This window comes from Schistocerca serialis, chromosome 9 (assembly GCF_023864345.2).
Source record: "Schistocerca serialis cubense isolate TAMUIC-IGC-003099 chromosome 9, iqSchSeri2.2, whole genome shotgun sequence".
NCBI lineage: Eukaryota > Metazoa > Arthropoda > Insecta > Orthoptera > Acrididae > Schistocerca > Schistocerca serialis.
Window position 1 is genome coordinate 228,994,030 of NC_064646.1, and position 72,089 is coordinate 229,066,118.

Genomic DNA, 72,089 nt, shown 5'->3' on the forward strand with positions numbered 1-72,089 from the left:
TGCGACTATATGTACTGTTATCATTTTGCAGAAATCGGTGTAGATACAATTGCATGTTCCTCTAAATCAGATGCCACCGACGATAAGTTATAAACCAGTAAACCGGGATTTGACGAATGAAACATTTCCAGCACAGAGCGTGGTATATAGAAGCTATCCTTTAATAAGTATCTGTAGTTTGTGGAGCTCGATTTATTCAAGATTTTGTTACAAAAAATTTTCCGAGCAAGTTAATACTGGCCCTTCAGCCAGATGGCGGTGAAACAGTGAGTCATGGAGACTTCATCTGTCGCAATACCTGCCTCTACCATAAAGTCGCCGCCACTCTGGTCCTGACAGGACCAGCTGCCAAAGGGTTCCTGCGAGCATCAGATGGGTTGACATTCAAGTAAGGCCCAAACAGCCACCTAGCCAGGGGAGAACACGCCAGGATGGGTCATCACTATTCAGCCGCCAGAGCAAGGTTCTCTCTCTGGACGTCTGCATTCGTTACGTGCCGTACCAGGGACGCAGTGACACACTGTCAGCATGCCATATCAGACAAGTGTGGGTGGGACAGTCGACTGTGCGAGATGGGCCACGCCTGGACGGCATAGCAGCAGTTGGCGTCCTACTACAGTGCTTCACTGCAGGGGTCTGTGGATCGAGGCCAGCCTTCCAAGAGCACCTGATGTGTGGATGAGTTATACAACGAAGTACTGCGTGTAATAATGGGATTATGCAGCTTCGAAGTGGCTAGCTACTCATGCTGACCCACCAATGTCCACCAAGGCATATAAACACCGCCGACACTATGTTATTGGAAATTTCTACTGGAAGAGGGAGAAGGCGCATGAACATGAACCATTATACAGTAGTGATATAATATTTTGCTTGATTCTGGCTCATTAACTCCATTCTGACTCATCTCGGAGCTCTCCTCGATTTCATCAAAAAATTTGGCTAATTAGCCGAAACCTACTAAAATATTCTTCTACATTTCCAAGTAGTTCAGGTCTAACTCACCCGATTTCATTCAAAAATATACTTCCTTCCCAAGATGCACGTAAGAACAATGAATTTAAATGTTTTTTATAGAAGGTGCACGTAAAAAATAGTGATTGGTGCACAAAAGAAAATAAAGTTAGTACAATTTTTTTTATAAAAGGTGAACCTAAGAAAATAAATAAAATGAATTGGTTAATGAAAATTATTGACTATCAGCCATAAGATTTTTATGAAGAGCAGTTTTTAAAAACATAGTATTTGTCAAAAAGTGCAAAACCTGTGACTCCATTTGAAGGAAACATGGAGGGTTTTTTTCCTTCCTGATGGTACTTTCTTTATTTCATTTTTTCACCCTCTGGGATTTTTGGTAAATGTCACTGTTGTTCTGCGACTTTGATTGCTTCTCATCGTCCATCCATCATCTTCTTATGGCAGTGTCTTGTCATCTATCTCTGGAATAGATGAAGGAGCTGCTGACGACGGATGTTGGTGTCTTCTTCTTGATGGGCTGCATCGGTAGACTACGACAGCAAATTACAATAGTATTGGCTCGCTGAACCAATTCTATAGCATTTCAACTTTTATCTCTGCAGGGCAAAACAATAGCGCTGGAAATCTGTATATATAGTCCGTATTCAAGTTTCAAAGTACTTTACAAAAGCTGTACTTTCATGAACGGATTTTGCTGAAAATAAGTAATATTTTTCACTTTACTACATTTTGTAAATAGACAACTCATCTGAAAAACACATAAAGATGAGTGTAGGCGTAAAAATTAAGTTAAAAAATAGAATTTTTTGTGTCTGAAACCAAACACGTTCCCTTGTTAATTGTAATGGAATCTGCATCAACGCCATCTATCATACACTTTCGAAACTTTTGAAACGCCAGTTCATTTTAGTTGCTTAGAAGTGAGTTGCTGTACTAGGCTAACAGAATATCTAAGGAGGTTGCGTGTTTCTGCCGAAGCGAGTGTTAGCTTAGAACCACAATGAGAGAGCGTGATCTTCACACTGACAGGATGGGAGATAGTCACCGAGCCAGAAGGCGCAATCTTCAGATAAGAAACCGTGGGTCGCACACAGCCAGTCATCACAGTTTGCTGTCGCGCTCGGTCTGAGTTAGTCTTCGTTTGGAGCAGGACTTAAGTAACATTGAGCTTGTTACAGCGACAGTATAGATAGAGTTTTTGCTAATTTCTCAGCCATGTATTAAACCATTTTCAAAAATTCAAAGTGCTAACATGACTCAGTAGTCAAATACTGCTTTAGCTGTCGCTAATCTACATAAAAAGAGCTATTCAACAATAAGTTTACGTATAATAATAACCAGGTGTTTATTTATGAAAATAATAATGCATTGTTTTATGGAAATCAAGTCGCTGAACTTCTGGATGTGCTGTAAAACTTTATAGAAAATAAAAGAATTGTAAAAAATATAAAAATTTCATTAGTGGTGAAATCACACTACCTAAATGTATACAAATTCAACAAAATCTATCAGTGAACTCTGGTCTATATTATTAGTTATGAAACCCAAAATGCCATTCGCAGAAAATTTCCAAGATTGGATTACAAAGAAGTTTCAATTCGAAAACATGAAGAAAATACTGATCAAACCATCAGAGTAAATATAGAAGTGGACGATAAAGGAAAATGTGAAGATATTTCTGTACCTACCAACCAGATGGGTCTAACTTATAATGGAAAAGGAACTATATTAATCAACAAAATAAGGTGTCAGTCATTCGCCGCTTCCAGAAAGGAAATCAAAAAGTGAACATGGTACTGTTGTTGATTACTGATGATATTTTATTAATTCTATACTATATTCCAGTGGTCAATTATTTCACCCCTGAAAATTTTAGACACAAGAGATTGTAATCAATTTCTGTAAGATATTTTTGTGCTTTATTCAGTCAGCTAGTCAGTCAGTCTGTTAGTCAGTCAGTTAGTTAGCCTGTGAGTTAGTAAATTAGTTAGTTAGTCATTTAGTTTGTTAGTTACTCAGTAGGTTAGTCTATCAGTTACTTTGTTAGTTAATCAATCAGGTAATCATTTAGTTGGTCAGTCAGCTTGTGTAACGTTTGGTTGTTTTATTGTCATTTCGAGTTTAATTGATCTTCATTGCAAGTTTAATAGATTTATCTTCCTTTCGAATTATTGAAATCCAGAGATTAAAAATTTAATCCTTGCAAGAGTTAAAAAAACGAAAAATAAATTTACAACTTTAATCTCTTTGTCCAGCCAATAATTAGAGCAAAATTATTTAAAAATTTAAATTCCGCTTCCGTAAATTCGTCCACCATTGTGCTCTTTTACAAGTTCTTCGTGTGGAAAATCGTCTTTGTAATATTTATCGATATCTGTTTTGTCTTCTTCGCTAGAATCCGAATCGTTTTCTTCCAAATAACATTTACTAATTGCCTTAAGAATGAAACTTCCTGGCAGATTAAAACTGTGTGCCGGACCGAGACTCGAACTCGGGATCTTTGCCTTTCGCGGGCAAGTGCTCCACCAACTGAGCTACCCAAGCACGTTTCTTATCAGCGTACTCTCCACTGCAGAGCGAAAATATCATTCTGGAAACATCCCCCAGGCTATGGCTAAGCCGTGTCTCCGCAATATCTTTTCTTTCAGGAGTGCTAGTTCTGCTAGGTTCGCACGAGAGCTTCTGTAAAGTTTGGAAGGTAGGAGACGAGGTACTGGTAGAAGTAAAGCTGTGAGGATGGGCCGTGAGTCGTGCTTGGGTAGCACAGTTGGTGGAGCACTTAACCGCGAAAGGCAAAGGTCCCGAGTTCGAGTCTCGGTCCGGCACACAGTTTTAATCTGCCAGGAAGTTTTATATCAGTGGACACTCTGCTGCAGAGTGAAAATATCATTCTGCCTTAAGAATCCTTTTTATATATTTGTTTCTACTTAGTTTGTTTAAATTCTATAATTCCACAAAAGCATCCATTTCCTTGTCGTACGATGTAATTTTTAAACAGCCGTTTTTAAGTAAAATTAAATCCAAACATTCGACTTCGTATTCTTCGTCTTACAAACTACTTAATTTTTCTCTCATATCCCGGTGTTGCATTTTATTCTTGCAGAATAGATCTAAAATTTTAGCACTTCTGTCTTCCTCCGTTTATTACTACATATCTTTTATAGTATAGCAAATTATGCTTTGTTTTTTTCACTTCTGGGGAAGCCTGAGTCTGTAATAACAAAATATTTCTTATTCCATTGAACCATTTACGAATACAAATTTTTTATAGTTTAGCAAATTAAGCTTCATGTTTTTCACTTCTTGGCAAGCCTAAGTCTGCAATACCAAAGTATTTCTTATTCCATTTAAAGGTGTGCTATTGTATAGCGACCTAAATACTTGATTTTTCATTAGATCTTAAGGTGAACGAATCGTTCACGTTAAAATTTTCTAATGTTTTATGAAAATTTCTTAGACGTTGCTCGCAGCTACGTCCATATATTTTTCCAGGTAACTAAATTTTTATTTGTATTCTAGGCGCTAAATGTTTAGTACATGGGAAACCACTCTTTGGAAAGTTAAAACCATATTAATTTTAAATTAATATCCTCTTTTATTCGTTGCAAGTTAGACCCTCTGGGAGCCCCCCCTCCCATAAGTATCTGCAGTATTTGTCTTCATGTTACTAAAGAGACTAGAGAAATGTAACGATTTCTGTTATTGTTTAGCTACTTAGGATGTAATGTTTACCACATCTATTCTGTAGAAGATGGAAATTTAATTCATCCTTGTTATGTATTTGGAGATAATTACATTCGCAAATAGATAGGAAGTTTAGTTGCACATAATTACAATTATACGCCACTATTGTTAGATTTTGAAACAGAATAATATAGTTATTCTAGAGAAATTCGAAACAGTTAAAATAGATACATGAAACTAAATAACAAATTATTTGTCGGTCATTCAATGCACTCACATAAATTCAACTCTCTCTGTATTCTTATTTGGCGTTGTTTTAACTTTATTAAATTTAATTTTAAAACTGTATGAGAACTCTGCTGCATTTTTGAAGAATGTAACTGATGGTTACAGCCCTAGTTTTCGATAAATATTTAATTTTAAAGTTAGGGAATATAATCCAGATTCGTTAATAAATAATGTTCTTTTTTCATTGTAAGTTAGACCCATCTGGGGGGTAGGTCTAAAATTTCCTAATGTATTAATGTCATCTGCATCTTTATTGTTTGTAATTGGAGACAGTAATTTCAAATCACTGTTTAAATTTATGAAGTCTACTATGCCTATTTTATCACCTCTATCAACATTTGTCCTAGTGGCATCTCTTGATGTCGTATTTGATAATTCATACAGTAGTTGGGTAAATAAAGACAATGTTCTGTGTAAGGTATATCATTTTATTTAAGAAATTTAGCGTAATTTCTTTTGTTTTGTGTGAATTTTTCAGGTGGTAAATATTTACTGCTTTGAAATCTGTGTAAAAAAACTGGTAACCAATTCATTTTTGTCTTCAAACAGTGGAACTCGAATGTCTCTAAACCAAGAACCTAAACTTAATTCATAATTATTTTCATGAATGAATTCAAATATATTCAGCATAGGTGTTTCTGAATTATCGACAACTGAAGATGTGCTTGTGATAGCAGCCCGTGTTCATTGATAAAAACAACTGATATTTCGTTATGTCTTAAGCCAACCAAATTGAGTGATTTCCTCACCCCTAGTTTTCCATACATGTTATGAAGTTTTTCAGGGGTAAATTTTTTGACTACTGAAAAGTAGCCAACACTGAGTAGCTAAAAGTAAAGTGAAGTTAATGTCTTCTCTTCTTTTCCTCAGAACACACATAGCCATTTCTTTATAAATTTGTAAATCTTCAATTTGTCTTGTAAATTTTCCATTTTTGACTGCAGTTTGTATACACAATGTTTTGTAATTGATGGTAAAATTTCTTCATAAACCCAATGTTCAGCTAATCTCATTTTGACTTTGTAATTAGTGAATATAACCACGGCTCATTAATAAATACAATATGTGGTTGCATTTTTGAAGGGGGTAGCAAATCGCTGCTCCCTATATCTTTATAACTTTTCTATATTTTTCTCTTACGTGTTTTAAAATGCTGTTCTTGTATTTTTAAATTCCAGTATCTCCGCAGTATCCTTAGCATTAAACCATAGATTATTCTCTTTATCAGTTATCACCAAAACTACTTTACTGTTATCAACCATAGTGTTGTTATTCTGAATACGTTCTAATCAGTTCATTGTAGGTGGAAAATGTCGGTAAACTGTCTGCGAGTGCGCTTAATCCGCCCAGTTACTACTCATATACTTTCTTAATTTTTAAAAAATCAAGAAATATTCTTTCGAGAGGTACACAATATGTTCTCACTTGTTTAGATTGCCTTGTATGGAACGCCATCCAGATTCTTTAAATTTCTCAACTGTTAATAATAACCATTTCTTTTGAACAAGTTTGTTTGGTGTTGAAATAATCTCTATTTGAATGTATTCGTATCTAAAATTAATGGATTTTCGCACTGAATTTCTGGGACTGGGATATCATTAGTTTTAAGAAACTAAACGTAATTTCATTAATTTTTTGATGTACTTCCTGGTGCTAAATTTTTAGGCCCTGCAATTCCATACAAAAAAATCTAAAATATCATCAGTAATTAATATGTTTTTCTCTTCGAATAAAGGAACCCAAATATATCTAAGGCAACTGTCTCAATTTAATTGATAGTTCTATTCCTGACAAAAGTAGTTGATCTTTCATTACCTCTTAAGGGGAGCATTTTCCTCCCCTTTAAATTCAGAGAAAGTAAAAAGTGAAAATGTTAGTATCTTTTCTGAATAGTTTTTCTATGTAGCGTAGCTGCAGCTAAGGCAGTTTGGTCAGTTTCATGTTAGCTGTTTGAATTTTTAAAATCGGTTAGTATTTAGTTACTAAATTAGCAATTAATCGATCTATACGGTCGCTGTAGAAAAGTCTGTGTTACATAGATCCAGCTCCAAGCGAAGACTAACTCAGACTGACAGCAACAGGAAAGTGCAATGGCTGGCGGCATGCGACCCCTGGCTTGTTATCTGAAGGTTGCGCCTTCTCGCTCGGTGGCTAGCTGTTACTCTGACAATGTGAAGGTCACACTCACTTATCTTGATTCTGAGCCAACTCTCGCTGTGACAACAAGCCATCAGCGTGCATAAGGAAGCGTTCGCAGAAACATGCAATCTCCTTAGACATTCTATTATCCTGGTACAACAAATCACTTCTAAGCTACTAAAATGAATTGACGTTTCAAAAGTTCCTAGAGTGTGCTGGGATGGCATTGATGCAAGTTCCATTACCATTAACAGGGGAACACGTTTGGTTTCAAACGTAAATAATTCTTTTTTTAAACTTAATTTTTACGGTTACAACCACATTTATGTTTTTTTTTCACATGGATTTTCTATTAACAAAATGTAGTGAAGTGAAAAATATAACCTATTTTGATCAAAATCCGTTCATAAAGGTAGAGCTTTTGAAAAGTACTTTGAAACTTAAAAACGAACTATATATAGAGATTGCCAGCGCTATTGCTTTGCTCTGAGAGAGAAAAGCTGAATTGCTATAGAATTGGTTGAGCCAGCCAATACTATTGTAATTTGATGACGTCGTTCACCGCTGCAGCCCATCAAGGAGAAGACGCCAGCATCCGTCGTCAGCAGCTCTCCCATGTATTCCAGAGATAGATGGCAAGACACCACCAGAAGAAGATGATGGGTGGACGATGAAAAGCAATCAAAGTCGCAGAAAAGCATCGACATTCAGCAAAAAACCGAGAGGGTGAAAAAATGAAATACAGAGAGTACCATCAAGAAGATGGCGCCAAAGGTAGTGCACTTTTTGACAAATATTATATTTTAAAAAACTGTTCTTCATAAAAATCCTGTGGTTGTTAGTCAATAACTTTCATTAACCAATTAATTTTGTTCATTTTCTTACGTTTACGTTTTATAAAAAAATATATTTAGTTTCTTTTCTTTTGTGCACTAATCATTTTTTATGTGCACCTTTTATAAGTAACATTGAAATTCATTTTGGAAAAAAATATATTCTTTTGAATGAAATGGGATGAATTAGACCTGAACTATTTGGAAATATAGGAGAATATTTAGGTGGGTTTTCGCTAGTTAGCAAGTTTTTGGGTGAAATCGAGGAGAGCTCCGATATGAGCCAAAACTGAGCTAATGAGCCAAAACCTTCCAAAATATTCTACTAGTAATGTATGTCGATTGTAAAAGTGTGTACAAATAGACTGACCCGAAAATGAAGTGTTAGAGCACATGTGGTAGTCAGTACTCCGTTCACAGTGGAGGAAATCCAGAATTATTCATGATCATTTATCTGTAATGAAACTTTTTATTATTTTTTAGTTATTTGGTGAATGGTTTATCTATATCTGTTAATGAACTTTTGTAGTAAGAGGCCAGTCTTCATTCTGGATGAAAGCCTAAACTCAGATAATACTAGTGTGTAAATATGTACACTGAGCTGACAAAAGTCAAGGCAGGCCTCCTAATATAGTGTCGGATCGCCTTTTGCTCGGTATAATGCAGCAACTTGACTTGGCATGGACTCAGCAAGTTGTTGGAAGTCTCTTGCAGAAATATTGAGCTATGCTGCCTCTATAGACGTCCATAACTGAGAAAGTGTTGTTGGTGGTAGTTTTGGTCCCACAAACGGACCTCCCGAGTATTTCCCATAATGGTACGATGGGACTGATGTAGCGGGACTTGCGTGGCCAAATCATTGGCTCGAACTATCCAGAATGTTCTTTAAACATCAGTATGGTATTAGAAAGCATCGCTCTTGGGAAACTTGGCTTGCCCTTTTCTCACATGATGTACTACAAAATATGGATGAAGGGCAATAGGCAGATTCCACGTTCTAGATGTCATGAAAGCATTTGACTTGTTGCCCTCTGCAGGCTTTTGGCGAAGGTACGGGCATATGGAACTGGTTCACAGACATGTGAGCGGCTCCAAGATATCTTAAATTATAGAACCCAGTATGCTGACCTCGACGGCGAGTGTTCATCAGAGACAAGGGTATCGTCAGGAGTGGTCCATGGACGTGCGATAGGACCACCGTTGCTCTCTGTATAGATTGTTGCAATTTGGCCGGCAGGGTGGGCAGAATTCTGTGGTTGTTTGCTGATAAGCCGTGATGTGCGGTAAGGAGTCGAAGATGAATGACTGTAGGAAGATACAAGACTAAAGCTCCCAGTTGGTGTGATGAATGGCAGTTAGCCCTAAATATGGAAAAATGTAAGTTAATGCGGATGAGTAGGAAAATCAAACCTGTAATGTTCGGATGGAGTATTACTGCTTCAGTTAGTCACGTCGTTTAAATATCTGGGCTTAATATTGTAAAGCGATATGAAATGGAACGAGCATGCACAACTGTTATAGGAGAGGTGAATGGTCGACTTCTGTTTCCTGGGAGCGTTTTAGGAACGAGTTCACCTTTAAACGAGACCGCATATAGAACGCTGGTGCGACCTATTCTTGAGTACTGCTTGAGTGTTTGGGATCCCTACCATGTCGGATTGAATGAAGACATCGAAGCAATTCAGAGGATGGCTGCTAGATTTGTTAGCGGTAGGTTCGAACAAACTTAAGTGTAACGGAGATGCTGCCGTACCCCAAATGAGAAACCCTGGAAGGAAGGTGACCTTTTTTTCGAGAAAAACTATTGATAAAATCTAGAGAACCAGCAACAAACATTGCGTCGAAGGATCACGAAGATAAGCTACGAGAAATTACGGCCTATACGGAGGCTTATTGACAGTCCTTTTTCCCGCGCTCTGCTTGCGAGTGAACAGAAAGGAAATTCCTAGTAGTTGTACTGGTACCCTCCGCTACGCACCGTACGGTGGCCTGTGGATATCTATGTAGATGTAGATTTAGATGTAGATGTAAACCAGTCGCAAACAATTGCGGTCCGGTGTCATATACAAAAATTCCATCGTTTTTTGGGGACATGAAGTCCATGGATGGCTGAAAATGGTCTCCAAGTAGCCGAACATAACCAGGACTCAGGCCACTCAATGTAAACACAGCCCACCCGACTATGGAGACACTACGCCACACTCGAAGCTTACTATCAGCTCTTACTAGCTGAAATTGAAACTCATTCTGCCAGGCCACCGTATTCCAGTCGTCACGAATCCGGGAGAGGTGCTGCAGGCTATGTTGTACTGTTAGGAGAGGCCCTCGCGTCTGTCGTCTGGTGCCATATCCCATTAAGTCCAAATTTTGCGGCACTGTCCTATCACATTCGTTCGTCGTATGTCCCACGTTTATTTCTACGGTTCCTTCACTCTGTATTGCTTTTCTGATAGCACTGACGACTCTGCACAAACACCGCTGCTCTCGATCGTTAAGCGAAGAAGGTCGGCCACTGCTTTGTCCGAGGCTAGAGTCAATCCCGAAATTCGGTATTCTCGCCAAGGTCTTGACACTGTGGATCTCGGAACATGGAATTCCCTAATGATTTCCGAAATGGAATCCCCTTTGCGTATAGCTCCAACTACCACTCCGTCGTGCGGCTATAATCACGTCAAAAATCTTTCCAAATGACCTATCTGAGTACAGATGGCGGCTCCGACGATGAACTGCGCTTTTATCCCTTGTGTACGCGATATTACCACCACTGTATAAGTGTATATCACTATTCCATGACTTTTTCAACACAGCGTATGTACTAACAGTTTCAACTGTAGGCTGAAAATGGGCTATTATTACGCACTTATTTCGGAAAGAACACTTTTGCGTTCTATATGTGTTGTGTTATTACAACCATTATATTGAGGTCTAAGCTATATTCAGTAATGTTGGAAAAAAGAGTAGATCGAGCTGATTCTTGTTGCTTATATGATCCTGAATAGAGAATTTATTACTATAATTATTTACTTTCTTGAACTGGGAATACGTGTAAAATGTGTTTCTCAGAAAATAATATAAATATAAGCCACAATTTGGCAGCATTTTGAATTACTTTAAATTTAGTATGTTAACGTTATGTAAATGGAATTCCGAGTTGACGTCTCATGTTGATAACTTTGTTGTTTTAGATAGTTACGAAGTTTTTAGCATGTTTGGTAGCACTCCTTGTAAGTATTGATAGGACTGACCGGGAATAAGTAATGATGTATTGTGTACTCTATAACTGCCTGTGCTCTGTACACAAAAAGATGTGCAGAATCGCCAGGCCAATGAGCGTCTGAGAAGCAAAAGTCGATTTATTAATTAAGATTTAAAACATATGCGGTAGTTAGTCACTTGTCTGGCTAACATCCCTTGCTCGGCAGGTTAAACATTAAAATGTTATTCCTGATGAATCTCTTGATCTGGTGTTTTGATTACCTGGCTTGCTTGATTGGCCTCAGGTGATGTGGAGATGCTTATGTCCTCAAATGCAGCGGAGAAAAAAGGTTTTCACAGTAGGATTGGCATAAGGTGATGTGAAAAAAACTGTGGTAAAGAATATATCATATCACTGACTCTTATATTTGGACTGATTTCGTATGCGGTGTGGGGAGACTCTAATTTGACTTGTGAATATCCGATGTCCCACAGATTTGTGTTCGGAAATGGCCATCATAATGATTCAAGCTTCGACGAAATAGCTAGTGGCATGGAAGAGGCGAACAATAAATCTTCATCTTGTATTCGTACTCCTTAATGGTCAATTACGTTCTATCAGCGACGGTAATTTGTGGGCAAGTATGTCTGTGTGATAAGTGCCATAAAGGTGGAAAGAGTATTAGAGGGCCTATACAGGGGCGATGTTCTTGAGGACAATATTATGGAAATGGAAGAGGAGGTAGATGAACATGAAATGGGAGATATGATACTGCGTCACGAGTTTGACAGCACTGAAAGACCTGAGTCGTAACAAGGCCCCGGGAGTAGACAATATTCCATTAGAACTACTGATGGCCTTGGGAGAGCCAGTCCTGACAAAACTCTACCATCTGATGAGCAAGATGTATGAGACAGGCGAAATTGCCTCAGACTTCAAGAATAATGTACTAATTCCAATCCCAAAGAAAGCAGCTGTTGATAGGTGTGAAAATTACCGAACTATCAATTTAATAACTCACAGCTGCAAAATACTAACGCGAATTCTTTACAGACGAATGGAAAAACTGGTAGAAGCCGACCTCGGGGATGGTCAGTTTGGATTCCGTAGAAATTTTGGAACACGTGAGACGATACCGACCCTACGACTAATCTTAGAAGAAAGATTAAGGAAAGGCAAACCTACATTTCTAGCATTTGTCGATTTAGAGAGAGCTTTCGACAATGTTGATTGGAACACACTCTTTCAAATTATAAAGGTGTCATGGGTAAAATACAGGGAGCGAAAGGCTATTTAAAATTTGTACAGAAATCAGATGGCAGTTATAAGGGTCGAGGGACATGAAAGGGAAGCAGTGGTTTGGAAGGGAGTGAGACAGGGTTGCAGCCTCTCCCCGATGCTATTTAATCTGTATATTGAGCAAGCAGTAAAAGAAACAAAAGAAAAGTTCGGAGTAGGTATTAAAATCCATGGAGAAGAAATAAAAACGTTGAGGTTCGCCGATGACATTGTAAATCTATCAGAGACAGCGAAGGACTTCGAGGAGCAGCTGAACGGAATGGGCAGGGTCTTTAAAGGAGGGTATAAGATGAACATCAACAAAGCAAAACGAGGATAATGGAATGTACTCGAATTAAGTCGGGTGATGCTGAGGGAACTAGGTTAGGAAATGAGACACTTAAAGTAGTAAAGGAGTTTTGCTATTTGGGGAGCAAAATAACTGATGATGGTCGAAGTAGAGAGGATATACAATGTAGACTGGCAATGACAAGGAAAGCGTTTCTGAAGAAGAGAAATTTGTTAACATCGAGTATATATTTAAGTGTCAGGAAGTCGTTTCTGAAAGTATTTGTATGGAGTGTAGACATGTATAGAAGTGAAACATGGTCAATAAATAGTTTAGACAAGAAGAGAATAGAAGATTTGCAATTGCGGTGCTACAGAAGAATTCTGAAGATTAGATGGGTAGATCACATAACTAATGATGAGGTATTGAATAGGATTGGGGAGAAGAAGAGCTTGTGGCACTTGACTAGAAGAAGGAATCGGTTAGTGGGACATGTTCTGAGGCATCAAGGGATCACCAATTTAGTACTGGAGGGCAGCGTGGGGGGTAAAATTCGTAGAGGGAGACCAAGAGATGAATACACTAAGCAGATTCAGAAGGAATTAGGTTTCGGTAGGTATTGGGAGATGAAGAAGCTTGCACAGGAGAGAGTAGCATGGAGAGCTGCATCAAACCAGTCTCAGGACTGAAGACCACAACAACAATAACAAAGTGCCGAATTATCTGTGAGCGGAATTCAATGAGCCATGAAGAGCACGTTTAGATATTGCACTGGTAAACATTGATAAGTACGTAGATCTACTGTTTGCAATCACCTTGGAGCCGATATCAAACTTGCCAGACTACATCGATGATGAAATTTATTGACAGATTAAAACTGTGTGCCGGACCGAGACTCGAACTCAGGACCTTTGCCATGTCTCCGCAATATCCTTTCTTCTAAGAGTGCTAGTTCTACAAGTTTCGCAGGAAAGCATCTGTAAAGTTTGGAAGGTAGGAGACGAGGTACTGGCAGAAGTAAAGCTGTGAGGGCGGGGCGTGAGTCGTGCATGGGTAGCTTAGGTGGTTGAGCAATTGCCCGCGAAAGGCAAAGGTTCCGAGTTCGAGTCTAGGCCCGGCACACAATTTTAAACTTTCAGGAAGTTTCATATGAGTGCACACTCCACTGCAGAGTGAAAATCTCAGTCTACATCGTTGATGTTAAAATGGATGAGGGGAACACCCTCGCTTTGTAAATATTTATTCGTAAAAATTGGTATTAACAAGCAGCAAGGACGCCCGCGCTGTTAGTCGTAATATGATGAACAGCCAACTGCTCCTGGTAGCAAAAGAAACTATTCATACCACTGTGGAAGACGATTTTTAGTGAAGACTGCTTCTTCCCTGAATCCTGACGATTCCAGTTGATATTAGAATAAGATGGATTTGTGGAGAATGAGTGCGTCTGCCTCCCGTTTAAAGAATTTTGAAATATAAATACTGTCTCCTTTTCAATAAGATGTTTCCTGTACATATTTTTTAAAATTTCTTATAAGAAGATTTCAAATACTGTTCTCGCCTCGTGTGCTGGATGGCGATTTCTAGAGCTGCAGTGTAACCTTTTCGAGGGTAATATCAGCGAACCAAGATGTCACAGCCTTGACTGGAAGCTACTACCTACCTACATTGTGATCTGTCGTCTCATCAAAATGACTAGATACAAGAATAATTTCCCTTTCTTATCAGGTTGGCGTTTCAACCTGTGTAAGTTCATATCCTCCACTCACAAAATAATAAAATTGTATTTTATAGTCATTCAAACGAAAAGCAATATAATACTCCCCTAATCTGTTTTAGAGGGGAAGACGAAATAAATGTGGACAAAAAGTCGCTTGAATTTGAAGTCTCAGCTTACGGTTTTCCTTGGTTTTCCACACGATAAGGCGTGTGGTGGAGTGGCATCAAATGATTACCCACTGCTGACAGAATCCCGTGTTACTTTTATATAAAAACTTGTTGTAATGTGTGATTAGTGTAGGCAGAGTCTTATTCCAAGGAAAGTAAAAAATATCTCTGAAAACGTCGCGGCAGGATCACGGTTTGCGGAGGAGGGAGTCTTGTTGCTGGTTTCAATTTGAGATATAAACAAGGCATAAAATATTTTTGGTCTAGCGTGGACCAGAGGCCATTTGCTTAGCCATTGGGACATCTATCTTACTGTAGCTATGTTACAGTATATTAAGCAACGATTTAACGACGAACCGGAACTAGCACCAAGACAAATTCTGTGAACCGATCAATTCCTTTTCCAATCTTTTTAATTGGGCTGAAATCAATGCTCAGCTAATGGCACCAGTTGCATCTGCACTGTTCAGATTTTACCTGGGAAAAACATGTTTCTCTGGGAGGTTTCTGAAGCGCGTCACTTCTATTCTTTAGACTTGTACGAATCAGTACACGTTTCGCACAAGAATAGATAAATAGATATAAGCAAAACGTAATTTTTAGTATGCAATAACCTTAATCCGTTGCCGAGATACGATGGTCTGAAGTCAAGCTAAATAAGGCATTTAAAATTCGTTCTTACGTAAACTGAATGCGCGGAAACCCACTACAGTGAATAAAAGAAATAAAAGAGTACATTCTTATGGTAAAATGGGGAACTCGCTTTTAAGAATAGAGCTTCATTCGGTCTTAACTTGCAAAGCAAAATCTACATATACTCCTATCACAGCACAAAAAATGAGAATATATCCTGTGCAGAGGTAGGAATGTAAAAGAACGGAACCAGCGTTTCGACTTATCTGATATCATGAAAGACAAATAAATCAAAACATCTTGACATGTTTTTGAGTTAATTCTAACTCCCCCTGCAGTGAGCTCTCTTAGCTGCAAGGACCGAGCGAGGTGGCGCAGTGGTTAGCACACTGGACTCGCATTCGGAAGGACGACGGTTCAATCCCGCGTCCGGCCATCCTGATTTAGGTTTTCCGTGATTTCCCTATATCACTTCAGGCAAATGCCGGGATGGTTCCTTTGAAAGGGCACGGCCGATTTCCTTCCCCATCCTTCCCTAACCCGAGCTTGTGCCCCGTCTCTAATGACCTCGTTGTCGATGGGACGTTAAACACTGATCTCCTCCTCCTCCTCCTCCTCCTCTTAGCTGCAAGGCATTAGCACGTCTGCGCCTTGCAATTTATAGGCTAAATTCCCTGATCCTGTGTCCAAAAGCCAGCAAATTCACCAGCCATAAGAAACAAAATGAGTATATAACATCATATGGCTGAAGAGCAACATGTAATAGCTCAAAAAAGTTTTACTGGCAGGCTAAAATTTCTGGAAGTGAATTTCCATCTAGGAGGACGCTAAAACAGTTTTTGGTTTCTGGGAAAGGAGGGAGTAGGTCTGATATCTCCCCGAGGGGACCGTTTCTCCCCAAACATATCCTTTGTTAGATTATGCTAAGGGACGTAGGAACAAATAGAAGCATGAGTATGGGCTGAATGTACAATCGGAAGTATCTGAGAGTGGGGACTCATCTATAATATAAACTATCTGAGAATGGGAGTGCATGAGTCCTAAACTTTAATAACACATTGCGTTGTATTGCACGACATGACAAATGCCCTGTTGGATGACATGATGGCTATGTCATGGTGCACAACATGGCATCACGTATCATATTACTATATTGCGGGGCATGGTTATGGGATTTTTCGTGTAATAAAGGTTATTTCTTATTTAGGGTTGAAACTTGAATATGTCGAGATGTTTTGATTTAAATGTCTTTGTGTATACCAGATAAGTCGAAAAGCTAGTTTCTTTCTTTTACTTCTCTAACTCTGACTAGGACATATTCGCCTTTTTTGTGCTATGGTAGGAGCCTTTTTCGTTCTGGTTCACTATATGAGCAAACCTACTCTATATTATGTGAGTACTGTGTTGGTATCCGAATATTGCATACTATAAGAATATTACATAGTATTGCTAACTTATTTTTCTTTGTTTCATGTGTTCTTCGCTTCACGATGTGTATATTTTATTACGCTTGCGACATGTCGCGCTATTCTGAATGCCAATATATTCTTATCCTTATTCTGAAAATAGAAAATCAAGGACAATTGGTGAAAACATACAAATTTGAAAAAAGTAGCAATTAAGATCAATATCACCACCAGCCAAAGATATAAATTATTAATCATACCAGAGAATCCAGAACGGTGGCAGTTATGTTTACTTACTAAAACGTCTTATCCCACCCCACAGGGGCTATGTGCTACCACTTGAGTTAAATCTGGGAAGCTTGTCACAGTAATTATCTCTTCCATAGTCATCATAATGACACAAAGACGTCGTAACAAGAGGGTTTTGAATCTTTGTTGGCTTTCGTTCTTCTCTCTCTCCATTAAGAAAAATGTAAAATTAAATTTACCTAAGAAAATCCTGTGGATTGCCGTCGAGGGTAAAAGAGTATGGATGTATATACGATTGGACCTATATATGACTTGGTGTAATTTGCGTTTCACCTATAAATTGCCCATCTTCGTATGTGACCTAGGTAAATTAAGTCTCATTATTGTTGTTTGATTGAACCGGTTCAACATATTAATGTGGATATATTTCACTCACGTCCATATGGGCATTCCAAGTATTCGTATGGTGTAATAGTTGTGTGCCTATCTGATGACAAATCGATCGAGCTGTCGTACACCCATTTCTTGCTTATTCATCAATGTGTATTTATGAACCCGGATCTTCGTGCAAACGTTTCCAAAGATTATTTTAACTGGAACCTATGACGTAATCATTTGTACTTCATATGTGTCAGGCGTCAGGTAGTACAGTCTATTTTTACGTTACATGGGAAATTTATTGTTAATGGCGTCCATTATACTCGTGTGCCCAAAAGGAGCGAAGCAATAATCATAAGGGATCACATAACGCCCACAATATGAGGAGATATCTGCAAGCGATTTTAAACACGGAATTATCTTCAATCCATCCCTTGCATCACGAAAATTAGAGTTTAGCTTATGATCAAGTGTATAATACTACATTTGAAATTATGTGATATTAAGCAGGCTTTCGGGATGAAGTGAAAGTTTATCTTAAGTAATTTGTAACACGTGCCTGATTTCCTAAGTGTATACTCAAGGGCAAGATCTTAGGATATTGGTGATCCAGTATGTGGGAATTGTATGTGTTGGTGAACGGAGATATAGAGGAGAGAGTTGGAGATAGGTATCATATCGGAGTGCTATATCCTTTTGTGTGAATTTGAATGAATGGATCTCTGATGGCAGCATCTGGAGAAATAGCTGTGTTCGTTGGACGTCGTTAGTTTCAGCTGATACATTTATCTTTACTGCGTCAGCTGTACGAAACACACAAAACAGTTCTTGAAATATGAGTAATTTCGACCGTAAATCTGTACGTATGAGCATACGCCCGACGTAGCATTTCATACGTTTCTCAGTGGTCTGCTATTATCACCTGAGAATACGTTAAGAACGCAAACACGAACACATCAAAATTGTGGTATTGTGTTTTCATCCTCACTCCCCTGAATGTATAACCCATTAACATAAGTCAAATAAAATCAATGAATGAGGTTTACGATTCACGAAAGGAGAGCATCAGTGAAGAATATCGAGAAAAAAAAAAATCGTTACATGATCGTGTTCATAGGTCACTGTTATGTGGAAATGAAATAAACTTTTTATGCATTAGTAAGCTATTTATTTCAATGGTTAAAACTCCACATGTATTTAAACTACAGTTTTCAAAAACCCATATTATAATAACATTCACGAACATAATCATCAGACGCGTAAATAATTGACTATTTAGATGCTACAATTAATAATATTTTATAGTTCCTCTGTGACTGCTAACAGTACGCTTGAGAAAGAAAATCGAAATGGTTAGTTTTGCTTGGGTCTGCGTAGGGTTTCCATTGTGTGTGCACTCTGATCATTGTCACTAAGAACCTATAAGATAGATAGGAGTGCAGACGAGCCGAGCTGTAGAAAGAGAACTACACTAGTTTTTAGATTTACGTGGCCTGTTTCAATGTCCAAAGCTTCCGATCTGAAAGCGAGATGGTTCAAATATATTACGACGGATTAAAGTGATCTGAAGATTTTCCTGGGGTTCCACTGGAACTCTACGAAGAAGTGGAAGATTCTTCCGAACCAGTTGTAGATCCGCCTTGGCTGTCACTGGAAGTTTGTGAACTGGTTCCAGACTCACCAGTGGAACCTGCTGAGCTGCCCGAGGATGAGCTCTGAGACGAGCTTCCGAGGCCGGGAAGGAACTGTAACATCACAAAGGCCGTTTAGCTGAGCACACGTATATTTAAGCAGTCTTTTTCTTTTGTACACAAGAATGGTATTGAGTTAAAATCATAATTTTTAGGTCTCGTGCAATATGTTGCCATCTCTGATCACACATGTTGAATGTTTAGATTACCTCCTGGCACTGACAATCCACCTGAGACCGGAATCATCTTCGCGCAAAGGACGGAAGACTTGCTAAGTAACAGAACTCAGTACGTTGTCCTCGACAGCGAGTGTTAATCAGAGACAAGAGTACCGTCAGGAGCGCCCCAGGGAAGTGTTATGCGACCGCTGTTATATTCTGTATACATAACAGTTTTGACGGACAGGGAAGCAGCAGACTGCAGTTGCTTGTTGCTATGCTATGGTGTATGGGAAGGTGTCGTGCTTGAGTGACTACAGGAGGGTACAAGTTAACTTAGACCAAATTTCTATTTGCACGTGATGAATGGCAGCTAAATGTAGAAAAATCTAAGGTAATGTGATTGAGTTGTAAAAACAAACCCATAAGGTTAGAGTACAGCATTAATAGTGTGCTGCTTGACACAGTCTCTTCGATTAAATATCGAGGCGTAACGTTGCAAAGCGACATGAAATTGAAAAAGTCTTTAAGGATTGTTGTAGGGAAGGTGCATGGTCGACTTCGTTTTATTGGGAGAATTTTAGAAAAGTGTGGTTCTTCAGTGAAGGAGACCGCGTGTAGGACATTAGTGCGACACGTTGCTGAGTACTGTTTGAGTGTCTGAGAACCGCATCACGTGGGATTACTGGAAGATATCAAAGCTATTGAAAGACGGACTGCTAAATTTGTTACCAGTAGTTTTGAACAACATGCAAGTGTTACAGGGATGCTTCGGGAACCCGAATGGGATTCACTGCAGAGAAGGCGACGTTCTTTGTCAGGAACATATTTAGGAAATACAGAGAAATGGCATTGATGGTGACTACGGAACGATTCTATTGCCACCAACCTACATACAAGATTAGAGAGATTAGGACTCGCGCAGAGACATACAGACAGTCGTTTTTCCCCTCACTCAGGAAAGGAAATGACTGGTAGTGGTACATGGTAACCTCCACCGAGTATCATGCGACGGCTTGTGAAATATGCAAGTACACTGATGAGCCACACATTATGACCGCTTGCTTTATAGCTTGTTAGTCTATCTATAGAACGAAATAGGTCACTGATTCCGCATATTAGGAATCCGACAGTTTTTGGCAGGTTTGGGGAGTTATGTGGCATTAGATTTCTACGCAAAAGATCACATGATTCGTGTAGACAACGGACCGCTGATTTGCGTAAGCGGTGATAGCTCTCGATGGCGACTCAGATGGATTTGTAGGATTGACATCAGGCGAATTTGGTCACGGAGACGTCAACGTGAATTCACTATAACGCTCCTCAAACCGTTGTAGCACCGTTCTGCCTCCGAGACACCGACAGTTATGCTGCTGAAGAATTACATCGGCCTCGGGGAAGATATCAAGCATGAAGAGATGCAAGTGGTTCGCTGCTGACAGCGTTTCTTCAGTAACTACAACAGGTCGCATGGAAGCGCAGGACAATGTTTCCCACAGCATATTACTGCTCCCACCAGCCTGCGTCCGTGGCGCGCTGCACATTTCCACTCTATGAAATCGTTTGGGAGATGACCATTGACCTAGGACAGCAAAAATGCGATTCGCACGAAGAGACGACACGTTTCCATTGATCGACGGACGAATCCAGATGGTCTCATGAACACTGCAATCGCAACTGGCGATGTCGTTGGGTCAACATGTGAACACGTAGGCGTGGTCTGCAGAGGAGCTGCATGTTCAATAATGTACGAAACAGTTGTGCACGTAGCAGCATTGTGGTGCCACTGATCGCCATCTGTTCTGCTTAACAAAGCAGACAAGCCTCCGAACCCCACGTTCTGTGAAGGTCGGTGAAGTCCAACCATTTAGCGCCTGGTGGTAGTTTCACTGTCGTTCTACTTCTTTCCATAGATGCTCACGACATTACCACGTAAACATTCGACCAGCTTCACCGTCTTCGACATACTCGTTCACAGGTTCTGTGCAATAATAATAATAATAATCCGCCCTTTGTTAGAGTCGCTTACTTCAAAGGATTTCCCCATTTGCAGCCTATATAATCTCTATGGTGCTGCGCCGTCCGCGTCTACTCCGGTTAAATACATTTGTTACTGCGTCACGTTCTCGCAACACCACTAGGCAGCAACTATCATCGCGGTGGCCAGTGATGAAAATGTTTTGGCTAATCAGTGTAGACGTAGATGTAGACGTGGATTAATATTCCCGTCGGTGATAAGGCCATTTGAGACAGGCACAAGCTCGGGCTAGGGAAGGTGAGGAAGCAAACCGGCTATGCCCATTTCAAGAGATGGGAGACCCATCCTGGTATTTGCCTTAAATGACTTAGAAACTCTATGGGAAAGCCTCAGCCTGGATGGCTGGACGGGGATTTGAACTAGGGCTCTCCTTAATATGAGTCAACTGTGCTAGTACTGCACCACCTCGCTTGGCGAAACTTCTAATACCTTCAAAATAGCAGAGACAGTTCCACACGAAAACTGTTTCTATCACCTAGTTTTTCTTGGGCACAAATGTAGGCTTTTAATTGCTTGGGACGAAGTATGAGAGCGACGTATTTCGATTTTCACTAACAAGCAAATTTCTGAATAGATTAACCATTGAGTCCGATAGTGAGTTAAAGAATACGCTTCCATGATATATCCAGGCAACAGAGTCGCTTATGAAACGTTCTGACACATAATTTATTTACAAAGGCAGACGTATGTTATCATTCATTAAATATGAAGTCATGAAAGGCTTCTTCCCATCTTTCATTAATGCTGGCGAAATAAGAAGCTACAATCTTTAAAAAGGGCGATTAAATCAGATGTAGTAATCATCAAAGTATAAGTCTCCTCCTTTAAACTATATACCGAAATCCTCAATTCAAGAACTGAAAACATCATGGGAAGACTAATACCTAGAGAACAGTCAGGTTACCGGCAAATGGAAAATTTTGAAGTTAAATTTAGTTGTTTTACATCGTGTGACTAGACTAAATGAAATTTAATATGAGGGTCACCTGACTCTGATTACAGAAAATGGAGATGACCTTAAGATAGGAGTGGATGAGCCGCAGCGGATAGCCCCAGATGACAGCCTACCATTGTCGGTAGATAAAATGAAAGTGATGGCATTCAGGGAAGGCAACCAGTTATATCTAAAATAGTCTTGAATAATAAAATTTTCTGACAAGTAAAACATTTTAAATATCTAGGATGCGACATCACTTACGAAAGTAACCGGGGCGTGGACCAAGAATTAAATAAATCTAATTTCATATGTGCAAATACTGCAAAAAGTTTGCAGAATAAAGCCTGGCGAGGAACCCATCTGGAATCTTATTAAAAAATTTCAGTATCAACTCTCATTTATGAAGGTGACGCTTGGGCAACAAGAAGGCAGAAAAGTAGAATGCAGGCTCAAGAAATGAGATTTCTAAGAAGAGTGGAAGGATGTACAATGGAAGATCCAAAAAGAAATGAGAATAAAAGGAAAGATTTAGTGTCATGTAATTCAAATAAAAATAAAGGAAAACAAAGGAAAATGGGAGGAAAATGTAAACCATATGAGAGGAGAAAGATTCCCGAAAAGGGCTCTCAGTTATAAATGCTGTGGAAGAAGAAATGTAGGAAGATCATAGAGGGATGGAGTATCAGGGTGTTTGCCTAATACGTAAAGTGAAAAAGAAGAAGAAGAAGATGCATGAAAGAAATATATTATTGTAATGTCTGAAGCAATAAAATCTCATTTGGCATAATCATTTCTTACCAAATGATAACAAAATTGGTCCAGCAGCAACGTTTATTTTGAACAAAAGTACAAGTTTCGATGACTGGCGTTTAAAAAGGTGTTTTCAAACACAATTTATTGGATGCATCAGAATTAGGGCAATGTTATTTTACTTTTGATTCTGTGTTAACGGCACAAGAAATCGAAATTTAAGCGTGATGTAAATAACGACCGAAAAGACCGAATGTGTTTGTTAGTGTTATTAGTAGCCTACCACTTTTAGTGTTAACTATTTCTCCTAATATCTCTGTCCCCTACGATTAATACAACCCGTCTAGGATGATCTGTCTTCATACGCGATAATATTGTGTAAGGAATTTCCTTCCTTTATAAAAATTTGCCAATAACAACCAGAAAATTAAGTTAGTAGTAATACGAATCCAGTTTACTTATCACAATAAATTTTACCTTTTGCCTTTCAACGCAGTGCAGTGAATACCATGAGGTTTTAGAAAACTGAGCGAGATGTTTAGGAATGGATGTATATGTGATTTATAATCACAGTTTCCGCTGTAAGTTATGCTCAACATTTTCTTGTCTCCGAGTTTTCTTTTCTCCTTCGGGCTGAATCTATTTTGTGATAATTTTGCTCAGTCTTTCATCTGAAATCTCTTCAAATGTCCTCGCTATTGCTGTTCCAGTAGCTGAGTAATTTCTTTCTTCATTTCATATTCATTTACTTGTAATTGTGACTCTTCAGTTCTACTGCATCATGCTTTCCTCCGATGCACTTTACATTCATTGTTAAATTTTGTTCACCTTCTCTTAGTTCGACGAGCCATATAAGATAGCGCTATAATGTAAATTTCTTAACAGATTTTTCTCCAGTACTTCTTCAAATCCGTCTTAACACAAACGACGGTTTCCAAAAACTTATGTAACGCAGTAGTTCCAACTCCAGGCGACAGATTATTAGTCAACCCCTTTAAAAGATCACATTATAGCTTTGAAGCACAGTAAATTAGGTACAGCTGGTAGCAACCGCTATTGTGACCTTTCACCGCTGACGTAATCATTACATTGAAGTGGTGTGTAGGTGGTAAGTGGAATGGGAGTCAGCAGCTGACAGATTGACAGGAAGAAGCTATAGAGTTTGTACGTGACCACATCGTGTTTAAGTCGCCTGATTTGATGCTGTATGAACGCAAACTGTGCACTGTTTATATGGAATGGTGTGCTATTTGCAAACATGCAAGACAGCTAAGATCAGTGGCCGTAAAAAAAGGTCGTAAGCGACAGGTTAGTACAGTAACTGGTCTCAGGGCGCAAAGCAGAGTCTAAAAAATGAGTAAATGTTCATTTACAATAGTATCTCGGGTGAGGTGCATGAAGATAGAATGAATAAAGAGCTGACTCTAAGGTTACACTGCGGTGACAAAAGTCATGAGACAGCGATATGAGCATATAAAGATGGCGGTAGTATCATATACACACGGTATATAAGGGCAGTTTACTGGCGGAGCTGTCGTTTGTGCTCAGCTGATCACCTGAAAAGGTGTCCAACGAGACTATGGCCGCACGGCAGGAATTGACAGACTTCGTACGCAGAATAGTAGTTGGAGCTAGACACATGGGAAATTCCATTTACATAATCGTTACGGAGTGAATATTCCGAGATCCACGGCGTTAAGAGTATGTCCAAGTCACAGAGGGTTGGAAGTGGCCATCAATAATACATTCTTGTAGAAGAAAAAAAATGGAAAACTGATTTGGCAAGGAACAAATAAAACTGAAACGAGAAATATTGTATTTAATAAAATAATAAACAAATTTTACATGAAGTGATGTGCGAAACAATTCCAGAATTTTTAATGTTCTTAAACTCACAAGCTGTAGAGTAAAAATAGATATAATGGGACACAGCAACAGATGTGTTAAGCAATGTGTCAGAAATGTAGGGTGTGAGAATTTGTGTATGAATAAGAAAGAATACCATATTAAATTCAGTACAGACGAAAGGGATAAATATTGAAGAAAAGTATTTATAGAGAAAGCAAAAGATAATGCAGATATGGAGGAAGGAAACAGTGGCAAACAAGAAGAACTACGATTTCAAGCAAAGGAAATTATGTAGACGATAGAAAATAAATCTTTTTTGAAACGTCTTCTAGAAGACGTGACAAGATATAATAAAAATTAATACAGGAAACAACTTTGTATAGTATAACAAACAAGGAAGGTAAAGCGAAATGTAATTTTGGATAAATAGTATATTTTATCAGTCATGATGGTAAATGGTACAGTAACCAAGAACACAGAGAAAGTTGTACAAGCATTAAAATATTTCTTTAAATGTTTTTACAGATCAAGAGCTGAACAAAAACTACATACAACTAATGTCATTCCAGATAAGTAACACCGTGAAGAAAGAGAAGATCCTGCAGATGATGATGTTTTAACACAAATGGATATTGTTAATAGAAAGGTATAAAAAAACTATCCTGCGAAATTATTCGCAGAGTGTTTGCTAAAGAAGAGATTTATACAAATCTAGAGCAGTCTGTAATTAATTTCCTTCACAAGGAATGGGTCAGACGAGACAAATAATTAGCGACTTCCCAGTGTTCCATTTGTAATGTATAAGATATTAACCTCAGTCATTAACAGCAACATAGAAAGCAAATTATATTTTAGTCAGCTACAAAAACAATACGACTTTAGTGATGAACATAGTTCAATGGAAGTGTGTTAGCGTTGCACGAAGTTATAGGGCACAAAAATAGGTACTATTTACTATTTTAAGTGTGATTTACAGCATTACAGTAAGTTTATGAGTGAGTTTTATTAAAATAAATTCTGGAATCTTGTTGAAGAACCAGGTTTCGATTCAATATATGTTTTTGGTTGAGTTTATTTCATCAGGACAATGATAAATTCCAAATTTTGAGAGACGTCAGAGAGTGCGATCACTAATCACCAAAATTGTTCTCAGCTGTTCTGTTGGAAGCTTTCACATTCCTGAACTGGAAAAACGGAGAAGTACGTATTAATGAAACACATTTGATCCGTTTTAGTGTTGTCCTTCTGTACCGATATAATTAGAGAACGAATGGAAGGGCTTAGTAACGTAACTTTGAAAGTACGAGTGAAAATGAGTTACATTAATTAACTACGAAACTAGCGAAACTGATGAATTTGTACTGTATCTTTAGGGACTCAAAAGAAGACCATTGAATGGACAGGAAGAGAAATAAACATAGGTATGATATTGGCCTGAAGTTCTTTTAGTAATTTAAACTTCCTACTTTTTAAAGTGTTAAAAGCTAGTCTTTCGAAAAAAAGTGTATTGATATCACCATACGCACTTCTTTTTAAGGATTTAAAATATCGTTAGTGGTATGAAAAGAAATTAAAATTTTAGTTTGATTCTCTTAATTTAAGAAAGTTCGTTGCAAAAGGTACTGAGATAAGATTTTTTTATTTGTCAGGAACCAACAAACAATTGTAAATACATTTCACTCTAGACCACTAATTATGTTTTAAATCAACGAAACGAAACGCATATATTAGTAATTGAAAAGACTGATTTTACATGCTTTTAATGTAGATAAAGTTAGTAAGGATTCTATGGGCACATAAATAAAGAATATAAATTCACAAGTATATGAAAAAATCATGGCTGACAGCAGATTTGAGAGGTGAAAGCGAGACATGGAATTTCCAAGAGAAAACCACTAAAATATAAATGTTCTTCACCAAGCAGTGGAGATGCATGTTAGTAATTACCGGGGTGAAAACACAAAAATAAGCAAGTGTATGTGGACTATAGTAGAAGAAACATTTATGACAGTAGCGGAAAAGAAATAAAGATGTGTCAGACTGTTAAAGCCAGGCGAATAAATGCTGGTTAAACCAAAGAAGTTCCTTGCTGGATATCTGGATGCAAGAAGAAACCAAGAGGAAGATAGAAGGAAGACAGGTCAGAGAATATGCTGGAGCAACAAGGATACTTATACCTGAAGACTGTAATTGATGAGAAGGGATAAGTGAGCCCTTCTCCAGAAGTTTCGTAAACTTGGTGATGATGGTGATGATAATGATTAAAACTGCTGTAGTGGTGGTGCTGATGTGATAGAAATACTGAAGATGATAGATCATGAATAAAGACAGATTAATCAAATAAAATCAATAATAAAATATAATTAATAGATCGCGTTGTATTTAAAGGCAACATGATGTATTTGCTGAATGCACTAGAATGTAAATAGTAACTTGCATTGTATTCAGATATTATATATCGAGGGCTGAAAAAAATTGAGAAAAACTGGATGATTATTCAGTGAATATTTATTCAAGAGAAAGACCTTCACAATTTCAGCAAGTCAATAATGCGTAGGTCCACCTCCGCTGGCCCTTCTGAAATCTGTCACATAGACATCCCAACGCTGTCTGGGAGTTCCCAGCCACGTCTTCTCCAGTAATTGAGACTCATATCGAGGCACAACTCATCACTGAAGACAATAAAGCCAGTGACACTCCAGGCCGAAGACCTGTCTGGAGACAACCCGGACAGCGATGAGATACCAAGCTGACTGTCGCCCACAATACGGTCCGACAACCAGGAGTAATAATCAACGATGTAATTTTTGTAACAGACCCCTTTGGTTGTCATCAGCGCCACCCTTACAGAACACCGGGTACGCTGATGATATTCTACGCCCCGTTTTGTTGCCATTCATTTCAAGCCACCCTGAACTTACAACATTTCAGCAATGCCTGCCCGCTCGCGGTGAGAGTTTCTGCTACTTGTCTTCTTGTTGCTAAACACTACCTTAGCCAGCAAGGTCGCCGGATCTCCCCGCAATTAGCAACGTTTCGATGGTTATGGTCAGGGATCTACAATCAGCTAACGGGTCCACTGCACTGAATATGACACGATATTCCGCAGGAGAACATCCCGAAACTCTGTCACTCTATGCCAAGATGAACAATTAATTGTATAATGGCCAGAGGTGGATGAAATCATTATTCACTTGCTGAATTTGCGAAAATCTTTCTCTAATAAATCATTCAATTTTTCTGTGATTGTTAACATTTGCTTGTCTGTACATGTGCATCACGTCTACCAGTTTTCGGCCCATTCGGATAACTCCTTCGTATTGCGTCGTTTTCATTCAATTTAATTATGTTAGAGTGTATGCTGAATGAAATACGCACCAAACACACGCACATACACACACACACACACACACACACACACACACACACATATTACCATTCACGAATCGTAACAAATAATACCCATATAAATATCAGAACATCTGTACGTCTCTGAATGATGCAGAATTTGCTAGGACATCTAGGTGTTGATGAGGATGCCAGTGACGATCCACGATCCTCGCAGTATAATTGCTATATAGGAAGCAGTGAAAGGGTGCTTACCGAGTCTAAGTTCTGGCAGATGGTGGGGCAGATGCCGCTGGAGGATGATCCTGCCTGCCGAGTGTGCTGAACAGCGGTGTGCTGTGGAAGTGCCGACCGGCTGGCGTGGCGCTCCTTGTGGCCGTGGGATGCTCCTGGAACATGACACGGCAAGTGGGAGCCTCGTAGTGCACTTAATGTTAGATGCTCCCTACCTACGAAGCAAATCTATTGTCAAGGAGGACACCTGAGACTGTACGTGCTTGTCTGTCTATTTCTCCCTCCCTGTCTCAATTAATTTGTGTGTAAGTTAGTGTATGCGGGTGAGTGAGCGCGCCCACGCACGACGCACCTGCGTGTGTGTGTGTGTGTGTGTGTGTGTGTGTGTGTGTGTGTGTGTCTGTGGTGGGGAAAATAAATTACAGACAAATTTTTCTTGTCAGAACATTGTAAAGATAGCGCAAAAATAAAATTTTTTCAAGGCACTGATTCAACTCAACTATGTGTAAGGGGACTAGATCATTAATCCGTAAATGTGATCGTGCTAAATCGGATCGCAGCTTAGCTGGATTCCAGATACCGTACCATCAGTGATTATGCAGTAGAATAACATGAAATTTGCCGCTTGCAGTTCAGAGACATAACGAATGACACATGACGCGCTTTCGAATAAAAGTTACCGCTTGCCCCAGGTGCAATGCAGGTCTTTCCCCAAAACGGGCGAACAGATTTTTCAAATAAAATGCATATCATGCAAATATTTAAACCCGAATTAAACAATTTCATCACACTGAGTGCAATCTGATAGAAACTAGAATTGTAGATTCTCCTAATCGGCAGGGAGAAATAGTCATAGTGCATCATCGAACATGGTGGACGAGAACGCAAAGGAATGAAATGATAGTATAGCATTTATAGACCGGGGTATCCCTTTCTGGGTCCAGCCAGCGTATTGCAAGTCTTCTTAGTTGACGCCACTTCGGTGACCTGCGTGTCAGTGATGATGAAGGAGATAAAACACCCAGTTCCCTGCCGGGAATCGAACCCGGGCTCGAGGCGGGCAGAACGCCGAGAGAAACCATCATGAAGGTGTGAAAATAGGCCTATACATCCCTGAAATGTAAGTTTCCGTAACTACTCACAATCGAAATAGTGAAAAAATTGAATCGTGTTGACATAGTATACAATATAGAGGTGTATTAAAATTAAATCATGAAAAATACTTAGTTTTTGTTGAAGTAAAAGCAGAAGGGAAGTAACAGCGTGTCACTCGCGACGAAGATTCACCATGTGCCGACCCGCAGCGGTGTAAAGCGGGTATTAGAGAACCACAGCCGTTGGCCATCTCCCCCGAACGGCTGTCTACCCCTGTTTTAACCTATTTAAAAACGTTGCGCGGCGCGAAGGCGCTGTGGCTTGAGCGTAAATTGTAGTTCATTATGCGACTGTTCCAACTTAAGGCTGTCACACGACTTGAAACCGCGACGGTTAGAGATGCCATGTCACCGATTGCGCAGCCCCTCCCCTCGGGCATGGGTGTGTGTGTTGTTCTTAGTATAAGTTAGTTAAGTCTAGAGACCGATGACCTCAGCAGGAATTCACACACATTTGAACATGACTTGAAAGACCACAAGTGTCTCGTACAAAACATTTTGCCTCCTATTCCCCTGCAACACTGCTGTGCGCTGTAAACAGTTAACGTTTGCACTCGGTATAACACTCCAAGTAGTTTTCTTTATACTAGTATCTTGACGTAGTACACTGCAAAGTCTACCGCCAGTCAACAGTTGCGACGACGTTGTGGCTCCGTGGTTCAGTGTTAAGAAACTGACTATGGATACATGTGATATTCTGTCCTCACTTTGTACTATGAATTTGTGTTTCACCTCTGCCAACATGTACTGACAAGAATAATTCTGACCAGCCCCGTGCTCAGAGTACATATTAAACTGTAGATCCTTCTGTAATTGGCTGAGCAAGGTACTTCAAAAGTCGTAGGAATGCAAGGACGTAGAATCTGAGGAGCCAAACGGTAGTGATCCTGCACTTGTGACGTAAGGACGATCACCTCTGTACTGCGTAACACAGTTGGCATGTTGGTGTTTCCCTGAACTGAATTGGTCACTCAGTTGTTGCACTTTAGCCCGTTTATACGCTTTCGATTGCGCTATAGTTGGCAGTGACCTCAAACAGTCAGTTCTGGTGAAGGGGAATGGTCATCGTTGCCGATTGGCGTTTCTGAGTGCGGATTGGAGACGCTTGTGATCAGCACTGGCAACGCTCTCCCGGCCGTTGTCAGTTTTCGTGACCGGAGCTGTTACTTCTCAATCAAGTAGCGCCTCAACTGGTCGCACAAGGGCTGAGACCACCCCGCTTGCCAACAGCGCTACCCAGTGCTTAACGGTCACCCAACCAAGTGCTAGCCAAGCCCAATAGCATTTAATTTCGGTGCCCTGGGTCGAACCATTGTTACCACTGCGGCAAGGTCATTCGCCATAGAATGTACAGAGTGAAAATATTCTTCAGCTGCTCAGAAAATGTAAATATGAAACCGTTCGCTTAGTATAGAGAACTGATACTACTCCGAAGTCCTTACGACAAACCTCTGTCAGTGATAGACCACATCCTACGTAATAAATTTTGTTAGCGAAAAAATAATCACTGATGCTTCCCGAAACGCTAGGAGTCGTTAAGACCGGCTGCACTCCTGAGACGCTCTGGAGCTTAGGCACATGGTGACGTGCGTATGCAAAGTGTGTTGCCTATCGTCCAGTCATCTGCCCGCAAGTAACGCGCAGTCCGAGCCAACTAAAGTTTCGCTTCTCTGCTTAGAGACATTAATTCTTACGGTTCTCATGTTGGAAGTCACTTTTTCAATTTACTGAGGTAGGTTGTATGCTGCACACATCGTTAGCAGACCCTGCTAGTTCAATGAAATCTCATTGCCCTGGGGCCTGCAAATACTAAACGATGGCTAGCATCGCCGGCAAGCATCAGTGGACATTTGGCTTCCAACGAAGGTTGTTCCACCATGGGATATGACCCTTAGACGATTGTCGTAATGAAACTGAGAACTCCTGTGTATCCTTTAGACACGTAGATGAGGTATGGGCAAATGCGCTATTACGGTTGCGGGCGGCCGCGAGTGCCCTCACTGTTTCCCCGCGAGTGCTGTCAGCCAGAACTTCCCCCTCCGCCCCTCCGCTAACACGACCCATTTGTTACTGATGCGCAAGCAGCTTGACAGGCCTGTTTACTTCCTTTCATTAGTGTTATCGTGTGGAAGTCCCTTTGGTGTTCACGGTGGAACAAAATTAGTGACAGGAAAATGGCTGAGGAATTACGATCCTCAAAAAGGAAAGCTGTCTAATCCATACGCTTCAGTCCACACTGGGAAGAAGACTACTTTCTTACTGGATAACATACCGGCCCTCTGTCTTCTTTGTGATGCTATTTTAACAGCTTGGAAGACGGACGATGTGAAGCAACATTCTCTACTCCTGCATGAGAAATTTGTGATCACTTTGCATACTGAGGAATGGAAGGCAAGACTTTTGGCGCTAAAACAGGAAAGAGAGAATGAAGATAGTTCATATAGATATACATCATTTCCTCAAAATGTTGCTATTATTATTTATAGAGACTTATATGGCTTTCCGACCTGTGTGGCCGAGCGGTTCCAGGCGCTTCAGTCTGGAACCGCGTGATCGCTACGGTCGCAGGTTAGAATCCCGCCTCGGGCATGGATGTTTGTGATGTCCTTAGGTTAGTTAGGTTTAAGTAGTTCTACGTTCTAGGGGACTGATGACTTCAGGTGTTAAGTCCCATAGTGCTCAGAGCCATTTGAACCAATTATATTGTTTTGCTCTCGATTTTACCTGTTCCTCGTAACGTATCCACAGGAAGAGAACCATGTCATCCATAACGATTGTGCAATTAGAGTGAGCTATCACAGTGCCTCGCCTTAGCGTGGAGAATTTGTGAAATAATTTTTTGTTTCTGCCATAACAATATTATGTCTAGGGACTGTTCCGGTTTTGGAAATAGCTCCTTTTTCACGGAGAACAGTTTGCAGACGCATCGAAGAAATGGCAAAGAACGGGGAAACCCAACTTATGGATAAAACTAGACATTTGGGTCCTTTTCTTCTTTGGCTTTCGATGAAAGCAAGGATGCGACGAATGTGGCTCAGATTGGTGAATTTGTGAGAAGAGTGGACGCTGAGTTCAGCTTTATGGAGGAAATTCTACATTAAGTGCTTATGCACCGTTCAGCTACGGCCGACGACTTATTTTCTTGCGTAGGAAACGTTATTGACAAAATGACATTTCTTGGGAAAGCTATTCATTTAACACAACAGATGGAGCTCCTGGAATTATTGATCAAATACTATGTATACGTTATATTGTGTCGTATGTATTCATTGTATTTTCGTTCTGTAATAATTACGAGAAAGCAACGCAGTCTTCCGTCCTGTTCGCGAGTAAGTGAATGTGAGCTGCGCGCGCATCGTGCCCGCATGGCGATATGAATTCCCACGATGGCCGCGGGCAGCTCACACTCCCAGCGATTAGTGCGACTACCGTAACATATACCGGGTCATTACCCGATAGAGCAGCACATGCAATCGTTAATAATTACGTTAAGTCCCCTTCACCACGACTGAAGAGAAGCCTGTGGAGTACATGTATAATTTAGATCTTTGCAGTATTGTCCCAATGAGCTGGCAGAGTGGCAGAGGAGTTAATAACCGGGAATATTTATAAGAGGTTTGGCATTACAGAACTCACCTTACAAAGAGCGGAAGCCTTCAGAAAACCTTAGTCGTAACTGGCGGTTGGCAGAGAATGTTGTCTATAGACCCAGAAATGAATTAAGAACGTGTTTGCTTGTTGGTACCGTTATGTGTAAATGTATCAATAAGTAGAGTGCTCCATGTGTTGGCCATGCACTATCAGGCCTCGATCAGATCCACTGATGGCATGTGTCCAGGCTTTCCTACACTATCTGTACCCTTTTGCACCTGAATCTACGCGCTGTACGTTGTAGGAAGCTATAGATCTGTTTCTTTCAGTTCTTATTTTAATAAAAATATTTTTCGACGATCTAAGATAAAACAGATTTTTCTTAATTGAAGAACGGTCTACGTAAATTATTAATATGAGCAGGAAACACTTGTTTACAGGCTTACTAGTGGTACCTGAGGCGAATTTTTATGAAATTCGTGTTGTTTGATAAGCGACGTACTGGACTCTGCAAGATCAGCAAAAATATTTTGTTTTGCAACACACACTCTATTTTTGTTGGATTTTACACTGATATTTATTTGCTGCTCACTTTATTTCGAGGCCTCTCATCTACATCTAAATCCACATGTTTACTCTGTTATTCAAAATTATCTACCTAGAGTATTGTTCATCGAAACACCTTCAAGCTATTTCTTTACCGTTCGGTTCTTGAACAGCGAGTGGGAAAAACGTCCATTTAAATATTTCTGTGCGAGCTCTGATTTCCTTTATTTTACTATCATGATCATTCCTCACTAAGTAGGTGGGCGCCAACAAAATATTTTCACACTATGAGGACAAAGCTGGTGACTGAAATTTCATGAGAAGATTCTGCAGAAACGAAAATCGCCTTTACTTTAAAGATTGCCACCCCAATTAGCGTATCATAGCCGTGGCACTCTTTCCCCCACTTCCCGATAGTACAAAACGAGTTACCCTTCTTCTTTGAACACTTTCGATATCCTCCGTCAGTTTAGTCTCATAATGGTCACACACACACAACAATGCCCCAGCACAGGTCTGACAAGGGCTGTGTAAACAGCCGGGTGACAAGACCTGATGCATTTTATAAATATTCTGCCAATCAACCGCAGGCTTTGGTTTGTTTTCCCCACAATACTATCTATGTGATCCTTCCAGTTTAAATTATTCGTAAATGTAATCACTAAGTATTTAGTTGAATAGATTTGTGTGTTTTATCGTGTAACCGAATTGTAGCGGACTCGTTTTAGTATTCGTGCGGATGACTTCACACTTTCGTTACTTACGGGTAATTCCTACTTTTCACACCATACAGATAGCTTGTCTAAATCGTTTTGCAATTGGTTCTGATCGTCTGATCACCTTACAAGACCGTAAATGACACTATCATCTGCAAACAATCTAGGAGGACTGCTCACTATTTCGTGAGAATAAAGAGTTAGTTGAGTTTCACAAAAACGATATTATCTGAATCTGTGTTGGCTGATTGTCAATAAATCGTTCCCATCGAGGTAATTCGTAATGCCCTAGCACAGAACACAAGATGTAACAAAAACGTACGGCATAAATTGCAGGACACGTAGATGGAGAAATTATGTTACATGAAACTCGGTCTGGAAACTCTATGTTCCCGTGTTACAACTCATTTTCTCCAACTCATTAATCACGGGGTACACACTACAACAGAACGTTACAACCAAGGGGAACCTGCAATCATGATGACGTCTGGTTACGTTGTGCACCGCCAGTGTTTTGTTTCATATGTCCCTGTTGCCATGCGACATTCATCATTGCTTGCTTACAGGTAACAAATGTTCGAGCGATCAGTACGACCGCTGAAAGCACACTGGTTACTACGTAGAGTTAATCGTGGACTAGGCTCCTGCAGTGGCAGTGTACAGTGTACACAAATGCGGAGATGGCAGATGCCCATTTGATGAATGGATTAGGTGACGAAAATGGCGCTAACGCTCAACTTTTGTACCAGGGAGGATTTACAGGATGAAGATGACCCGACAGGAAAACGACGACCCTAGTATCAGCACAAGACACGTAGCCGCAATACTTTTGGTGACCACATGGCTGTCGAGGTTAGACTAGAACCAGCTGTATCCTTACCCTTTACAGGTTGTGCAGACACTGTCAGCAGCTGATTTTCCCGCAAAGGTACTCTTCTGTGAACGGTTTTTTCACGAAGTGTCGACCCTAATTTTAATGCGACGATGCTGTTCACAGATGAAGCGTCGTTTCAATGAGGTCAGATTGTAAATTTGCACAATCGGTATTTATTGGCAATCCTCGCGAAACTGTTGACGCAAGTCATCAATAAAGATTTTCTGTCAGTGCTTGGGCTGGCATTCTTGCTGACTGTTTGGTCCACCTAGGATCAATGGGAAAAGTTACCATAATTTCGTAGAGAATGTTCTACCTGGTCTGTTAACAGATGTACCTTTAGCTGTGCGAGAGAAGCTGTACTTCATGCACGGTAGATCATCTAATTTTAATGTTGATGTCCTCGGCTTCTAAATAACAGATGGGGGTAGGTAGAGCTGGACCATTGCCTATCCTCCGAGCTCTCCGGACGTAAGCCTACTGCACTTTTATTTGTGGTGGCAGCTGAAAGTTCTAGTGTATGGAACCCCAGTACAAGACGTTCAGAGTCTCCGTGCCCGTATTATGGAAGGCTGCGAAACCATACGCAATACTCCAGGGATACATCTGCGCATCGGAGATTCACCACGACGGCGGTTTGATGCGTGTATCAGTGACCACGGATGGCATAGTTAACTTCTGTGAGAAAGAGTTGCATCTGGTATGCTGGTGCGTTGAGTTCGTGTGTGTCTTCCACGATTCATGAGTTGGAGAAAATGAGTCGAACATGGAAAGAAAACGTTCCCAGACCCATGTTCGTATAAGTTAATTTCTTCGTTTACGGGCGAGGAATGTGTCCTCCAATTAGTACCGTACATTTTTTATGTCCTGTATATTCCAGAATCCTACTGCAAATTGACATTACTGACATGAGTCTGTAATTCGGCGGACTGCTCCTATTTTCTTTCTTGGATACTGGGGTGACTTGTGCAACTTTCGAGTAAAAAAGGTACGGATCTTTCGACGATCGAGCGGTTGTATATGAATGCTAAGTGTGGAGGTATTGTACCAGCATACTCTGGAAAGATCCTAACTGGTATAGAATCTGAACCAGAGGTCTTGCGTTTTTTAAGTGATTTAAGCTGCTTCGCTACCCTGAAACTCATTTTGGCAATTGTTCTTGATTCGAATTCAGGAATATTCGCTTCATCTTCTTTAGTGAAGGAATTTCGTGAAACTGTGTCTAGTGACTCTGTTTTAGTGGCAGTGTCGTTCGTAACATCACCATTGTTATCGCAGAGTGAGTGTATTGATTGCGTCTTTTCGTTGGTGCACTTTACATACATGGTTTCATTTGTAGTCACCTAGGGACAAATATCGAAATGAAATACACTAACAAGTATATCTTGTTGCAGTACCGCAACGTCTTCTATCTATAGTTAATAAGTTACTGCCAACAATCGGATCATTGTAGCATAACTATCACGATTGAAGTAAACTTTTAAATTTGCATCTAAAATTATCTTGCACGCTGCTGAAAAATACAAAATCTGCTAGAAACCTGCTATAGATTAAAGAAGTACACAGGAAATAAAATGCAAGGTGGTCAATACCTTTGCGCCCTGACGCCTCTGGACGCCTTGCTTTGGAGGAAGGCACTGCGAAGTTACACGCTTGCTGACAATATGAGACCTGTGAAATGGCAAAAAAAGTCATTGTTTAGAGTTTTACATTGCTTCCAAATATGATGGAATGAAATTACTTGTACGTAGAAGTACCTACTGTTAATATTACATCCCACAATAACGTGAATAATATAATTTGATCTGCAGCAGGTAGTTCAGTGAAACTAGCTCTTTGTAAAGGGTGTTAGGAATTTAGCAGTTCCAATCGTAAAAAGCGAAAATTTTAAATCAGCGACACCATTCTTTTATGGTAAACGTGCATATCCGATATCAAAATGACATGGAAATGAGACTGAAGAAATAATGAATCGAATAAATATACATGAAACATAATCGAATGATTGTAATAAACGTAGTTACTCTAGTACGGATTATGATCAGTTCACATCTACAGGAATGGCCAGATCAGAACACATACTAGGGAAAAGAAACAGACCTTACCTATAACAAAGAAAGTTTAAAGGATAGCTATTGGATGGATAGGAGATGAGGAGATGGTGTAGTGCAATGCCACATACGTATATAGTACACGCTTTCTATCCCTCCCCTTGTCCCTCTCTCTCTCTCTCCCTATCTCTCGCTCTCTCCTTTTCTCTCTCTCTCTCTCTCTCTCTCTCTCTCTCTCTCTCTCTCTCTCTCTCTCTGTCACACACACACACACACACACACACACACACACACAGTAAGGGTACAATATCTACCTGTCCAAGTTCTTTGCTAGATAGACGGCCATGCATGTTAACCATAGAGGTTTCTCTTTCGAGCGCACGTGGGTTTTTATGTTTCATCACTAAGTTTCACCTGGAGTGGAGTAGCGTGTATGAATAATGAACATGAAATTTGAGAATAACGATGAAAGTGACAAAACCGTGGAAAATTGTGATGAAATGAAAAATGTATTATGTGGGAAGTTATTCATCGAGGAAATAATTAATGTTTACAATACTTCGTAAGTAGTAAGGGATGCAACTTGTCGTATACGATGTTAAAAAGAAATTCGTAGATTTATTGGCACGTGTTTAAATTAAAACCAACAACAATCTCGCTTCTGTAAGAAGAATCTTTTGCAAATAGTCCATAACGATACTAACTGTAATGAACGTACTATTGTAACGATAGAGAAGAGTGAAACTGTGCCTGAACAATTTAGTTGAGATTTCATACTTGTCAAAAAAACAGAAACATTATTAAGTGTTTGATATCCTCTGCGATACAGATAGCATTAATGTGGGTGCTGATTTTGAAACTGGCATTAAGTCGAGCAGGGGCACTGGAGGGCAACTTGGTTCATCATCACATCTTTTAAGCCTCCGGTGATTACCTGTACGTGAGTTTCACAGAAAAAAACCCCTACTGTCTTCATAAAATGTATCCGGAAATATAAAACAGAAAATCAAAATATTTAGAATGAGAGGCCAAGTGAGACGGTATTCAAGATAAATGACAATTGAGTACGACTCGCTGTTTTAAGTGATGCACAAAGGGTTACAAGATCAGTCTCTCATCTGAAACGTACTGCAGACAAAACAGATCAATACTTACATTTCACGAAGAGAAAAATCATGTTAAATATAAAAACATGATCAATACAGTGACCACAAATGTTTGTAAACTAACTAAGTCAATGAAAATCATTCTAGCAAAGTAATTAAAAAAATGGATTAACCCGAGGAGGCAAAGAAACATTGGAACATCCGTCAGTTTACTGGAGTCATATCCTTTCAAGTGGCAAAATTCATGGGATAGCGATATAACATATACAGACGGCGGTAGTACTGCGAAGGGGAAGTATGAAAGGGCAGAACGTTGGTGAAGCTATCATTCGTACAAAAGTGATTCATGTGGGAAGATTTCGGACTTGATTATGGGCGCACAACGGGAATTGACAGATTTTGAACGAGGAATGGTAGTGGGAGTGACACGCATGGTTCATTCCAGTTCGGAAATGGTTAGTAATTTCAATATTCCCGAGACCACAGTGTCATGCGTGTGCCGAGAATACCAAATTTCAGGCATTCATTCTCACCACAGGCAACGCAGTTGGCAACGGCCATCATTTAACGACGGAGAGCAGCGGCGTTTGCGTGGTGTTGTAAGTGCTAACAGACAAGCAACACTGCTTGAAATAACCGCAGAAATCAGCATGGGACGTACGACGAACGTATTCGTCATGACAGTGCGACGAAATTTGGCGTTATTGGGCTATGGCGGCAGACGACCGACGTGAGTGCCTTTATTAATAGCACAACATCGCCTACAGCGCCTCGTCTGGCCTCGGGACCATACCAGTTGGATCATGGACGACTGGAAAACCGTGGTCAGGTCAGATGATTCCCGATCTCAGTAAGTAAGATTTAATGGCAAGGTTAGAGTGTGGCATAGACCCCACGAAGCCATGGACCCATGTTATCAACGAGGCACTATGCAAATTGGTGGTTGCTCCATAGTGGCGTGGGCAGTGTTTTCATGGAATGGACTGGATGCCCTGGTCCAGCTGAAATGGTAAGTTATTGGAAATGGTTATGTTCTGCTACTTGGAGATCATTTGCAGCCATTCATCGATTTCATGTTCCCAAACAACAATACAGTTTTTATGGATGACAGTGAGTCATGTCACCGGGTTACAAATGTTTGAGATTTGACTGAAGAATATTCTGGACAATTCGAGTGAATGGGTTGGTCACCCAGATCCCCAGGCAAGTGAGTCATGTCACCGGGTTACAAATGTTTGAGATTTGACTGAAGAATATTCTGGACAATTCGAGTGAATGGGTTGGTCACCCAGATCCCCAGGCATGAGTCCTATTGAACGTTTATGGGACGTAATAGGAGGTCAGTTAGTGCTCAGCTCCTGCACCGACAACGTTTTCGCAATTATGGCCTGCTATAGAGGCAGTATGGCTCAATATTTCTGCAGGGGACTTCCTACGACTTATTGCGTGCATGTCATATCAAGATGCTACACTAGCCGGGGAAAAGGGGGTCAGACACGATACAATGAGATAGCCCCCGACTTTCGTCACTTCAGTGAAAAGCAAAAGATCTATAATTTGGCAGGCCAGGTACCACATTTGAACACAATTATAACATCAGAACGTACACATGTAGATGTCAACGTAATAAGAAACAGAATATGCGGAAAGAAAAGCTTCAGTACAGGGTGATCAATGAAAAGAATTGATAAATATAGGAATCGCTAAATAAAGCTATAATGATGCAAAGGAAGATCTTGTGTGGATGCCTCACTCGAATTACAGTTACAAAACAGGAAAAGAGACTTCTGAACGAGTCCATGAGAACACGTCTTAATTTGGAAGCTTGACGCGTTTGAAGTGATCTCATAAGAGCGAAGGAAAATTTTGAGACAAATCATAAACAGATATTCGCGTGGCCGAAAGAATGTCAAAAAGGGAGGAAAAATAATAGCGTCGAGCAACTGAATTACAAGAGAGACATTCACTCTTACTTATCTGTATCGACTATCAGAGTCCTGTTCCCACGTCCTCTTCCGGATTCATGTAGCATTCATACTTACGTGCTGAGGTAGTGTTCCCTGTCTACTCACCAAATTTTCTGCAGTCACTGAAACAAAGAAGAAATACTTCTGTTACTTGTTAACTAATTGTCACCGAAAACTAATCGTGGAGAAATGACATTATAGAACCTCTACGTAATTAGGAGCATTTGAGGAAGACTAAACGTTATATTGAGGATAGGATAAATACAGTGGGTGCACTTTCATCCCGATCTCAAAGTCTACATTCCGAAGCGTCATGAGACTTTCTGCTACTAGGAATTTTTTCTTCTTGTTAGCAGACTTTAGGATCAAACAGCACTGTATTACTGTAAGTGTCGTTCTTACTGCCCTGCACTACACGGGGTGTACCGCAACTCATAGCGAAAACTGACAAGGGTATAACAGAAGCAATAGAGTTCCAGTAAACAATGGCTCACAAATTCTCCAGAAATAAATTTACGAGATGACTGAGAATTTGTAGTTACGAACCATCACTGGAGTCTGCATGAGATACTGTCGTAGTAATACAAAAGCATTTTTAATGTAAACTAGTCGATTAGGTGATAATCTGACTGGGATAAAACTTCATCCATGACCACCTTACCAAGAGATATGTATTCCGGTTACTTGTTACTATTTACTGAATAGTCCGCTTGTTTAGCTGAGTGGCACTAGGCCCAGGTTCGATTCCCGGCCGGATCGGAGGTTTCCTCCGCTCGGGGACTGCGTGTTGCGTTGACCTTATCATCGTTTCATCCTCATCAACGGCCGCAAGTAGCCCAATGTGGTGACGAATGAAGTAAGACTTACACTTGGCGGCCGAACCCGACTGGGAGATTTCGCCCAACAATGCCAAACGATCATTTCATTTCGTTTAGTGAATACACGTACTAGTTAAGAGAGGTGTTCGACACGTCGTCCTCGCATTTGCATGGATACTGCTCTGGTTTCTTTCAGATATCCACGGATCATCTCATCAATCTTTACAAGACTGGCTGCTTCAGAGCTTCAACGATGTTTCAGTTTACACAGAATAATGCCGTGGACTGAGGTCAGCAAATCTTGGTGGTCATGGTAGACCACTACTCTGCGACGTTAAATGTCATCGTACATCAGCAGCTAGCTTTTCCGTTGCTCCACGGTCCATCTGCCACCTTCACCAAGAATGAGCTATTGGTGAAATTTTGGTTCTAACGGATGAGGACTCAATCTAAAAGTCCAGGTTTCAAATGAATTTGTAGTGACTATAACAATATTTCATACTGACATCGGTAGAGGCTCGAAGCCACATGTTCACACTTAGCTCGCAGATGGCTTTCGAGGATCCATGTTTATTTCACAGTTTTTGATTCCATTAATGTATACTTACATCCTCATCAGTTCTCGCTACGTATTGTGATCCACTCCGTACACCCTTATGGGATATATCAATTTTATAGTTGATTTCAGCCTGGATTAATGAAACACTCAAGTTTTCGCCATCCCCACATGCCAGTTTTAATTTGAGTCTCTTGTCTGCAGTAGGAAGACAGAGCTCACTACTTCCAAGGAGTAGTTCAGCCTGCCGCTGTGTATGTGATGGACCTTCAGTCCTCCCTTCAAGAAAACTAATGGTCGCACTAGACGTGTATTCTGTGGGACAAAAACGCAGTTTGAGCAGATCATTTCTCTTGGGCAAGAGAAAAGCTGAGTGATGTAAAAAATAAGAAAATAAATATAATTTCCATAACAGTATTCGAGGAAAAGCTATTACCAGCCTCTACACATTATCAGAGTGAGTCAGATTGGCTTCTGAAATTCCTAGAGGAGTGTTACTTTAGATAATTGCTCTGATCTCACGAAGGGGAAGCAGATACCCAATTAGATGAACTGTTTCTTACTGGCAGAACTGGACAGTTCGTAATTTCCCAACAAAATTTACGATATGTTTCTTCTGTCTATGGTACCTTAGTCATCGCATGTTTTTACACTTATTCAGAAGCCAAATTAATCTTCCCTTACAGCTACATCTACATCTACATTTATACTCCGCAAGCCACCCAACGGCGTGTGGCGGAGGGCACTTTACGTGCAACTGTCATTACCTCCCTTTTCTGTTCCAGTCGCGTATGGTTCGCGGGAAGAACGACTGTCTGAAAGCCTCCATGCGCGCTCGAATCTCTCTAATTTTACATTCGTGATCTCCTCGGGAGGTATAAGTAGGGGGAAGCAATATATTCGATACCTCATCCAGAAACGCACCCTCTCGAAACCTGGCGAGCAAGCTACACCGCGATGCAGAGCGCCTCTCTTGCAGAGTCTGCTACATGAGTTTGCTAAACATCTCCGTAACGCTATCATGGTTACCAAATAACCCTGTGACGAAACGCGCCGCTCTTCTTTGGATCTTCTCTATCTCCTCCGTCAACCCGATCTGGTACGGATCCCACAATGATGAGCAATACTCAAGTATAGGTCGAACGAGTGTTTTGTAAGCCACCTTCTCTGTTGATGGACTAAATTTTCTAAGGACTCTCCAAATAAATCTCAAACTGGTACCCGCCTTACCAACAATTATTTTATATGATCATTCCACTTCAAATCGTTCCGCACGCATACTCCCAGATATTTTACAGAAGTAACTGCTACTAGTGTTTGTTCTGCTATCATATAATCATACAATAAAGGATCCTTCTTTCTATGTATTCGAAATACATTACATTTGTCTATGTTATGGGCCAGTTGCCAATCCCTGCACCAAGTGCCTATCCGCTGCAGATCTTCCTGCATTTCGCTACAATTTTCTAATGCTGCAACTTCTCTGTATACTACAGCATCATCCGCGAAAAGCCGCATGGAACTTCCGACACTATGTACTAGCGCATTTACATATATTGTGAAAAGCAATGGTCCCATAACACTCCCCTGTGGCACGCCAGAGGTTACTTCAACGTCTGTAGACGTCTCTCCATTGAGAACAACATGCTGTGTTCTGTTTGCTAAAAACTCTTCAATTCAGCCCCACAGCTGGTCTGATATTCCGTAGGCTCTTACTTTGTTTATCAGGCGACAATGGGGAACTGTATCTAATATTTTCTGGGTCTCATGAACAAATAAAGCGAGTTGGGTCTCACACGATCGCTGTTTCCAGAATCCATGTTGATTCCTACAGAGTAGATTCTGGGTTTCCAAAAACGACATGATACTCGAGCAAATAACATGTTCTAAAATTCTACAACACATCGACGTCAGAGATGTAGGTCTATAGTTTTGCGCAACTGCTCGACGACCCTTCTTGAAGAGTGGGACTACCTGTGCTCTTTTCCAATCATTTGGAACCTTCCGTTCCTCTAGAGACTTGCGGTACACGGCTGTTAGAAGTGGGGCCAGTTCTTCCGCGTACTCTGTGTAAAATCGAATTGGTATCCCGTCAGGTCCAGTGGACTTTCCTCTGTTGAGTGATTCCAGTTGATTTTCTATTCCTTGGACACATATTTCGATGTCAGCCATTTTTTCGTTTGTGCGAGGATTTAGAGAAGGAACTGCAGTGCGGTCTTCCACTGTGAAACAGCTTTGGAAAAAAGTGTTTAGTATTTCAGCTTTACGCGTGTCATCCTCTGTTTCAATGCCATCATCATCCCGGAGTGTCTGGATATGCTGTTTCGAGACACTTACTGATTTAACGTAAGTCCAGAGCTTCCTAGGATTTTCTGTCAAGTCGGTACATAGAATTTTACTTTCGAATTCACTGGACGCTTCACGCATACCCCTCCTTACGCTAACTTTGACATCGCTTAGCTTCTGTTTGTCTGAGAGGTTTTGGCTGCGTTTAAACTTGGAGTGAAGCTCTCTTTGCTTTCGCAGTAGTTTCCTAACTTCGTTGTTGAACCACGGTGTGTTTTTCCCGTCCCTCACAGTTTTACTCGGCACGTACCTGTCTAAAACGCATTTTACGATTGCCTTGAACTTTTTCCATAAACACTCAACATTGTCAGTGTCGGAACAGAAATTTTCGTTTTGATCTGTTAGGTAATCTAAAATCTGCCTTCTATTACTCTTGCTAAACAGATAAACCTTCCCCCCTTTTTTATATTCCTATTAACTTCTATATTCAGGGATGCTGCAATGGCCTTATGATCACTGATTTCCTGTTCTGCACTTACAGAGTCGAAAAGTTCTGGTCTGTTTGTTATCAGTAGGTCCAAGATGTTATCTCCACTAGTCGGTTCTCTGTTTAATTGCTCGAGGTAATTTTCGGATAGTGCATTCAGTATACTGTCACTCGATGCTCTGTCCCTACCACCCGTCCTAAACATTGGTTTTCTTCCCCTCTCTTGCTGCCATATCCCTAAGGGGCCCCATTACGCGCCTGACGTTGTAGCTCCCAACTACCAGTAAGCCCACCCTCTGCGACCGCCCGGATCTTGCAGACTGAGAGGCAACCTCTGGAACAGGACAAGCAGCCATGTCCGGCCGAAGATCAGTGTCAGCCGGAGACACAGCCTGAAACCGGTTCGTCAGACAAACTGGAGAGGCCTTCCTTTCAGCCCTCTGGAATGTCTTTCGCCCCCTGCCACACCTCGAGACGACCTCCCACTCTACCACAGGTGAGGTATAAGCCTCAGTGTGGGCAGTATCCCGGGCAGCCACAGTCGTAGTCCAATCGGGGGATGCGTGGGGACAAGCTGGCCGTCCCCGACAAACCCCCATCCGGACCCCCACAGTGATGCCCATTGGCAACAGCCTCAAGCAGTGTGACCAAAGCCAACACTGCCTGAAGCTGGGAGCGAAGGGAAGCCAACTCAGCCTGCATATGAACACAGCAGTTGCAGTCCCTACCCATGCTAAAAACTGTTGTGCAAAGAACGTCTGAAATAATCTACAGAGAGCACAAACAATTCGACACAAAATTTAAACGGTTATTAAAATACAAGATTGCCTAGTAAATGTAGTAATGCTGCCTGCTACTTGCGCACTGCTGACACACTGCTCGGCGGCGGATGCTACAACTCTCAAATACTATAATACGCCAGAAATTTATGAATTAAACAATGCAAGCACGAAAAACACGCAAAGAAATTAGGAATTAAACTATGTAGCAAATAAGTGTGCTAAGAGTTTACGACGTGCTGCTGGCAGCGGCTTATCCAACGGCGGCAGGGAGCACATTTAAATGACCTTCTACCGATTGTTCATTCTTCTGTAAATAATTCGTGTCAGAATTTGCAACCCTGACTTTCACTGTGGTGACGAATATCATGCGATCTCTCCTAATATCGTGTCGCGTCTCCTGTTGCTCATCGTAATGGAGCAACTCGACGTAGCAAGTCGTTGGAGCTCACCTGCAGAAAGAGTACACCATCCTGCCTTCACAGCCGCCCATAACTGCGAAGTGTGGCCGATGTAGGATGCTGGACAAATATTAAACCTCTCGATTATGTCCCATAAATATTCAATACAACACATGTGGGGTTATTTGGGTGGCAAATTCAATCGCTAGAATTGTCCAGAATGTTCTTCAAACCAGTGGTAAACAACAGTGGCCCAGTGACATGACATTGTTGTTACGGAACATGAAGTCCATGAATGGCTGCAAATGATCACCAAGTAGCCGAACATTGTATTTCCAGTCAATTATCTGTTCAGTTGGAATAAAGGACCCAGTGTATTACGTGAAAATAAAGCCGACACCATTGTGAAGCCACGACCAGCTTGCACAGTATCCTGTTGACAACTTGGGTCCATGACTTCGTGTGCTTCGCTCCATACTCGAACCCTAGATAAAGATGAAATGGGAGATAGGATACTGCGTGAAGAGTTTGACAGAGCACTGAAAGACCTCAGTCGAAACAAGGCCCCGGGAGTAGACAACATTCCATTAGAACTACTGAAGACCTTGGGAGAGCCAGTCCTGACAAAACTCTACCATCTGGTGAGCAAGATGAATGAGACAGTCGAAATACCCTCAGACTTCAAGAAGAATATAATAATTCCAATCACAAAGAAAGCAGGTGTTGATAGATGTGAAAATTACCGAAATATCAATTTAATAACTCACAGCTGCAAAATACGCGAATTCTTAACAGACGAATGGAAAAACTGGTAGAAGCCGACCTCGGGGAAGATCAGTTTGGATTCCGTAGAAATGTTGGAACACGTGAGGCAGTACTGACCTTACGACTTAGCTTAGAAGAAAGATTAAGGAAAGGGAAACGTACGTTTCTAGCATTTGTAGACTTAGAGAAAGATTTTGACAATGTTACTGGAATACTCTCTTTCAAATTCTAAAGGTGGCAGAGGTAAAATTCAGGGAGCGAAAGGATATTTACAATTTGTACAGAAACAAGATGGCAGTTATAAGAGTCGAGGGGCACGAAAGGGAGGCAGTGGTTAGGAAGGGAGTGAAACAGGGTTGTAGCCTCTCCTCGATGTTATTCAATCTGTATATTGAGCAAGCAGTAAAGGAAACAAAAGAAAAATTCTGAGTAGGTATTAAAATCCATGGAGAAGAAATAAAAACTTTGAGGTTCGCCGATGACATTGTAATTCTTTCAGAGACAGCAAAGGACTTGGAAGAGCAGTTGAACGGAACGGACAGTGTCTTAAAAGGAGGATATAATATGAACATCAACAAAAGTAAAACGAGGATAATGGAATGTACTCGAATTAAGTCGGGTGATGCTGTGGGAATTAGATTACGAAATGAGACAATTAAAGTAGTAAATGAGTTTTGCTATTTGGGGAGCAAAATAACTGATGATGGTCGAAGTAGAGAGGATATAAAGTGTAGACTGGCAATGGCAAGGAAAGTGTTTCTGAAGAAGAGAAATTTGTTAACATCGAGTATAGATTTAAGTGTCAGGAAGTTGCTTCTGAAAGTATTTGTATGGAGTGAAACATGGACGATAAATGGTTTGGACAAGAAGAGAATAGAAGCCTTCGAAATGTGGTGCTACAGAAGACTGCTGAAGATTAGATGGGTAGATCACATAACTAAAGAGGACGTATTGAATAGAATTCGGGACAAGAGGAGTTTGTGGCGAAGCTTGACAAGAAGAAGGGACCGGCTGGTAGGACATGTTCTGAGACATCAAGGGATCACCAATTTAGTACTGGAGGGCAGCGCGAAGGGTAAAAATCGTAGAGGGAGACCAAGTGATGAATACACCAAACAGATTCAGAAGGATGTAGGTTGCAGTAGGTACTGGGAGATGAAGAACCTTGCACAGGATAGAGTAGCATGGAGAGCTGCATCAAACCAGTCTCAGGACTGAAGACCACAACAACAACCATCAGATCTTACAACTGAAGCCGAGACACGTCTGACAGGCTACAGTTTCCCAGGAATCTAGTGTCCAACCGATAAGATCATGAGTCGTGGGGAGGCGTTACAGGCGTTGTCATACTATTAGCAAAGGCACTCACGTCTGCCATTGCACTGTCATAAAAGATGCATTTGCGGTACGTCCCACATTGATATATGCGGTTATTTCACGCAGTGTTGCTTGTTTCTTAGGGCTGACAACTATACGCAACCGTCGTTGCTTTCGGTCGTTATGTGAAGGCCTTCGGTCAAAAATGGCTCTGAGCACTATGCGACTTAACATCTGAGGTCATCAGTCCCCTAGAACTTAGAACTACTTAAACCGAACTAACCTAAGGACACCACACACATCCATGCCCGAGGCAGGATTCGAACCTGCGACAGTAGCAGCAGCGCGGTTCCGTACTGCAGCGCCTAGAACCGCGTGGGCCTTCGGTCACTGCGTTGTCTGTGGTAAGAGGTAATGCCTGAAATTTGGTGTTCTCGGCACACTCTTGACACTGTGGATCTCGGAATATGGAATTCCCTAACGATTTCCAAATGGAATGTCCCATGCGTCTAGGTCCAACTATGATTTCGCGGTGAAAGTCTGTAAATTCCCGTTCTGCGGCCATAATCACGTTGGAAACCTTTTCACATGAATTGCCTAAGTATAAACGAAAGCTCCACAAATCTAATACCCTTTTATATCTTCTGTACATGATACTACTGGCATTTGGTTATTACATGTCACTAACCCGTAATTCCCATAACTTTGGTCATCTCAATACATTAATCTGATTATTCGTTAATATTTACGCCTATGATACTCCGTTTCCTTTTGAAATTGAATTGTTGTTTTCTTCTTGAAACATCAGGGCATTTCGCATTTTTGATATATCATACATACAATGTGGAATCATTTTGTCGTGGCCATCTCTCCTAAGGATTAGTATAATTCAGGAGGACTGTATATATTCCAATGGTCCTGTTTCGACTAAACTTCTTTCAGGGCATCTTTTCGCAGCATTATATCTCCATCATGTTAGTTTACATTTTCTTCTCGTTCCATAAATTGGTTTCCCTTGTATGGTCACCTTTATATTTCTTCCAGCCTTCCTTTCTTTGGTTAGAGCCGATTTTCCATCTGAAATCTTGATATTCATACATTTACTTCTCTTTCCTCAGAGAATCTCCTTAATTTTCCTTTACGTGTCATCTATCATTCTTCTAGTCATGTAAGTTTCTACAATCTTGCATTTCTCATCTAGCGATTTCTGCTGAGTCAGTCTGCGCGTCTACCAATCTCATTTTCAGAATGCTGATATCCCTTTTGTTTGCTTCAAATGTCTCATTTTTATATTCCCTCGTTGAATCTAATAGGTTCAAACTTCAGTGCATCCGAGGATTTCTGCTGTGATTTGAGTTTTTGCCTATTTGGTCTTGTTCTGCCTTCTCTTTTTCATTCGCCTGCTGTAGTATTCCCTATTGGTATTCCTTATCCTTGATTCAATCGTTGCGTAAAGCTTTCTCTGAAACTCTAAAATAACTTCTGATTCTTTAATACAATTACATCTCCTTTCCTTAATTTTCTATCTTTCTTCTCTTTCTTTAGTTTTATTCTGCAGAACTAATATATTCTGATGAGAGTACACATGTGGCCCTAGATATGTTTCGCAGGTTAAGACCTGGCTCCAAATCTCTGTTTTACCACAATTACCAATCTGTTTGAAACTGTAGTGTGTCTCTAGAGCTCTTTGACGTTTACAACATTCCTTAAGGATTCTTTAAACAATTTTATAGAATTAAAATGTGTCGTTCAAACTCTATCGTAATTCAGATTTAAATACTATTTAACAAACCTGCTGATACTAGCCGGCCGGTGTGGCCGAGCGGTTCTAGGTACTTCAGTCTGGAACCGCGCGACCGCTACGGTCGCAGGTTCGAACCCTGCCTCGGGTATGGATGTGTGTGATGTCCTTAGGTTAGTTAGGTTTAAGTAGTTCTAAGTTCTAGGGGACTGATGACCTCAGATGTTAAGTCCCATAGTGCTCAGAGCCATTTGAACCATTTTTTGCTGATACTACTTCCTTGTTTAAACTGTGTACCAAGATATTTAAAATTATTTTTCTCAGAATATTGATTTATACAGCTTTAATTCTTTTATTATCACAAATTAGTTTCAAAGTCGTCACATTTTGCGTAATTTATTAGTAGTCATTCCAAGCACTGTTGCATTCTCTCTTAGTTTCCCTACTACTTAAGTTTTTATATAAATTCTTATTCACCTACTATCGTGCTGTCTGCCTATCTAATTGAGCTGAAGAAATCACAGGAACCGTTGGCACGGCCTCAACGTTTCTTCTGCACTCAATGATATCTGTGCAGACCAGACCTTGAAGTCTAAATTTGTTTCCATATAATTAATTACAGGAACCGCGAAGGTATAACATTTAAAATCTCAAATAATATCTTGTTAATTCTAAATGACTCATCAGTCCATACATGAAACAGAATGCATTTAATACATATACAAACATGAAAACAATAAATGAACTTACGACCTCCTTGTGACCCCGATTGCCCAGTTCCGAAGGCAGCATCGGCGAACTGCAAAATTTAAAAGAGTGTTATTACCATTAACATTAAAATATAATACTAAAATAAATTAATTTTTCAGTACTAATTCGAAATTCTGATAGTATGTGAACTCGATGCTGGAAAACATATTTTAAAACTACACGTGTACCTAAGTTTATGCATACAATTGTCTCCAACAAAATAGATGCCAGACGTAAATTGTAGTCATACAGCAAGTGTCAGCAAGTATTCACTCTGTCACAAATCATAAAACAGTGCGTCACCTACCGCCATGATATTTTCACTCAGTAAGTCAAAGCTACAGTTCAATAGGAATATCGTATACCAAGCACTTAGGGGCATCATTCGGGAAATTGTGTCCAGTCACGTTGCTGGATGGCTTACCTCTTCTGGTATTTCTGAAACATAGAATTTTAAGAGGTTCATTATGAGCTGCTCATAGTTTCTAAAACTAACAAGTATAACTTGTAATACAAGTTTACATTGCATAGATTACATGCAAAGATACTCCAGAGTGTGAGTCCAGTACGCTACCACTGTTTCACACCGCACGATCAAAGAAGCGCAATAAATATGTAGCTTATATAATTATTTTAAGTATCCATATGATGACATTGAGACACAGGTGATTGTGCGTTATGGTGAAAACACCGAAATGGAAATTGTGAAGCTGTTACTAACTGGAGCATCGTAAACGCTCTACGTAAGTTAGGGGCTATAAATCGAGATATTGGTCAATTTATTAGTGCATCAACTAAATAGTGTGAGGTCTGATGCTAATGCTGATTCATACCATGATTAGTGATCGTATTAGGATGTTCAGTAAATAAAAGGTCCTGTCCTCTTTCTCCTATAATGATTGTTCTTGTCCTGGTTCATAATAAGACATCCGCAATTCTCCAATAACGCTTCGTTGTTACATTAAAGCCACTCAGTGATTTCCGGCAAACGATCGATTCATCGTCAGTGTAAACAACAACAACCTAACTCAGCTGTACAGTTAGCACATTACCATTCAAACCTCTCGTATTATTAGCGAGAAGTTAATATTAACAATTTTCAAGGGCTAGTTGAAGGAAGGTTTGGACTGAAAGTCTCTGCTTAAACAAAGGCATTTGGCACTCAGTGATGTTTGAAACATATAATTAAAAGTGATTTGCAACCCATGATACCAATTATCTTCAAATTCTCTATTGTACTTGAAAAAACTATTTGGTTAACCATTGTTGCGATACTACTTCATCAAAAGTACGTGGACAAAAAAATGGTTCAAATGGCTCTGAGCACTATGCGACTCAACTTCTGAGGTCATTAGTCGCCTAGAACTTAGAACTAATTAAACCTAACTAACCTAAGGACATCACACACATCCATGCCCGAGGCAGGATTCGAACCTGCGACCGTAGCGGTCATGCGGTTCCAGACTGAAGCGCCTTTAACCGCACGGCCACACCGGCCGGCAGTACGTGGACAGCTACAAGTAAACATTAATATCAGGATATCCACTCTTCGCCTTTGTTACAGCTTGGACTCTACTGTTGTGTGAATGTCTGTGGAGAAATGACAGTCCATTCTTCCCCAATAGCCAAAAGCGGAGAAGGTAATGAAGTTGGACACTGGGGTCTGGGCTAACTCAGGGGTAGCCAAGAACTCAGAACTCGGGCTGCGTTATGTATAGCATGCCGTCGTACTCAGTCTGGTCGCTCACTCCCCCCACTGCCAAGACGCTCTGCCTGAGCGAGAGGAGGGGGAACAGGGAGGTACAGGGAATATCATTAACAGATGTCCTGATCGTTCCGGTGTAACAGGGGGTGAACAACCTTGCCAGGTATAGATTGAGAGAGTCATGCTATCAGACCTGGTGCCAGAGACAGAAATTCTTGTCTGAAAGTTACTTCGCGCAATCAATTCCTGAAGGTAATGTTTAGGACCTCCTCAATGACAAACAGACCTGAACTTTTGGAATCACGTAGCACGGAGGAGCGTATCATTGATCATAAGGTTGTCATAACAGCTACGATTAAGGGTATTTTATGGAATATCAAGAAATGTAGGCAAATATTTTTGCTTAGGAAAAGTAACGCGATACAAACTGTATAGTTTCTGAGTAGTCAACATCAGATGAGGAGCACAAATGGAAGAAATACAAAAGCATCCTTCAGTATGGCTTAGACAAGTATGTTCCGACTGAGGTCTTAATGGACAGGCGAGACGCATAGCGCTTTAATACACGTACTAGGAAACTGCTACATAAATACAGAGATCTTCTTCACAAATTCATGGGGAGTGGAAACATAGCTGACAAACAAAGCGAAATGAAGTGAAAATGAGCGTAGAGAGAGCAACGAAAGAAGCGTTCAATCATATTGAAATTAAAAATTGTTCTGACTAAAAACTCTAAAAGGTTTTGGTCTTACGTAGGATCAGTAAGCAGTTTGAAAACATCTATTCGGTCACTCATTGACATAATGGCACGGAAACGGAAAATGACAGAGGGAAGGCCGAAATACTGAAGTCGGTCATGCGAAACTGATTCACCGCAGAGGATAGTAACACGGTCCCTCTTTTCAATCATCGTACGAAATGGTAGGTACAGAGATAACTGATCACGTAAGAGATAAACACAATCGCTTTCTCGGGGGATGGAACAGGACCAGATGAGGTACCTGTAAGTTTCTATAGCAATTACGCAAAAGAACTTGCTCCCCTTCTAGCAACAGCTTAGTGTAGGTCTCTGGAGCAACAAATGGACTTAGTGACTGGAAAAAGTGCGCGTCGTTTCCGTTTTCAAAAAGCGTTGCAGGACACATACACGTCATTATAGGCCCATATAGTTGACGTCAATCTGTTGTAGAATTATGGAACATGTTTTGTTTTGATGTATTATGACGTTTTTGGAAAATAAAAATTTTCTCAGTAAGAAACTACGGATTCCGCAAACAGAGATAATGCAAAATTCAGCTCGGTATGTTTCTCCACGGGATCCGAGTGCAGTAACCATCGGCGTTCGGACTGTTGTGGTGTTCGTCGACTTTAAGAAAGTATTTGACATTGTCCCGCACTGCCTTTTAATGAAAAAATACGAGCTTACCAATAATCTAACTAATTTTGCGACAGGATTCAAGACTTCCTTGTAGATAAAATTCAACACTTTGTTCTTATGGGAACAAAACCGTTTCATTTAAAGGGAACTTAGGATCTACCTCGATTATGTGTGACAGGACCGTTACTGAAACTTCCTGTCAGATTAAAACTGTGTGGCGGACCGAGACTCGAACTCAGGACCTTTGCCTTTCGCGGGCAAGTGCTCTACCATCTGAGCTACCCAAGCACGACACACGCACCGTCCTCACAGCTATACTTCTGCCAGTACCTCGTCTCCTACCTTCCTACCTCCAGAGAGTGAAAATCACATTCTCGAAACATCCCCCAGGCTGTGGCTAAGTCATGTATCCGTAATACCCTTCCTTTCAGGAGTGCTAGTTCTGCAAGGTTCGCAGGAGAGCTTCCGTAAAGTTTGGAAGGTAGGAGACGAGGTACTGGCAGAAGTAAAGCTGTGAGGACGGGGCGTGAGTCGTGCTTGGGTAGCTCATATGGTAGAGCACTTGCCTACGAAAGGCAAAGGTCCCGAGTTCGATTCTCGGTCCGGCACAGAGTTTTAATCTGCCAGGAAGTTTCATCTCAGCGCACACTCTGCTGCATAGTGAAAACCTTATTCTGGAAACATCACCCAGGCTGTGGCTAAGCCATGCCATCGCAGTATCCTTTGTTTCAGGAGTACTAGTTCTGCAAGGTTCATCAGCCAGGCTGTGGCAACGCTATGCCACCGCAATATCCTTTCTTTCAGGAGCGCTAGTTCTGCAAGGTTCGCAGGAGAGCTTCTGTAAAGTTTGGAAGGTAGGAGACGAGGTACTGGCAGAAATATAGCTGTGAGGACGGGGCGTGAGTCGTGCTTGGGTAGATCAGATGGTAGAGCATTTGCCCGTGAAAGGCAAAAGTCCTGAGTTCGAGTCTCGGTCGGCCACACAGTTTTAATCTGCCAGAAAGTTTCATATCAGCGCACACTCCGCCGCAGAGTGAAAATCTCATTTAGGACCGTTACTGTCTACAGTGTGTATAAATGATCTATCAGAACGCGTCGGAAGCTCTTTAAGGCTATTCACGGATGATTGGTTGTCTATAAGAAGGGATCAATGTCAGAAGACACTAACGATTTGCAGAATAACCTACAGTGGATTGCTGAATGGTGAAAAGTCTGGCAGTTGACCCTGAACCTAAATAACTCTAACATATTGCACATACGTACGAAAAGAAAACCGCTGCTGTGTAACTGTACAATTAATGACAAATTACTGAACACAGTAACCGCCGACCTTAAAGGGAATGACTACATGAAACAAATAATGGGAAAAGCAAGTGAGAGACTGAGACTCACTGCAAGAATATTAAGGAAATGTAATTCATCCAGTAAGGAAGTGGCTGAAAGGTGCTTGTTGGATCGATTCTTGAGTATAAATCTGAGACCATTACCAGGTAGTACAGAAGAGATAGAAAAGATCCAACGACGAGCGGCGCGTTTCGTCACGGGATCGTTTAGTCCACGCAAGAGCGTTATGGACAACAAATTCCAGTGGCAGAACTTAAAACAGAGACGTTGTGCCGAACTTAGAGACTTACTATTGAAGTTTCAGGAGAGTACTTTCTGGAAAGAGTGTGACAGCATGTTACTTCCGCCCACATACGTCTCGTGAAACGATCACAAGGAGAAAATTCACCAAATTAGAGCTAATACAGGGGCTTACAGATAGCCATTTTTCCCACTCGCCACTCGCAAGTGGAACAGGTAAGGACGATGAGTTAGTGGTACCAGAAATGCCCTCGGCCACGCACCGTCAGGTGATGTGCGGAGTCTTGAGGTAGATGTAGACGAGATACAGATATCCTACTGTTTATTAACTGCTTATGTGTGCTAGTTGGACAATTGGTAGTGCGCTGAATATCAGGAGTGATTCCTTGCGCTGATACCATGCCATTTTTACAACAATCCTCCGCCAAGCTCAACGGTACCTGTACGTCAGACAGTAGTTCTAAAAATCGGATAAAAACGGTCTCGATACCGTTTTCAGATTTTTATTTGTTAGCGTCCTGTTTTGGCCTTTTCTTCAAACCATCTTCAGGCTCTTGACTGCCATTACGGCTGCTGGTGGCAGCAGACGGGACAATATTCTTAGAAGTAAGGTTGTCACTGCCAATGCCGGTCAAAAGCCTGAAGATGGTCTGAGGAAAGGGCGAAACCGGTTGCTAACAAATAAAAAATATGAAAGCGCGATCGAGACTGTTTTTATCTGGTTTTTACCATTTAATCCGATAGCTGTGCTCTAGAATGGTTTCTAAAATGTTAGACAGTAGGTTTGCCTAAACACGCCTCCGCGTTCCCGTTTCACATTTATATCAATAGTTGAACGTAGAAGGGTTGAAATTTCCTAACGGGTTTGTTATTCAGGTATGTCCGATGGTCCACATTCGAAGTCAGTGAGCTCTTCCGAACGATCTATTTCATTGTTGCTGCCGCTCTGCTGGCAACGCAGTACGCTGCACCTCCTATTGCACTGAAGGGTTCGCCTCTTTTGAATAAATGTCGTGGGACTAGGGCCTGCCGTCGGGTAGAACGTTCGCCGGGTGCAAGTCTTTCGATTTGACGCCACTTCGGTGACTTGCTTGTCGATGGGCATGAAATGATGATGATTAAGACAACACAGCACCCAGTCCCTGTGCGGAGAAAATCTTCGACCCACCCGGGAATCGAACCCGGGCCCTTAGTATTGACATTCTGTCACGCTGACCACTCAGCTACCGGGCGCGGACGTCTCTTGAGACTTTCTGTGGTTAATCCGCATAGAGATGGCAACTTACTTTTGAACAGATAGTGAGTTTTGCAACAGTTTGGCTGTTTCTATGTTTCAAAAGTACTATTGAAAGTAAAAAACACTCAGAAAACAGCATTTCCGACTTTTGGAAAAATAATTAATAGCTATTGAGAATGTTTGTTAGTAAACGGCTTTCATATTAACTGTCACAATGCGATCTGTACGCCATTAGCAATGTGCACAGTCCCTCTAAGCACTGTTCTCGTGTGCTAGGGAAATAACATCTTTGTGTACATAATAGGACCACCCGTAAACTATACTTTGAGACGTAGTCCTAATGACTCGTCGGTTGATTTGGGTCAGATAAAGCGTCTGAGTCAGATAAAGCTTCTCTCCCTCTGGCTGCTGGGTCTAGTCGTGCAGATCTCTTCCTGTGGATACAGAGAGTGCGACCTACCTTGGTCATACCGCTAAATTCGGAGACGCTTTTCTTGTTTACTGCCTCGGCGGTCATTTCTAAGCTGCAACATTCAGAAATTCACGGTGAGATCGTTGCTCGCAAACGGGTTTTGGCGTAATACTCTAATATATGGTTTTAGCTCTACAGACATGTTATCTTTGTGAATAAGATTAAATCATATTAACAGAATCTTCCGTCGATTCTTGGTAGAACAACATTATAATAATAAATAAAAAGCACCAGTTTGCTATTGTTCTACAATGCAGAACAATAGCAAACTGGTGCTTTTCATTTATTATTAATAAGATTAAAGGTGTTGTTCAGATCGAAGCTTTGTTCCATATACAAGGATTAATATCAGTTTATTTTTGAGTCGTCCGCGGTAGTTCGTGTTACTTTCCACTGGCTTTTGTGGTTAATGCTTCTTATGGATAGGTGTTCGGTCACGAACAACACAGTCTACATCTTCGGCGTACGCGTTCTCTCATAAGCAACCACGCATTCACACTTTTAGTATGTGTTAGAATGCTTTCCTTGTTCCTAATTTTCGTTCCTTACTCACAGGTGCAAAACCACATTATATTTTATCGATGCATATGAAAGTGCTGCCTAATACCGAGTATTTCTATCAATATAGGTCAAGTCGCATTGTTGCTCATTCATGGTGTAGCGGGACTTTGAATTTCACCGCACTACACTCGTTCGCTCAGATACAAATTATACCGTCGCAGCGGTATGAGCGCTCGACGGCAGAGAAAACACAAATATTGTAACTCTTTTTTTTGTTATCTATCCGTCTTTTGTCCCTCGAGAGCGGAAGCTTAATGCAGACTCAAAAAACTTGTTAGCTAGTCTTGATCCGATTTTAATGTGTAGACATATTGTGGAAGTTGTTTAGTCTACTGTAAATGACTTGGTCCATAGTCAGGGAACGTAGTGTTGAATGTAAAAGATGTGTAAGTCCCGCAGCTATGGAAGTAGCCCGGCGGAGTGGAAAAGGTGTGGTTGGAAACCAAGTGGCAACACGTCCATTGTGACGGGTAAGGAGTCTGGGCTGAGCAGTGCTGTGGTTAACACCCCTCTAGCAGTAGCGGATCATTGTGGCTCATATTCCTGGAGTTATGAGATCAGATGAGCTTAAAGGCAGTATTTATGGGCCTCGGATGCTGCATTTGGTGATACCTTCACCATGGCATGCTTTTAGGTCCTATAAATATAATTTCGACACCAAAAGCATATGTAACAGGGCGAGGCCAACAGTGTTAGTATGATTGCATCACCGCCAGGTTAAGAGCCACTGAAAGTTGCGCCACCAGTACCACCAGCCTTCCTCTAAGTAGTGTATATTTCGCACTCTTTAAATGGCCCAGGTATTTGTGCAGTTTGGTTGATTTTATAATAATGATTGCGGTGTTGTTAAAAACTCTATCTTACATCCGTCATTTTCCCAAATCACATAGCTGGACAGGAATAATATCCTAGTTAATTTAATTCTGAGTATCTTGATTTATTATGAGAAAGTGGGTAAGTTTAAATTTAATGTTGTGTTGGCGTTTGGGCAGGCAATTATATTTTTGAGCAGGTCGAAAGACTGAGTATCAAAGCACATCTGTTATTTATAGAGTTACAGTTTGTTGTGCTTTACTTAATTAATAATTAATGATAAGAATACTTTCAATTTATTACGCATACTGGTGTAGCTTTTGTTAATGAGCATGGTTCTTCAAACAATGAAAGTTTAAGGGTCCTCATGTACTAGGCTAGTTAGTTAATGAAGTAATGCAAAGGCTCCTTCAGAGCAACTGTAGTTAGATTTGCATTCTGTTTAGTGGCTTCAAACCGAGTTTAAGAAAGAAGTATGTACTGTGTATCTATTCTGATTCTTTTTGGTTAATGCACAGGAATAGAGGTGCTGTATTAAGCAATGAAGTAACAGAATGTGATCATCAGCAGACCCTCTAATTTAAATTCAGAATCACGTCAAGCTTTTACCTCATCAGTATTGCTACTAGATTCATGTGTGTCGGTAATTGGTTTTATAAACTGTTACACCTATTTCGCGTTGCCGAGAGGCATATGTTACTGGTTACTGTTTCATTGGTCATTTTTTTTAGGAGCACATTTATCTGCAAGGTTCGGTTACCGTATTGTAGCATGAACAGATATAAAGAAAGAGGTTAGTGTGTGTCAAGGAAAGTTAGGTTAGCCTTAGCACTGGCTTCTGCGTTATCATTTTGCTTGACACAAGACTGCCTGTTTTAATATGTAATATTACAACTTGCTTTTGTGCTGGGAGAACATCTGTTCCTGACAAAACGTTTACTGTTGGTTATACGTTGCTGGAGTGTTTCGGAAACGAATCCCAGTTTGATTGCTCTGTTTCCATTAAGTTATCCCACGATCAAAACTACTTACAAATTCCTGGCCAAGCGGTTCTAGGCGCTTCAGTCTAGAACCGCGCGACCACTACGGTCGCAGGTTCGAATCCTGCCTCGGGCATGGCTGTGTGTGATGTCCTTAGGTTAGTTAGGTTTAATTAGTTCTAAGTTCTAAGGGACTGCTGACCTCAGATGTTAAGTCCCATAGTGCTCAGAGCCATTTACTTTCAAATTTCTCTCAGAGGTATAACGTTAGCAACGATTGCTGTTTTGAGGTGATCGGTGGTACCGTAACAGTATGACTCATTTTATTTTAATCCTCATTCTTAAATCCCTCTCAGTATTAAGGAGGAGGAGGGGAGGGGAGCGGGGGTAATTTATGCCCAACTTTTGCAAGTGCTGTAATCTAGTCCCGCACTTTATGTTTTAAAATCGTTAAAGAAATATTTATCGATTTTCATGAAGTCTTCTTTCAGTTCCATGAAAGCTTTTTAAGCTTTCAACTTAGCTTAACCGAAAGTTAAATATCAGTAGGAGGTGTGAATGTCATACTCAAAATTTGCTACGGTTAATGCTTAATGCTAATCTGTGCGATTCTTTGTCTAACGAACGTATACAGGGTAAGTCACCTAACATCACCGCTGGATATATTTCGTAAACCACATCAAATACTGACGAATGGATTCCACAGACCGAACGTGAGGAGAGGGGCTAGTGTAATTGGTTAATACAAACCATAAAAAAAGCACAGAAGTATGTTTTTTAACACAAACCTACGTTTTTTTAAATGGAATCCCGTTAGTTTTGTTAGCACATCTGAACATATAAACAAATACATAATCAGTACCGTTTGTTGCATTGTAAAATGTTAATTACATCCGGAGATATTGTAACCTAAAGTTGACGCTTGAGTACCACTCCTCCGCTGTTCGATCGTGGGTATCGGAGAGCACCGAATTACTTAGGGATCCAAAGGGACCGGTGGTGGACCTTAGGTACAGAAGGGAGTGGAACAGCACATTACGTCCACATGCTAACACCTTTTTATTCGTCTTTTTCACTGACGCACATGTACATTACCATGAGGGGTGAGGTACACGTACACACGTGGTTTCCGTTTTCAATTACGGAGTGGAATAGAGTGTGTCCCGACATGTCAGGCCAATAGATGTTCAATGTGGTGGCCATCATTTGCTGCACACAATTGCAATCTCTGGCGTAATGAATGTCGTACACGCCGCAGTACATCTGGTGTAATGTCGCCGCAGGCTGCCACAATACGTTGTTTCATATCCTCTGGGGTTGTAGGCACATTACGGTACACATTCTCCTTTAACGTACACCACAGAAAGAAGTCCATAGGTGTAAGATCAGGCGAACGGGCTGGCCAATTTATGCGTCCTGCACGTCCTATGAAACGCCCGTCGAACATCCTGTCAGCTTAGTGTTAATTGCGGAATGTGCAGGTGCACCATCATACTGATACCACATATGTCGATGCGTTTCCAATGGGACATTTCCGAGCAACGCTGGCAGATCATTCTGTAGAAACGCGATGTATGTTGCAGCTGTTTGTTACAACACGCAACTGAACGTCGGAGGTTTCAAGCGTCAACTTTAGGTTACAATATCTCCGGATGTAATTAACATTTTACAATGCAACAAACGGCACTGATTACGTATTTGTTCATATGTTCGGATGTGCTAACAAAACTAACGGGATTCCATTTAAAAAAACGTAGGTTTGTGTTAAAAAACATACTTCCGTGCATTTTTGTTTGGTTTGTATTAAACAATTACACTAGCCCCTCTCCTCACGTTCGGTCTGTGGAATCGGTTCGTCAGTATTTGATGTGGTTCACGAAATATATCCAGCGGTAACGTTAGGTGATTCACCCTGTATAAACCTATTTTAAGACATACAGGTAACCAGAAAACTTACCGAAGAGTCCAGATGCCCCCGACCCACTACCAGATGATCCCGATTCACTACCAGACGATCCAGATCCGCTACCAGAAGATCCAGATCCACTACCAGATGATTGTCCTTGAGAGAAGATGCTCATTGGATTCTGGAATATCATCAGACAATGGTGTCATATACTACACGGAGTAAGAACATCAAAATCTATTAAGGAAAATAATGTGAAAATATCACGGCATATCACTGGCGTTTCATAGTTATAAATGACATTTCGCTTGTATTATTTTTGGTCGTATTGCACAATACTCGTACGGAGCATCTGTGGTCAGAATCATTCGAAGAGAAAAACTACTATACAGCTACATAAATAATGAATTTGAAAAGATATCAGCTGAACACTGATTCCTTGTTTGTTGAAATCCAGCGCAAATCATATGGAGAAATCAATTTCTTGACGATGTTTGACAGTGTTGAATGGTTCCTTCCCCTGAGAATATTATGCATTGATTTATTACTAAGGATTATACATGGACCAAATATTTGACTCTGGAAAAGAAAAAACAATATATAAAAATCAGTTGTGTGAGCACCAAATAAAAATTGAAGATTACGTCTAATTTTATGATCATTATTATTTAGTATGCCAAATGTATTTTGTATTTGCTATCTTACAAAGAATAAAACAGCAAGCAAGTTTCAGAGAGGTTATATGAAAAACAGTACAGCAGTACGAAAAAGACAACCATCTGTCATCAAGGTATTGTACCTGACCACCGAGGCGCCAAGATGATTAGAAAAGAGAATTTGAAGAGCGAATAGGATTATTTATCCCACTCAACAGATTGTTTCTTCCCTCAGATCGATACATGCTGCACTATCTAAATTTATCATTAGCGTTTCTAGACCAAAGAACACTTAACCCAGTGTAGATGGATAATTTTTATATCTGCCACACCACATACATGTAAAAACAGCATTTTTTCTGTCAAGCAACACAGCCTGAGAATATCTGTGCCAACCCGTGTATGCACAGCGTATGACACATAAGAGATTTATACATCTACATATTCATCTATGTTACAACTGGTAAACTGACTGCTTGCGTCCTGGAGAATAAATTAGAACAATATTTGACAGTAACGGAATCCACCACAAGTCTACTGAACAACAATGAAGCATGTTATGCAGGTATTGATAACAGAATTAACACATTTAGTTTTCCACTTTGACGATTTGTTCAGTTTGTTCAATATCAGCTGTAGCTAGGTCAACAGCATAATACTCGGATGGACTGACGACCATCTCTATTTCGGAAATGTAGCCAGTGCAGGGACACTCACGTGAACTAAAAATTAGTTGGGACGAAATACTTGGAACGTAGTTCTGGTAAAGATATTCACATTACTTAGTAATGAATCTAGCACTTGCGTTAATAAGAAATAAAGCAAAAGGAAATTAGAACGCAAGATCTACCCACATTTCAATTGATCACCAAGATGTGCATAATCAACAGACGCTATTCTGCCGTATTTAAAAATACGGACAAATGGTGCAAAGAATTTTGGGGCTACGTTTAACTTCTCTGTAAGATATAAATGTTCCTTATATGTATATATGTTCCTAATTCTTAAGGGATGAAGGTTCATGTAATATGATAAATTTCGCAACTGTTAGCTGTGAACTCTGAAATATCATTTTTAATTATTAATTAATGAGAACGAAATATACATAAGAGTCCAATGAGTGTAATGATATTTACAATGACCAACTGAGTACGGCTACAAGAATTGCACCTACAACGTTGTTATGGTCGCTACAGAGACGGTGGTAGGCAAACTGACTGACAACGGAAGTATACGAAGGACGCTTAAGTGATTCTCCGATTTTTCCATCCGTATCGTGAATCAATGATGTTTCCAGAGTACAGCTTAATGATGTATATATGTACCCATGATGCAACTAGGCTGCTCTACAGCTGAGTCTTAAACTGGATATCACTGGTGCACGTACCAATTTATGTACCAGAAATTGTTGCGGTAGCACATACGCATAGGCTATTGTAGAATAAACGCCCTGTGTCGAGTTAGCTCTCTCTGTGGATTAGTGCACCATTTGCGAGGTTCGTTCACATGGTTAACAATGATACCGCAAGCACAAACACTGTCCAGTTGTGTGCATGTGGAGCTAAAGTTCAGTGGTTATAACCAATAGGTGCCGATATTGCACAACGAGAAGGGTTTCCATGCATATTTTGAGCCACGGTAGAGGGTCTCAGACTATTCTGGACGATATTTGACCTTTGGCTTTTGGGTGTTACCTTCTAATTCCCGCCTCCCCTCCCTCCCCATGCCTTCTATTATCACTTCTCCATCCATCTCGTTTATCATTCTCTCTTACTCTCCCTCGTACCTCCCTCGCAGAGGCAGATCCCATACTCTAAAATAGGCCAATTAGAGACTAATAAACAGATTGTACTACAGTATTTAGCTCTCACAACTCAGCATTTACTGTCATAAAATGAAACAACCAATCAGACGGTTTTCCACAATGAGAATGGGTAGGGGAATGTGACTTCATTCTCTTCCAGTGGCGATGGGCATTGTATAATGTCTGACAGTCAACTGTACGGCATACAGGTTGGAAGAGGAATATACTTCTATGGTCTGCACACAGCCTAGTCCTTACACATGTACTGTCTTATAAAGTAGTCCATTTCACGAGAGCTATTATGTGATACAATCTATGCAGTTTTCTACATGCATGGAGGAGACAGAATATGCTTTCTGCCATTCAGGTTCAAACACCAATGTTAGGTGCATACCACAAGGAAAAGACATATGTGAAGGTCAGTAGAGTACATTACGGACGTTTTTCGTTACATTTTCATAACAAATTAATGGCGCCCATTCTACACCTGTAACGAGGTAACGAGTGAGTTACAATGATATTTTCATAATTCATTTACATCCAATGTGTTACATTTTATATTTAGAATAAGTCTGTAAGGTGCAGGTTACAATTTCAGTTAATGCTACCATTGAAATTCTCCTATGGTTTGTTAGCAGATCCTAAAATCAACTCGATTCAATATTTCGGCGATCCAACTGTTCGCCATCTTCAGGAGAACGTTGCTTATGGTGGTGGGAGGCCTATATAGGACGTCGATTTGCATCCTGGCGTTAGTTCTCAGCGGGAATAATCAGCACAAGCAGCGTTCTCTTGAAGATGGCGAACAGTTGGATCGCTGGGATATTGAATCGAGTTAATTTTAGAATCCGGCAGCAAAACCGAAAGACTTCAAAGACTTATTACACCGGAAAAGCCTGCCAAGTCACATAATGCTACCATTACATCTGTTGTGTGTCTACAACCTGTAAGTAACAGTTATTACACAGCAAGTCCTATCGGCTTTTCAGGTCTATTGGTCGAACGCCAGGTTTGAATCGCTCATGTGGCTAGTGCTGAACGGCTTCGCACCTCTCGCCAGTCACAGGTGATGCTTGGAACACGTTTCCCACCGTTCAGCTCGTCCCCTCCGCTGAGCGGAATGCGGACTTCGTGAGGGTTTTTTCGCGAGCCCGTGATGTCAGTGCTCACCGGCCGCTGGTAAGTCTCAGAAACCAGATTGATTTACGCATCTAATAGTATAAACAAGTTAGAGACAAATAGATTTAGTTAGAATGTGAGCAATTTATAACTAGCTATTTATAATGTAATCAAGCCACCAAAGAGATTGAACGATCAAATTGTTGCTTTTGATGAGACATATCGGCTGAGATAGTTATATGATCCATAACTCTAATAATTGAGAGAAATCAATTTAATTTTAAATAATTAAATTCAGCATAACTTATATATGAAGACAGATACATCGACATCATCGTGGACAATTCTACTCCAGTCAAAGAGATTCCAGGCCGCAGACGGGTCTGGATACACCGTAGACAGTGGTTGGGTTTCACCCTGACTGTCGCCCGCGATTGGGCCTCACAACGAGGAGTCATGGTCTGGAGTCCCATTTCCTTTTATAGCAGACCCCCTTTAGTTGTCATTTGCGGCATGTTTACAGCGCAGCGATAAGTCCATAAGTTTGTACGTACTGTTTTGTTGCCCGTCATGGCAAGCGATCCTGGGCTTACATTTCACAAAGATAGTGGGCGTACGCACATGGCGAGAGTTTCTTCTGCTTGTCTTTGTGTTTGCCAAACCTTGCCTTGGCCAGCTAGATTTCTCCCCAGTTGAAAACGTTTGGAGCATTACAGATAGGGCCTCCCAACCATCTCGGGAATTTCACGATCTAACACGCCAATTGGATAGAATCTCGCACTACATCCCTCAATGTGACATCCAACAACACTATCAATCAATGCCAAGGCGAATAACAGTTTACGTAAGCGCCAGAGGTTGACCAACGAGTTATTGAAATGGTTCAAATGGCTCTGAGCACTATGCGACTTGACTTCTGAGGTCATCAGTCGCCTAGAACTTAGAACTAATTAAACCTAACTAACCTAAAGATATCACAAACATCCATGCCCAAGGCAGGATTCGAACCTGCGACCGTGGCGGTCGCTCGGTTCCAGGCTGTAGCGCCTAGAACCGCACGGCCACTCCGGCCGGCCGAGTTATTGAGTTGCTCAATTTGTGAAGCTCTTCCTCTTGATTAAATCATCCATTTTTTTCTGAAATTGTATTGTTTGTCGGTACTTGTACATCACATCTCCCGATTTCCGTTCCATTCGGATAATTCCTTCATGATGCGTCGTATTTTCTGTCTTTGAGTGTGTTACAGTGTGACACATGAATGAAACAAATCATTTTAATAGACTTATATGCTTTGTGTAAGCGTAGATAGTAAAGTAACAAATCGGTAAGATGCGAGTCAAACCATAATTATCGTTTTCCTATAAAAAAAATACCTCCCGATAGCCTATCCATGTCAGTATTGCTGTTCAGAATAAGTCCAACAAACAATTTACAGCTCCTCTACAAGGTCCATTAATTTTTCATTCTTTTACTGCCATTAGCAGTCACCCCACGGTACGCTGCTCAATGATCAGGTCGAAACGAGGAGTTCACGTTTTTGGTAGCTTCTTAAAACCCGCTTTGGGCTCGGCTGGTGTGAGCAGAGGCCAGCAGATGCATCGGGCCACTAGTACTGACCAGTTATAACAGTATTCCTCCACTCATATATATGAGAACATGTTCGGTATTAAATAGCATAACTATTTTTCTTCATCATTAGCCAGCGTACTCTAGAACTTAATTTAGCCCCAAGCTGTACCAATGGGTCATTTGGGTGTGCATGCATTGTAAAATGTAATGTTTTTTTTCTTATAACGTACTTCTAAAGGTACTTAGTTCCTAAAGTTTCTGTCTTTTCCTTTTTTCTTTTTTTTTAGTCGAAGCTGGAGTTAAAATGAGGCTAATTTTGTTTTAGTAATTAGTTTTATCTTCGCGAGCAACAGTTAAGTTTTACTTTTTATTATTTATTTAACTTTTTCAGCAGTAATATGATCAAACTACTGCTAGTTAACACAGCAACCATCTCGCAGGTCTACTGGCACAAGGGTAGCGACTGCATGAATGATACATACCTTAGATGTCTTTAGCAATGTCCGAGGTGAAGTCGTGTAATACTTATAAACTGCGGCCTGAGAGTGACCTACTGACATGGACAGTCCACTAGGTGCCATTTGTACAGACAAGCCATAATTAAGGTTTGACTTGCATCTTACCAGTATGTTACTTTATCATCTACTCTTGTTAAACGCTCATACAACCATAATGTGTCTCGACTGGCGCGTGTGTATTATTGTAATGCATTTTTATACGTTTTCAGCACTGTTGGTAGCCACCCAGAGGTTGAAATCTAGCTAGGCCTGCAAGAAACAGATTATTAAATGCTGCACCTTTCTTAAGCGTAATAATATTCTACTTGAAAGGTATATAAGTGAGACCTCCAGCACAAATTCTCGTCAATTTTACGTGAGAATAGGCCGTTATAGATCAGGAGTTGACGACGTGTGTTTGAAATTGTGTCATTATCGTCACCTTCCCTGAGTATAAAAATCAACTTTGTACTATGTTACCACCTAATTCAGCTGGTTTAATGAGCCAACAATCACTCTCAGTAACAAAGTATGGTTCATGTGACAGATATGTGAACATATTAATACACATTATGATGGTGTGTGGTTTCTGTAAAATAAGCAACAAATTTACTGTACGCTGAAAAGTTTTCTCTTTAATATAAACTTTGCGTTTGGTTGTAGTGAAGGCCGTATCGCTATATTTGCGTCTAAAGTAGCGATTGTTCAGTTTCGACACTGCTTTCTTCAATAATACAGATTACATGAGACAAGTGGTGACAATATTATCTAAAATGATTGACAGTATGGTTACGAGACCAATTTTACACTCGTATCAATGATTTTTACTTGACTTTAACGAAAAATTTAATAAATATGAGGTTATAATAACCTTAGCGGTATACTTATTACAAAAGTAGATACTTCCCTGGGTGGATGCTTTACATTGACGCATAGCTGAAATAATTGTCAAAAAATACTTCGAGTTGCGAAGATATTAAGTGAAATCATCGTATTTCGATAGAAGGGACTGGAATTCTTACCGGGACGCCAAAAGCTGAAAAATAAAGGAACAGTGTTAATTATCAGTGCCTTATACATTTGGCAGCACTTTCTATATATACTCAAGAATTAATATAAGCATTAATGGTAGTGTACTAACAATCTCACTGTCTTTTACCGAATAATTATCTTGCTCTAAATTTATCAAAAAGATTAGAAAACTAAGCACGCAACCTTTTTGTCAAAGTTGCTGCGTTTTATAAAAACCCGAAGAAATTGGCTAACTGCGACAGAAGTGTCTTTTTCTTTTATATCGAATCGTAACACAGAATTTAGCACGTGTGCCTAATGCAGTGAGGAGAGGGTGTAGTAATATTATTTAAATTCCTAACGTAGTAGATGATTTATAAACGCCTTTTCCGTGCAATTGCGATACCCATCTTCAATTTACATGTTGAACTAAATTTTTTAAAGCTTTATTTAGTCTCCAGTCTTCTGCACAGGTACCAGACAATAGTGCTGTAAACATACCTTTACAATATGAAATATCCTTGCACTTGTTGCTCTATAATCTCGTAATACCGTACTCCTTCACGTCAAAGAAACCAACTGTTCTCTCACGAAACTTTTTCTACACATAACCAAACGCAGCGAAAAAAATTCTAATCTGAAAACCATCATTTTACTCCAAAGTAGATCAAGACTGGTACATCACATCGATTTTAAACCGCCCTCTTTCATCTCAGTGAAACAAGTTTCACAAACAGTAGAGCATTACATTCTACAATTTTAGCAGATTTTAATGTAGTATGTAGTTTGCAACGATTGCCTTCTACCACATTTGTCCATGTAGTGTATTGGAAGACAGGAAGCCTTAAACTCATTCACGCTTCGTGCAATAGCCGTCAATCTAAATCAGTCTCATAGAAAAATTCTCCGACAGCTACGCAATATGTGATTCACTTTATATAAGGGAAATCAATAACGTTTCATGTCTAGGCTTGACATCGCGTAGTACGGATTCATGGTTTACACATTGGACTCCCATTCGGAAGAGCGGCTACCTATGTGTCCCTTTTAGCCGTGTACAGTTTGTCTTTGTTACTATACAACCTGTTGTCGCAGCGCGCTGGCCTCCTGCTCGGACATGACACGGTGCAGGTTCCTGACGGGTTCGTAAGCCCTGTGCCTGCCTGGGAACTTTGTGACCCACCCATTTATTGGCTTCCGGGCCACACCCATTCAACCATCTTATTAGCGTGATGTCAGTTAAGACGATACGGACGTAAGAACAATACAACACCCAGTCACCGAGAGGATAAAATCTGCGACCCGGCATGAAATCAGACCCAGACCCCATTGCTTACCAATTGTGATTACTAAAATGACTACTGTATTCTCAGCGTTTCTATGACTTCATAATGTCCGTTCACCTCGTAGTACGTACCTGTTACCCCGTCAACCCACCTGTTTTGCCTTTACGACCTCCAAGAGGTTAAATAAAAGTTCCAGCCATCCTGACCCAATGCACTAGTGCACTGATGAGCCAAAACATTATGACCACCTCCTTAATAGTTTATTTGTTCGTCTTTGGATCGAAATGGTTCTGCGCATCAGGAAGCCGACAGTTTGTTGGTAGGTTTGTGGCGTTAGATGTCTACGGACAGTTCACGTAATTCGGTAAATAAAGGACCACTGGTATGCCTCCGCCATGCTGCTGCCTTATAGTCACCCAGATGGGTCCCATAGAATTTATATCAGGCGAATTTTGTCGACGAGACATCAACGTGAGTTTGCTATATGCTCTTCAAACCACTATAGTATGGACCTGGCTCCTAGACAAGGACAATTATACTGCTGAAAGGTGACACCGCCCTCTGGGAAGAGATAAAGCATGAAGGGATGCAGGTAGTTCACAGGTGTCAGCGTGTCTTCGCTTACATCTACATCTACATCTACATTTATACTCCGCAAGCCACCCAACGGCGTGTGGCGGAGGGCACTTTACGTACCACTGTCATTTCCTCCCTTTCCTGTTCCAGTCGCGTATGGTTCGCGGGAAGAACGACTGCCGGAAAGCCTCCGCGCGCGGTCGAATCTCTCTAATTTTACATTCGTGATCACCTCGGGAGGTATAAGTAGGGGGAAGCAATATATTCGATACCTCATCCAAAAACGCACACTCTCGAAACCTGGACAGCAAGCTACACCGCGATGCAGAGCGCCTCTCCTGCAGAGTCTGCCACTTGAGTTTGCTAAACATCTCCGTAACGCTATCACGCTTACCAAATAACCCTGTGACGAAACGCGCCGCTCTTCTTTGGATCTTCTCTATCTCCTCTGTCAACCCGACCTGATACGGATCTCACACTGATGAGCAATACTCAAGTATAGGTCGAACGAGTGTTTTGTAAGCCACCTCCATTGTTGGTGGACTACATTTTCTAGGGACTCTCCCAATGAATCTCAACCTGGCACCCCCCTTACCAACAATTAATTTTATATGATCATTCCACTTCAAATCGATCCGCATGCATACTCCCAGATATTTTACAGAAATAACTGCTACCAGTGTTTGTTCTGCTATCATATAATCATACAATAAAGGATCCTTCTCTCTATGTATTCGCAATAAATTACATTTGTCTATGTTAAAGGACAGTTGCCACTCCCCGCACCAAGTGCCTATCCGCTGCAGATCTTCCTGCATTTCGTTGCAATTTTCTATTCTGCATCTTCTCTATATACTACAGCATCATCCGCGAAAAACCACATGGAACTTCCGACACTATCTACTAGGTCATTTATATATATTGTAAAAGGCAATGTTCCCATAACACTCCCCTGTGGCACGCCAGAGGTTACTTTAACGTCTGTAGACGTCTCTCCATTGAGAACAACATGCTGTGTTCTGTTTGCTGAAAACTTTAAAATCCAGCCACACAGCTGGTCTGATATTCCGTAGGCTCTTACTTTGTTTATCAGGCGATAGTGCGGAACAGTATCGAACGCCTTCCGGAAGTAAAGGAAAATGGTATCTACCTGGAAGCCTGTATCTGATATTTCCTGGGTCTCATGAACAAATAAAGCGAGTTGGGTCTTACACAATCGCTGTTTCCAGAATCCATGTTGATTCCTACAGAGTAGATTCTGGGTTTCCAGAAATGACATGATACGCGAGCAAAAAACAAGTTCTGGAATTCTACAACAGATGGATGTCAGAGATATAGGTCTATAGTTGTGGGCATCTGCTCGACGACCTTTCTTGAAGAGTGGGACCACCTGTGCTCTTTTCCAATCATTACTACCACAGGTCCCATGCAAGCGATCTATTGTAGCAGAAATGTGATTCAACCGAAGAGCCAACACGTTTCCGTTGATCTACGGTCGAATCTCTATGGATATGCGACCATTGCAATCGTAATTGACGTTGTTGTTGGGTCAACAAGTGATCACGTGAAGGTGGTCTGCTGCGGATCTCCAAATTCAGCAATGTACGACCAACGGTGCGTGCACCAGCTTCGCCAATATCGAGATACTCGTTCATGGGCTGTGCGTAATAATGATCGGCACTTTGTGATATTTACATATCTCAATGGATCTCCCTGTCTGCCATCCATATTTTCACTACGGTGATCCCCCATCCGTGTCTGCTCCGCTTACATGCTTGTTTTTACAGCGTCGAGTGCCCGCCCCATCAGGCGACATTCCAAGTCGCAGTGAGCAATGTTCATAATGTTTTGGCCTGCAGTGCATATTATGTGCAAATGTATCTGATACAGGGGAACTGTGATGTTGATATACATTTTTCAAGAAATCCAGGACCAAAGTACAGACTTAATGTGTTATAAACGAACTTGTGCTCCGTCCGTAAAAGATGGTTGGCTACAAGACAGACATACCTTTTATTCAGTTAACTGTGTTAACCGTCAGAACATCTACGCACCATTTGTTGGATCAATTTACGTACTTTACTACCAGTCTGATCCTTTTCCCACTGCAGTTATTTAGACGACTTATCTGCTAATTTAAACACCAAGTAAACTTACGAAGTGACGATGACGCCATCTGACTGAAGACGCTGTTCACCATCTGCAAGAGTAAAGAGAAATTTGCCATTAGTTCATAATGTTTCACAGTCTTTCAATACTAAGTCAGAATTTGTTATTGTTGAATGGAACACTAGCTGATGTTATAGTGACTGGAGTATTTGTCCCTAAATCAAATATAAATATGCGGAATATCATGAGAGGACAATGTAGGGTGGGTGCAAATGGAGCAACCCAAATTGAACTTGTTGACGTCGCGAGATCGTGAGTGGTCACTTGCGAATTGCGTCCATTGTAGCTGAACAGGACTCCGCAGACTGCAGAGTGACCCGTGAGTAAACCAACGGAATAGTTTTGGCAGTCAGTTTCAGCGACACGGCGACCGCTTTGCCAAGCGATCTGGCACGGACCATCTCCTCGAACATGTATCTGGACTGTTTTACTTTGAAAATGTTGAAACTTGTTGGAAGCATTATACAAGTATAAGCTTCCAGGCTACTGGAGGAGGGATTTTCATCGGGAAGCCTGGAGCGGTGTCTGCTATATATTTTACATTTCATTTGTGAAACAGTAAAGTAAAGGACTACGTTAACGGGATGAAGTACGCACGAAAAAGTAATTCATGAGTATTCTG

General features: G+C 40.7%; 1 long non-coding RNA gene across 2 annotated transcripts; it reads right to left on the reverse strand.

Moving 5' to 3' along the window:
- Positions 1–18,380: 18,380 nt before the first annotated feature.
- On the reverse strand, positions 18,381–50,244 carry LOC126419308 (uncharacterized). 2 transcript variants are annotated; one of them, XR_007575960.1, is made up of 5 exons: positions 50,145–50,244; positions 40,350–40,366; positions 36,713–36,791; positions 28,261–28,394; positions 18,381–18,980 (listed from the first exon to the last, which is right to left on the reverse strand). It is a non-coding gene; the product is annotated as an uncharacterized LOC126419308 (long non-coding RNA). The 2 variants fall into 2 exon arrangements; XR_007575961.1 differs by having other exon boundaries at positions 40,320–40,366; positions 50,145–50,186.
- Between the last annotated feature and the right edge of the window lie 21,845 nt (positions 50,245–72,089).